We start from the raw sequence: 72089 nt of genomic DNA, 5'->3' as shown, positions 1-72089 counted from the left end.
CTGGAAAAAAAAATCGCAATTCTGGCCATTCAAGATTTAGTGCTTCAGTTAAGATGTGTCGAGGTAAGGGTGCTCGCTATTTTTAACAGTCAATGTTATAATATAGACCCACTTCTATACATGTTAAAGCAAAATAGTTAAATTTAATAGAAATTATTTGATTTGTTTTATTTGGTTCTAGGTTATGTAAGTTCTAGTAATAAGTTGCATTAAGACTGTGGTTATTAGAATGTTTGAATTTATAACAAAGTTGTTAAACCAGAATGTTAGAAATTGTATAAATGATTGAAGAAAGTCAAATATATGATGAAACTAATGCTATTTACAGTTTTTGTGATGATATGTAACAGTCATTGCCTAGTTTATCACTTTAATAAAGATTAAAAAAATACTTGCCAAAGTCTTGTATACCTACAAAAAGTAAGATGAGGAAAATCCAATACCACATCATCTTCAGATGCACCTTCAGTTAAGAGTCACTAAGAGTCAAATCACCACAAATTCAATATATTAGATCAGTCTACCAACAAAAGTATTTTTGTGATCATTGACTCTGTAATGAGGCAGAAGGATTATCTACTCACTCGGCTTAACAAAGTTAGGGTGACGGTGAGTTGTGTTTCTGGTGGCAGGATCTTTGATTTCTTAAGACCCTTTAACCTAATAAATATGAGTATGACATGGCGGTGGCCATATGGGGAGTGAATGACTTGGGGTGCATATCCTTAAGGGATATGCAGACAGACATGTGAGAACTCTTCATGTATATCATTAATGCAGGCAATACACTGGTTCTGAATCTTTTCCTCTCCAGGAATGATGCCTAGCTACAAAGAAAAGTTAATTGGCTTCAACAATTGACTAGTAGTTGGTGTTATTCCAGGGGGATTCAATATATATGTCCAATGTGGGATGAGATGCTTGACAGTCCTGCTTGCCTGCATCTCTTGTTCCAAGGCTTCCACTTACTGGCTAAAGCCCTTGTTGTCCTCATTGTACCTTTCTTAGGCAAAGTCCATTTAACTGACATCCAAGCATGACTAACATATTAAACTCAAAACAGCATCACTTTAACATGGCTCTCTGCTCAATATCAGAAGTCTCCGCAACAAACTAACCAGTTTTGAGGTCCTCCAGAATTTGAAGTAATAAAATACAGTACTATTTGTTCAACTACTGGAACATGGTTTAGAATTATACAATCACTCCCACCATGCCCGGGTCTTGCATCTACCATGCCTTCAGGCACAGTGGCAACCGTGGTGGCATGTTCATATTTTTTAAGGACAATATCACCTCCTGAGTCCAGAGACCCACAAAGTAGGGTGGCATTTCCATATTTTAATTCTTAGATTAAATAAACAAAACGTTCCTGGAGCAGATTGTTAACAAACCATCTACAGGACATAATATTTTAAACTTGATCTTTATAAATATACCTTCTTCATGCACTATGCCCCTGATATTTTCTTTTCTGGTTAAGTCAGATTATAGACTAATGTTCTTTGCCACTAAAATCTCTAAACTCCCTGAAAGCAATATCTTGGAATTCAAAAATTTAAAATGTACCAACCTTATAAAATGCTATGCTGAAGTTTAAAATTCCCATACAGCAGCATCAACTCCAATGCTGCTACAACAAGTAGTGTCACAAAGTAATTCTAAGCCTGTCTAAATAAATGTGAAAAGCTAGCATTCCCAACCAGTTCAAAATATAATGTGACATTCAAAAACAAACCACCCTGGTTATCCACCAACATAAAGAATCTATACAATAAAAGGGGAAAATAAATGCTTGTGCTTGTGTGTAGCTACACAGCTTCCAACAAGGATGGATCTAGCACTTTTGATCGAAAAATCAAAAGCCCGAATCCATTACCACCAAACACACTTTGACGAAAGTGCTTTCATTAAAGCATGTTAAAAAAAAAAAAAACACAAAATCTACTTGAATGCAGGCACACCCCCCCCCACACTTTAATATTCTCACTCCGAGGTCACACTACAGTGGGGAAAAGGGAATTTTCTCTTGCCGCACCATAGTATGACCAGAACAACAAGCATACTTACACAAGTGCTGCTTCGGTGAACAGCATTTTCATGCAAGTATGCTCACCAAATTGGGATTCAGTGAAAGATGCAGTCAAGCATCTGTATGGATCCCATATATATATATATATATATATATATATATATATATATATATATATATATATTATAACATAAAGCCTATAAAAGAACAAGGAGTACATCAATAACTGAATTTTTCTTGCATGAAAAACTAAAAGGATATCGGGTCAAATGGGATAGATTAATTCAAGCACAAAACAGTGAAACTAGATAGGCTTAAAATGGCCCAGAAGGGCAGCTAGCCTAGTACTTACCTATGAACCTATGAAAACTGCTTAAAGGATACAGCAGATCAAAATCCCTCAAATCAAGGATAATATCAGAAATATTGCTAAATACTAGATAACTAGGTCTACTAAAGCAGTCTGTGAACTTAGATTAGCTTCTGAAGCCAAGGACATTAATAAATGTAATGTTATGTATATATAACTTTGAAAATAATGTTATGTTTTGTAAAGTGTTTTATAATAAGTCAGTACTATATGCTAAATGCTGGTATTGCTTATGACTGTAATCTGCTTGAAACTAGCATTACTAAATGTTCAATGTGTATTATTATCTTGGAGCCTTTCTCCCTGGGCCTCCACTGAAAATGGACATATATCCAGTCGGACTATCCCAGTCAACAAATGTAAAATAAATAAAATAAATACATAAATCCTTCATTAGATATGTTAAAAATCTAAGAAATATCACCCAGCATTTTTCTGGACTAAGTCAGAATGTCACCACCTATTCGGACTCAAAAGACATTGCCAACATAATAGCAAACAAATTCAGTGCATCTTTTACCCCAGAGATGGCCATCCAATGTTCACATATGTATGAATCACTCAAACCTCCCATCACCACTAAGGAATATGTAGTGAACATACTTTCCAAGACCAACAACACTTCATCATTGTGCCCTGATCATATACCTGGCTTTTTAGTGAACACTAAACATGCCCTGGCAAAGCTACCCCTCAAACTGTGTAACTGAGTTTAGCAACAATTTTTGTCCTGATGTCTGGCACACAGCAATAGGGATGCTAGGCTGTAGGAATGGCCCTATCAGTGACTGAAGGAATTAAAGGCCTTTCAACCTGAAAAGTCTAATTTGAAAAGCCTTAAAAGATAATATAACTAACCAGATAAACAATATCAAAACTTTCATTAACAAGATCCAGAACAGTTTGGCTTTGTCAAGGTTAGAGCCTGTCTAATGAATCTGGTTAACTTTTTTGAGAGAAGAACACATGCTGACTACACAGTGTACCTTGAAATTGCCAAAACATTTGATACCATCCTTCATGCTAGCATAGTTAGTATGCTTAGTGCATGAAAAATAGATCCATGTATTAGAAGACAAATAGCAAACTGGCAGAAAAAGATAGAAACTGCATAATGCAAGTTGCAGGTGCTTCATTCTAGACTATGAAGGCGGCCAGGGCTGTCCCACAGCTTTCAGTGTTTGGAGCCTCCTGTTCAACATTTACTTTTCTGATCTCCAGACCAGGAGCTGTCAAGTACTACTCAGATTCACTAACTCTTCAGCAAGAACATACATTCATAAATACCCGGTATACTAAAAATGGGCTAAGATAAAAAAAAAAAAACACACACACACACAATATTGTCACATTTGGAAGACATCTCCTCCCCCCAGCATACAGCCTAAATAATACCCCAATTCAAAATGAGAAGGATCATAGGAGAGTTGGAACTTACGTTGATAATTCTCTATTTTTATCATCTTGTAGTGACAGTGGTCAGGAAGTCCTTTTATACTGTGCAACTAATTGCTAAGGTGATACCATCCAGATCAAAACAAGTCATTTTTTCCTTATGTTCAGAATTGAGTAGTTCAATTATTGAGCACAACATCCCCTTCAGGATTCATCTGACTAAAGATATCAAACAACTAGATAGGCCCCAGAGGTTTCTAACTAAAAAGATGACTGACCTAAAAGCCAGTAAAGAATGAAAGCACTGTCCTTATATTCAGTTTCTTATAGACTCCTTAGAAGTCATCTACGCCTTGTCTTCCATTCCATAAAAGGCCCAGTGCTCCTGGATCTCTTGCTTCTCCATAAATAAACAGCCACACAAATACCAGAACCCGATATCTAAACCACACCAGCAGACAAATAAAACATGATGGAGATATACGTTCATCATGAGTACCGCCATCACCTCTGGAACAGATGGCCCCGCAAATTAATAGTGCGATACAATACCCTCCTTCAAACTGGACCTGAATGATTGGATGGGTACTCAAAAATTAATTCTGGACTTCACTTTCTTCAAGAGACAGGCTACAGTTTAAAACTGGTACTGTATTTGGATAGTCATTGTTAAGGTGAAAATTTTCACAAGACTCATTTATCTTGCATTTTCTATGATTCTAAGAGGAAAACCTGACCCCAACAAGACAGTTATCATGTTTCCGTATTTCTAATAGCCTAATCACAATAAAGTTAGAATGGGATTACAGATCTCCAGATAATGAGCAGTGGGTTGGGTGATTAAATGGTAGTGAAATAGGAGTAGCAGTAGTTCAGGCTATGAGCTGTTGATTCAATGGACATGAGTTTTTTAAATTCAAATACAGCAGTTGGGAGGGTGAAATCCTTGCAATGTGCACACATTTAAATGCAAACAGTTACAAATGCTAAGCGAAACACCTAAGCATGGTTATCTGGAAATAGTATTACTGAATGGTATCAGGGTAACAAAACAAAGTGACTGCATGTGGCCCAGTAGTGCAGAAAGAAAACAATTCAGCACTGAAAATATTTTAAATCTTGTGGCTTTGCACCACCAGTTAAAAAATACAAATGAGTGCTTTCATGTAGTGTGTATACTGCTATAAAATGTTTTCACTAAATTCAAGAAGCTGCCAAGAAACAAAACAAAGTTAACAAGAACAAAAAAAAAAAAAAAAAAAATAGACACTGAAGGAAATCAAATGCACAAAATTAGTGAAACCTCAATTTTATTACCACTTTCACCCAGAAAATTGACTTCATCAGAATAAACACCATTGAAAAACTTCACATGCATATATACAACCAAACAACCAATGAAGTTCTAAAGCTAATAAATCAATTAAAATCAAATGAATTAATTTAAAAAGACATTAAATTTTTTAACAGTTTTAACCTCCTTTCTTTTAAATAAACATTTAATGTTGATATTTCCATTTAAACCAGGTAACTTGTCAGCACCCAGTTTCAACTGCCATAAAGTGTCTCTGTTCAACGGTATTTTTGTAATCTCTCCCTCTTAAATCCAAAGGAATAACCTCATCTATGGTAAACAATTTTTTTTTTAATTAACACATACTTGTGGGTGTTTAAAAAGGGCATTATTTTCTTCCTCGGACTTAATAGCTGCAAGATGTTCTTTGACTTTAACACAAAAATTGTTGTGTCATACCTACATAAAAATAAACAGGTAGAACATACACTTACATAAACAACCTCTTTAACTTTACAAGTAAAAGCTCTCAGTATAGGTATCATATAACCAATGTGTTCTAAGTATAAAAAAGGACCTTCCAGAATATATCTACAAATGTTACAATCACCACACTTGTACATCCCATTGGTCCTGTTGCCCTTAAAAACATTAATATTCATTTTACTGTCATCATTTTTAGCAACATTTTTAAATTAAAAGTGTTCTTGTAAGTAAACTTAGGACCTGTGGGTAGACTAGCTGCTAAGTCTAGTCACAGCCCTTAAGGCTAAACAACACACTTGATACACTTGTAATAGGTGACTCTATCGTCAGGCACACTGACGTCCCGCTCAACAGGCTGAGAAGGTCACAGTGAGATGCCTGTCGGGCGCTAGGATCCACCACATAACACAAGCACTCAGGTCACTCCAAGGCAAGTGCAAATATGACACAGTCATTGTCCATGCTGGTGTGAATGACCTGAGATGTACCTCCCTGGACTACATGAAAAGAGACATAGAGGAGCTCTCTGAGCATGTAGCCCAGGCCGGTATGACCCTGACCTTGAGTAGCATCTTACCCTCACCGAGAATGATGCCACAATATGAAGACAAGATGATCAATTTCAACATTTGGCTTAAGTATTGGTGTCATTCAAAGGGAATCCAATGCCTGTCAGTCTGGGATGACATGCTAGACAAGCCACGATGCTTCGCTAGGGACGGCTTGCACCTGTCACCCCTGGGCTTTTGGATATTGGCAAAGGCTCTTGCTACCACCATAGTACCTTTTTTAGGCAAGGCTCAAAAGACAAACCCACCTCCATAGGTATCACAAAGGATAAGAAACTAAGAGTAATGCTACTCAATGCCAAAAGTCTAAACCTCAAGATGCATGCACTCAAAACTCTCCTTAGCATGGAGAACATTGATATCTGTGCAGTAACAGAAACCTGGCTCAAGGCTCCCGAGAGCACCCCAGCACTACCAGGTTATACCTCATACCATGCTTTTCTAACCCCAAAACTTGGACCGAACCACAAAAGGAGGGGGAGTATCAATATTCGTCAAAGATACCCACACTTCCAGGTTGGTGGCACAGCATGAAGCATCAGAGACTATCCATGTGCAACTAACAGTGGGTAAAACTGCCTTCCAGTTTATAGCCTGCTAAAGACCACCCTCCCAAACCCAGGAACCCCACTTGGCCTTCCTGAGAACGGTGGAAAATATGATCTACAGTCATGTCTAAAGTACAAGTCGCACCGCTATGGTCAGAGCTATGACTCTTCTTAGTCAATGGTTTCAAATGTATAGGCTAAAAAATATATGTCTTTTGATCACAACCTCATCAACTTTGTTTTTTAAAAGTTCTAACTTATAACCCCAATTCAAAAACAAATGTGTGATAAACCTCACTTCTGCCAAGAAATTGTGATCGTCTGTGGTCAATCTGGAAGCTCAAATAAACTGCATCTTAGGGATGTTGTTCACCATGAAACATGCGTGATTACTACTAAAATGCAAATAATTATTACTAAAATGTTTTTTCTGTAAACTTTACTATCAGCTCTATTGTTAGAAGTATTCCAAAAAAGTAAAATGTCTAAAAAGTTAACATTTAAACCACTTTGTCCAATAGTGAAATTTAAGAAACTTGAACTCAAATTTAAAGCAGTAACAAAGTTCCTAGCATCTAATTCATTCCCCTCTAGAATAAAAAAGAAATCATCTACAAATCGATTATAGTAAACAATATGAAATCTAAATAAGAGAGAGGCAAAAATATCATGTTCTCACCAGCCTAATATAAGACTGGCATAAGCGGGGGTGGCCACTGAACCCAGATGAACCCAAAGTTGACACTGTGCTTCTATGTATGCAGCTTCTTGAAAAGGCTAGTTATATGCTCAATGTCACATGCAATGTGCAGAGTAAGACCTTTGTCCAAGGTCAGGAAGGCACCAGAGAAAGAGATGTTTATCCACACCTTGGAGGTAAGCTGAACTCTGATGTTGTAATCAGACATAAGGTCATTCTTTTGTGACCAGAAGTAGGAGAAAATATAAATACCAGGTTAACATAATTGATGACAAAAAAACTAAGCAAAGTAGAAAAAAAACGAGTTATTTTCTTATGTTATTGGAGGACAAATTTTCCTCTGTTGTAGATAAGAAACCTCTAAGAAAAAAAAAAGTAAAAGCTTCTGCAAAATAGTAGAATGCATGTGTGCAGATTTAAGATCTAGAAAAAGGAGAATGTATGAGGGAAAAAGCAAAAATAAATAGAACAGTTCATTGCATTATAAATGTTACATAGGGCTGATATTAAGATCTGTGTCTGTAGTCCCTTATCCATTTGAAAAGATGGATGTTTGTGAGACTTTTCATATCAAAAGATGTCATGCACATGCAGGGGAAATGTTACAATGTTAGTTGCACAGATGTGCTGCTTCACAGCAGACTATTTAAATTATTAATCTGTGTTAGCAAATTAAATTCATAATATCAGCATTTTGTTCATAGTTATGATTCATATTTGCTATATTTTACCTTTGTTGTCTCTTGCTGAAGTAATTACAGAGAACTTTCATCAATCTGGAACAAAAAGTAATTTTTGCAGAGCAAATGCCAAATCTTGTGGCTGGGGAAAAAAGAAACAAGCTATCATAAAAACTCCTTGTTCTGATTTTCTGCTCCTATACCTAGACATGCAGGCAGTCTCAGAAATACTTTCAGTTGTGCAAAAAAAAAATCCTTCCCACTTCTATATTAAGTTATTAATGTATCTCTCTAATAAAAGTTGGTAGGGTGAATCTAGAAAAAAGGACATACCTGCCTGATAAACTGTATGCGTGTGCTTGAGTGTGTCTGCATGTGTCTGTGTATATCTGTGTACAAAAGCAGCACAGTAAAGTAAAGAGATTATTTTGCCAACTTTATTACTCAGGTTAACTCATATCACTTATGAAATAAGAACCAAAAAGTTAAATGTATGTAGAATGAAGTTAATTAAACTAGCATGTAACAGTCACAGTAAAATCAATAAATAAATAAATAACTTGCCCAGAAAGCAATCATGTTCTAAGTAATGTTTCGTCGAAAGATGGTCATGGTTTGCAAGATCATAAACAATGAAGTTTTGCCTGTGTCTTTTACGTAACAGTGTAACCATGTAATGTGTTCCATAAACTCATATTCCATTATGTAATAGAGCTTAAAGGTATTATGTTTTCTTGTTATTTGTTGTTATTTGTTATTTGTTATTTGTTGGCCCATGTAAGTCTGCAAGGTCTCTAGCCACCCTCTCGGTTTTTATGACATAAATCATTGCCTTCTGTATATCTATTTTTTATTTATTCCATTTGTTAAATGAGATTGTCCAACTGGGCTGAAGCTCATTTTCAGTGGAAGCCCAGGAGGAAAAACTTCTCAAAAAGATGATGCAATTTCAATAGATAATGCAGTTTTCAATACATAAGATAGATGTAAAAGAATTAATGATAATGGGTATGCACTTTGATTCAATACACATAAAAATTAGTGTGATTATTAATAAAACCATGGAGATGTACATTATAACATTTTTATGGGGGTAGTGATTGGAGGTAAGTGGCCGGTGAGTGGTAATAAGTGGCAAGCTAGGAGGGGTAAAAAGAGGAAGGACAGAGATAAGGGTGACATATAAGTAATAAGTGAGAAGTTGGTAAGAGTCATAGATGATATGAATAATATGTAGTGAGACAAGGGTTGGTAGGAGAAGTTTCATTTGTAATTAGCTACTAACTGAATTAGATATGAAAAGATATTAGGTGTTAAGGGAGATACATGTACTAAGTGCATGTGTAAGCACTGGTGGATATTAAGTATTTTTGGTTTGTGAAGAAAGCTATTTATATTGGTTTGTTTTTGAGAAGAGGGGACATTGAGTTCCATAACTTGGGTATGTAAATAGTATGTAGATCGTATTCATACTGATTGTTTGAATTGGAAAATGTCCCCCAAGCTATAGAAATCTCTCCATCTGCACTGGTTAGTCCGAAAAGGGATAGTGTAAAAAAGCTGCAGAGTCAGACAATCACCCCATAGGAGATATCATTCCTCAGACAGTCATACCAGCCACTCCTTGAAAGCAGATACTCCCATAAGGCGCCCATTCTCCACTAGTAAATGTTTTCAGGATGCTTTCCAATATATTCATATCCAATGACTAAAAGACCCTCCTTAAGGATATGGTTCTGTCTACATTTAACCTGAGCTGCCTTTGCAAATCCTTGCAGTATGGGCACTATTACTTTCTATTAGCATACATGGGGAAGAAATATAGCAAGTGTGTTGATTAACTCATGTTAGACTAAGTATCTACCTGAGGTATGAAAGAAAGATTAAAGAATGGCATGAAAGAAGGACTGGCATGGCTTGACATCCTGTCTTTAACACAGTCCAAGTAAGGAGGAGGCACAGATAAAGCTTGCAACTCACTGAAACTCTTTTAGCTGAAGTAATAGCAAACAAAGGAAAGTATTTCCCAGGGCAAACATTTTACCTCTGCAACAGAAAGTGGTTCAGAAGGAGGGAATGTAAGTTTCTTGAACATAAAATACAGTTCTCACAGTAGAAGAGGATCTTTGACTGGAGGGCTGAGAAAAAGATGCCTTTTAAAAAGGCTTTGCAAACATTTAATGATTCCAAGGACATTGTGTTTGATCCTTGATCAAAAGTGTACTTTTAAAGAAGAGTAGCCGAGAGTTGTGACAAATATTTTTGTTATGTTATCCAGAACCTGGGAAATAGTAGCAGTATTTTGATCCAGTCCCATAATTGAGGTTTGAGTGGAAAAATGTGTCAAATTACTCACATAGCTTTCTTTGATACTGAACTTTTATACAGATTTGAAAATCTGAAATTATTTTAATGAGTAGGCAGGATCTCCAGCTATTACTGAAATTGGATAAATCATATGATTAGAGATTCTGGAGCTTACTCACCTACAGGGGCTCTACCCACTCTGTTCACTCTTCTGGCTCACTCTACTCCTCTACCCTACCCTCAATTCCCACCTGCCCCCACTACCTGTACTTTTATACATCCCCTGACTCCTCCCAACCCAACACCACTCCAATCACAACATACTCACACCAAACCCCACCCACCTGTAATCCACATCACCTCAAACCTCAGCACCTCCTGCAATGCTCTTCACAGCATCTCTCCCTATAACCCCACTTGCCCTACTAATCTCTTTTTCCTGTCTCACCTATCTCCCTCTTTTTCCCAACTCTTGCCATAACCCTCATACACACTCCACTGCTTCCTACCATCTACCTCACTTCCTACCTTACTCATCCATCTCACATGAACTCTTTACCACCAACACAGCCTATTTATTCAAACCTAAACTACTCCCAACCCAACCCTGCCAGTACTCTCTACTTAAATATCACTAGCTGGCAAGATCCATCCCAACCCCAGACCCATCTCTTACACTAATCTCACCAAACGCTCCACTCAACCTACAAATTCAAAGTCCTTTTGCCTCACTACACTTAATGCACAAAGTCTTAAAAACAAAATTCCTAACCTGCATGCCTGGCTCTCCCATAACCACCCTGACATAACTGCCATTTCTGAAACCTGGCTGAAATACTATATAAAAAAATAGCAAAATCCTACCACCAGATTTCCAAGTAATTTGCAATGTCAGCACCCACAAAATAGGTGGTGGTAACTCTATAATCTACTCATCCTACCATACCATAACTCCCTACTCCAAGTCAATACTAACCTTTGCCAGTGCTGAAATTATAATTGGTCTATTAAAAATAAATAACCACAAGTCCATATGTATCACTGCCCTCTATATTCCCCCAGGTGATAACATCAAAATACTAGAAAACATCCTGCCCTGGTTTTCCTCCAATATAAAAAAATGAAACCTATATACTCGGTGATACCAACATCAACTGGACCACTAATGACTCTGAAGCCCCTTCCCACCCAATCAACCTCTATAACTTCTCCCAACTTATACACTCTCCAACCAGACCAAATAAAGATGGCACCTCTGGAACCATCATTAACTGGATCCTAATAACTCACCCTAACCTTATAACCCAAGCCAGAACATTACCTGACCCACTTAGTGATCACCTTCCAGGCTTTGCCGACTGTCTCAAATCTCCACTACAAAAACAACAACAACACTACTACATCCAAACCTGCAACCTCTCCTCTTTCTACCTTCTCACTTTCTCCAAATACCTAAAGCACACTGACTGGTCCTCCTTAAAAACCCTTCCACTAGATGATGCTGTCTCCTATTTTAACAACTCATTCCTAACCCTCCTTAACCAGCAAGCCCCCCTCCCTGGACCAAATGCATCAAAACCAGTCCTTGCCCATGGTTATCAAAAGAAACTAAACTAGCCATACAACAAAGGGACAAAAAATGGAAACAGTATCAAAAACATAAAAACTCCAGCACCCTCCCAGACTTCAAACAGTTGTGTAACTCCACAAAAAAACTAATAACTAAAGTCCGCAAAGCCCACTATTCTAATCTCCAGGCCATGCACTCAACAAATCCAAAGAAATTCTGGGACTCATTTTCATCCTTGTTGCACCCTGGCAACAAGGAAAACCCTAGCCCAAACCTCAACTTCTCAGACCTTGAAATCACCAGTCAGTTCAATTCATTCTTCATAGGTTCATAGGTTCATAGGTTCTTACTAGGCTATCTGCCCTAGGGCATTTATAAGCCTAGCCAGAGTGTGTTTGGCTTTCACCACCCATTTTAAATTAATTTTGCTATGTCCTTTTTCGAGGTTAGTATACTGTGCCTCTGTCTAACAGTGACACAGAAGTGATACCCGGGGTAAACCTACGATCTCCCATCCACTCATCAAGATTCCTCTTGAAGAGAGTCAATGAGGGACTCTGCCTAACCTGGACTGGGATTTTATTCCAGAGTGAAGGGAAACTCTGGGTTATGAATCTGTCCCTCCAGCATGTCCTATTTATTTCAGTGTTGAGGTTCAAGTCTCTTGAGCGCGTAGCTCGATGGGATTTGGATTTTCTGAGGTGCAGCATGTCCATTAATTCCAGGTTGGACATGGCTTTATACATCAGGCACAGATCGCCTCTGAGCAGGCGGTATGCCACTGAGTAGAGCTGGAGTGTCTTTAACCGGGAGGCATATGGCATTTGTTTGAGCCCTTTGATCCTCTTGGTGAGGTACTTTTGGGGTCTTTCCAGTTGCTGCAGGTGTCTGGTAAGGTACATCCCAAAAGGGGCATTGTACTCAATTATGGGCCTGATGAGGGATGAGTAAAAAGGCACGATGACCTCCCCTGATCTAGATGTGAATCCCTTCATGATTAGGTGGGCTATATAAAATGTTTTTCTAACCACTTTGGCAACATGGTTGTCAAATGAGACATTGCTATCAACTTGGGTCCCCAGGTCCCTAATCACTTCTTCTGTACTTAATGGATTACCACCTATGTGGTAATTTGTGGTCACTTTGTTTTTGCCAAAGGGGATGACTATACACTTTTTGGCATTTAGCTTGAGGCCATGGCTCTGGCACCAGTTGTCTGTTTCTATGAGGCCCTTTTGGAGGATGCTTGTGTCGGCTGGAGAGTCGATTATGGTGCCCAGTTTGCAGTCATCTGCGAACTTGGTCAGCCACAGTCCTTCCATGTTGGCCTGTACCTCCGAGAAATATATACTGAACAAGAGAGGTCTCAAGACTGAGCCTTGTGGGATGCCATTTGTAACTGGTTTGGAATCTGACATGGCTCCAGCAATTCTAACCATGTGGGTTCTGTCCTTGAGCCAGTTTGCAATCCATCTAGTGACATAGGGGTTTATATTTAAGCTGGTGAGCTTATCTATAATGCCCGAGTGGGGTATTGTATCGAAGGCTTTTGCAAGGTCCAGGTAGGCTGTGTGGAACAACTTCCCCTCGTCAATGGCCTTGGTGACTGTTTCAAAGAAATTGACTAGGTTTTAGAGGCAGGATAATCCCTTAACAAAGCCGAACTGGGTAGGATCCAGTGTCTGTAGGTCCCCAATATCTTTATTTATGAGGTCCATGATGATCCTTTCCATAGCTTTGCAGACCAAGCTAGTCAGGCTTATGGGACGATAGTTTCCAGGATCCGTTGAGGCACCAATTTTGTGGAGAGGGACCACTGTTGCTGTACGCCACTCTTTGGGTACATATCCTGTAGTAAGGCTGAGATTGAACAGTAGTTTTATGTTTGGGTTTAGCTCTTCTTGGAGTTCATGTAGGACAGCCTGGGACACCGTCTGGTCCCATTGATGCTGTGTTTTTGCTTTGGAGAGGGCAGCTCTTACCTGAGCATCTGAGATGTCAGGGGCAGCACTCTGCTGGGATAGATATTTGCCCTTTTGGTGGGGAGGGAGAAGTTTGCGCTGAACCTGTCAGCTAGGATGTTGGCAATGTCTGTGGGTTCGGTATTTTTGTCATTTTGGGCTAATTCTGAGCATATCTGGGAATTCCCACCCAGGTTCCTAACATAACTAAAGAAAGCCTTGTGATTATCCTTAGTGTCCTGTGCAATTTTTCTCTCAAGCTGGCCTTACACGATTTTATGAGTGCCTTTAGTTTTGCTAATACTGATCAGAGATGCCTTCCCTTTTTGGGATTTTGCTCTATCATGTAGTAGCTTCCTCCTTCTAATGTATAGTTTGTTTATGGCTGGGGTCCACCAGACAGGATGTCTGCCTTTGGAGGATTGGGTCTTGGTTTTATTTGGGATTGCATGATCCATGCATTCCTGAAGGTGTTCATAGAATGCGTTTATAAAGGATACTGCGGTCTGGGCCGTATTTTCCACAGGCCCTGGTGCTTTGAAAGATTCCTCCTCAGTTTTGAGGAGTGTGAAATTTGCTTTAGAGAAGTTTTTCACTGTGGTTTTCAGGGCAGGGGGTGGAGTCGGTATGTGAATATCCAGTGAGATTAGTTTATGGTCTGATCTTACCAGTGAGAGATACACTTCTGGTCTGGAGCATAGAGTCCCCATGTTGGTGATGATCAGGTCCAGTATGTTTTCCCCTCTTGTGGGAGTGATAAAAAGTTGTTCCATAGCATTTGAGTTTATAAATTCTAGGAACCTTTGGGCTAGGGTGTTGGAGCTAGAGTAATGCTCCCAGTCTATGTTTGGGTAGTTGAAGTCATCCAATATAATGGTGTTTGGAGAGACCTTCATATTTTCCAGTGTTCTCAGGAAGGCCGAGTGGGGTTCCTGGGTTTGGGAGGGTGGTTTGTAGCAGGCTATAAACTGGAAGGCAGTTTTACCCACTGTTAATTGCACATGGATAGTCTCTGATGCTTCGTGCTGTGCCACCAACCTGGAGGTGTTGGTATCTTTGACGAATATTGATACTCCCCCTCCTTTTGTGGTTCAGTCCAATTTTTGGGGCCGAAAATCATGGTATGATGTATAACCTGGTAGTGCTGGAGTGCTCTCGGGAGCCTTGAACCAGGTTTCTGTTACTGTCCAGATATCAATGTTCTTCATGCTAAGGAGAGTTTCGAATGCGTGCATCTTGAGGTTTAGACTTCTGGCATTGAGTAGCATTACTCTTAGCTTCCTATCCCTTGTGATACCTATGGAGGTGGGTTTGTCTTTTGAGCCTTGCCTAAAAAAGGCACTATGGTGGTAGCAAGAGCCTTTGCCAATATCCGAAAGCCCAGGGGTGACAGGTGCAAGCCGTCCCTAGTGAAGCATCGTGGCTTGTCAAGCATGACATCCCAGGCTGACAGGCATTGGATCCCCTTTGAATGACACCAATACTTACGCCAATTGTTGAAACTGATCATCTTGTCTTTCGTATTGTGGCATCATTCTTGGTTAGGGTAAGATGCTACTCAAGGTCAGGGTCATACCGACCTGGGCTACATGCTCAGAGATCTCCTCTATGTCTCTTTTCATGTAGTCCAGGGAGGTACATCTCAGGTCATTCACACCAGCATGGACAATGACTGAGTCATATTTGTACTTGCCTTGGAGTGACCTGAGTGCTTGTGTTATGTGGCAGATCCTAGCACCCGACAGGCAGCTCACCGTGACCTTCTCCTTGTTCAGCCTGGTGAGCAGGACGTCAGTATGCCTGACGATAGAGTCACCTATTACAAGTGTATCAGGTGTATTGTTTAGCCTTAAGGGCTGTGACTGTTTGTCACACTGGCTTTGTGAGTTATGTGTTGCACGTGTTTTGTTTTGGGGTAGCGGTTGCTTGGGTGTCTGCTTTGGAGGTCTCTGCTGCTTAGGCAGATTTTTATTTAGAGCCTCCGAGTATGTTGTTATATATTTCCTATCATAATAATAAAATTATGTAGAAAATACCATTATAGGAAATCAAGAAATTCACAGTGGGTTTGTATTTCCGTAAATGGTTTTCTATATGGGCAAATCAGCTTCAGGTCATTAAAACCTAAATAGGAAAATATATCAACAACAACTGTTTCATATTTTAAGTTTAATCTCTTATATGTCAATCCATTTTTTAAAAGTTCTAGAACTCTTCCACCAATTCTCTCTGTTCACAAAGGTTTTATTTTGAAATATCCAGGTAAACTTAAAGTAGAAGAGTCCTGTGAATCAGTAGTAAATAAAATATCATATTCATGATGTATTAAAACATATCTCAAGGGATTTATTCCCAGTAGTCTTTACATTACAATAGTATTGCTTCAATGTTCTGAAGATTTGTTAAAAAATCAACCAATGCTATAAAGAATAAATCTGCATCTCAGATTTCAGTTTACAACCAATAATATCTGGATCTATGTTTATGCACTGGAAAAAGATTACAACGAATGGCTAACAATCGAACGTTAAAGAGTGAAAGTTTAATATACCAAAAAGGCTTAACAGTGAAAAATAATTCAATGAATGGCCATAGTTGGCCAACATCACAAATGTAATCTACCAAGATGGGGCCCTCCTCCCACATCCCAGAATGTGGGGGACTGTGCCACCCACACCCCCAACTACATATACCAACTCCAAGATCTCATTACAGTGAGGAATAGGGCAAATATATAAAAAAAAGCTTTCCTTCACTTACCTGTGAGTTCCCCATGATATCCCAGTTGGTCTTTGAAAGGTGCCTGTAGCTAGTATTCTCAGGCTTACACATACCTTCATATCCACTGGGATGGACTCCCCCCTATTTGTTCTGGCTCTGAGGCGTGTCCGGCACAGTTCCACAAGTTGCTGTTGGATGTCCCTGTCCACCCTGTAATGCTCTACTATCTCCAGATCATGTAGCCTCTGGTAGGTTACCCTGGGTGTTAACACTGTCCTCCTCCTCTGGTGCCTGAGGTGGTCATGTGCATCATCCTCCACACCACTTTCATTCTCCAACACATGCTGGTGGATCAAAGCAATGGCAGCCCAAAACATGTACATACTAAATGTTCCCCATCTGTATACACCACTAGTGCAGAGCGTAAGGAATACACAAATGTGTGTGATGTGCTTTCACACTTTATACTATTGTGCTATTGATGCTGCTTATGTCAGTGGGTGTATGAGCTATTTCAGCTGCAGTGTGTCTTAATTATGGGTTTTGCTATGAGTACTGCAAGTGTGGGGCCTTTACTGTGGAAATCTACTTGCCTGCCTTGATTAATCTGTTGCCCTTTAATTCACTTTTAAACCTGGATCACATCCCATTATCAGGCATGCATCCACCTGCCATCTTTTCTGGCTTGTACTTTTCCTACCCAGTCATGGCAAAATGTGCCTTGTAGCTGATACACTGCAAATCGGCTTTGTTCTGCTTTGACACTTTACTGTTTTCTTTGCAGTACAGCCCCTCCCCTTTTCTGTTCTGCAGGTAGCTGCTTGCAGCATTGTTAGCTGTTGTTAATGGCCCACTGTAAGGTCCTAGGTGTTAGTCATTTGTACTCCAATTTCACTGCTGCAGCATTTCCTTATTTCTTCTCTATATCCTTCCTGTTTCAGCTGCAGTGCGCGCCGCGCAAACCTGTTTACTGGGTTTACACGTGTTTTCATCTCTGTTCACATGCATACTCGGTTACCTTGTGTAGTCTCAGCTAAGCATAGCTATGGCCAGTTTGACACACCCCTATCCTGCAGCCTTGCCTAGCTAGGGGCAAACCGGTTTAGCAATGCTCCAATGTGCTTACAGCAATGGTGACAACCCCTCTCTTGATGTCATATTTATCTCAAGGGCACACCTCAGTGTTAAAATGCTACACTGTGAGGTGCATCCTTACACCAGCGGGGAATCTGCGATTCACAATTAATCCTCTCATTTGCATGGCATTGCCTACTAATTCCTAGCTACTGCGCGTAACACTGTCACTGCCCCTTAGCAACCCTTGCGCCATAGTAAGGTGTAGTATGCCTGCCATTGACTATTATGGGGAAATTGCGATATGTGTTTCATTGCGGTTTTATTCTATGTTTTTATATATTCCTTGCGATCCCCTTTGCGCACTGCTGCCCTGCGCTTCCACGTCGCGATAGTGTGACTATATATATTAAATGTTAATTTTATATTTTGTACAATTTTTTTATGCCAATGGCTATATATTTAGCCATTGGCATATATTAACAGTATAATACATGTGTTTGGTTGGCTGTCATGGCTCCGATTTTATGTTTGCAAAAATGTAAACCTTTTTCTACGGTTTACATTTCTGCATGCTTACACTACGCCTGCACCACTTCCTGAATCGCTACATACCTTCATTTGCATGCTACACTGCTGCACATGGGGTAATTAGCATACATGGCTCGGGAGTTGTGTGGGCGTAGCATACGCAGGTAGTGCATGTGGAAACAGCTCGTACGTGAATCGCTCAGCAGGCATATTTGGTGTTAGAACGTCGACGCTACACCTGCACCTGGCGCAAGCTTCATGAATCCCGGGGATTGTTTTGAAAATACATGTTGTTGTAAAACATGCTATTCTACTACCTTTTAAATATATTAGAGCAATAGTTAATATTTAAAAAATATGCCTTATTTTGAGCTTTTGTCTCCCAGTTGTTTTGGATTTTGTCCAAAATTCATGAGCAATGAAGTTGACAGGTGTGAGTGTCTGCATATGCCCTGTGATAAAATGATGTCTCATCCAGGACTTTTTCTCTGCCTTTGATCTATCACTTGTTGGGACTTTGTATTTCCCATGGCATTAAACAGGATATAACAGATATCTCAAAATAAAGGGAAGAATGAATGATAGACCATTACTCTCATACATAATTATGCTTTTCATGTTAGTTGGATCAACCCAAGATATCATAGAACAAGGTGGCTTAGGATTATCTGATTTCAAAGGATATTTTAGAGCTATGCTATTAAGGATTAAATTCATATACAGGACGCAAGCACAAGGTTGAAAGGCAAAGAGGAAAATAACGACAATGAAATGGTAGGTGGAGTTTGAGAAGTAGGGAATAAATGGAATTTGGCAGGATGGTCAGCAAAGAGAATAACAACAACCATACAGAATATTGCATTGATAAAATAGCAAAAATATTCTATGAAATAAGCCAACAAGGAATGGAGAAAGGAGATTTTACCAATATGGATAACTGCAAGTATGGAAAATAGGCCAGAGGGTATTGGAATTTATTTGAAAAACATAAGCAAGTGAGCCAAGGCTTTGGGAGCAAATAAATAAAAAGGGAAGTGGAATAGAATAGGTTGAGGCTAAACAGAAGTTTTAACTGGAGATTAAAGAATATTTTCCCTACTAGGGACTGATAAAGAGTCTAATCAAAGAGAAAGGGGCAGGAGCTTATTAAAAGAAAGACCAGCACTGGTAGTGTTTTTAGTTCAGTCTAAAACTGTTGAAAAGGGATAATTAGTAGGACATCTAAAATCTTGCATGATTACTGCTAGATTCAATCACAAGAGATTTAAAAAGATTGAGAAGAAAAAAAAATCGAAGGACATCTATCCAGTTTACAAGAATGCAACAAAGCTCAAAAGGTACCCAAATTTTGCTTGGAAACAGACTTCAGATATTTTTTTCTCAGGCATATAGCAAATACTAGAGGTGTGATGGGAAAGAGAGATGTAATTGGGAACATGTTTTTTCAGATGGAACAAGTTGGCAGATTTTAAAATGTCTCTAGAGAATGCTTTTTCAAAACTATTGGGTAGCAGCAAATGGTTTTAAATAAGAGCTGGTATACAGGATCTGAATTGCTGAGACATAACAAGGCCGTAGTAAGGTATCATACTTTTCTCATAGGCTTGTGTTCCAATGTTTAGAACCAAAGTCCATCTAAGAACATTACCTCAGTATACCTAGCATGATAGATGTCACCTATCCAAGAATCAAAGTTTTGTTTAAAACAGTGTAGATTCAAAGCTAAGCTTATCTTTTTTGGTATTTGATTCCATATCCTTGGAATAGTTTAATTCAAAATGTATTTCTTAATACTGTCTTGTTTGACTTTATAAAAATTTTAATTTATCATATATATTACCCTTATGTTGTTAGATGGAAAAATATTAAATGTAACTCGTAACATACCATCGTTAAATATTCTATATGCTAAAATTACTTTGCTCCTAAAGTATCTATACTGTTCAGGTTCAACTTCTTACATCTCTCAGTATACTCCAGATGGTCCACTTATCGCATGCTTTTACTAAAGCATCTCTAGAAAACTTGAAGTAAATTAAAGTGTTTCTTGTTGTATATAGAAAATGTATAATTATATTCTAGAACGTTTTGACTATAACTTTTATTAAATTGTGTTAGACTGTTTTCCTCTGTTGATGAAAATACTCTAAACATCTTTCTAACCAAAAGGATGCATGTTTTCTTATACTATTAACATGACAGGAAATTAAGTCAGATAATGAATTCCCACATCCCTATAAGTATATTCTTTTGTGGCCTTACATCTCCTAGTTGCAATTTTATTAGTGGTGAAAGTTTCGAAAATACATAAGCTGACATTTATTTGGGCTAAAACTCAAGCTGACATCCTTCACGCAAGAAGAATATTGCTGTAGAAGATGTGTTATTTGTGATGTATCCCCCATTGCTTTTAACAATAAATTGAATTTTACAATCATCAGTGTACATTGCATGACAATTAAAAAGATGTAAATGGCTGGTTTATAATGTTAAATTAAGCAAAAAAGGACTCAGCACCGAGCCCTTCAGAACTCGAAACTTTACTGGTAAAAATCCAGACTGGGTACCTCTAATTTCAACACATTGAATTATGTCTGTTAACCACATATTAATCCACTTAAAAACAATGGATTAAACCATAACACTTTAGTGCTACAAATATGGATTTATGAGAAATAGTATTGATGGTAGCCAGATCATATAAATAAAACCTAGTGTTAAGAATAAGTCTAATGCAACAGGTACTTGATCTTAGAATTTCACCTAGATAGTTAATGTTGACGTGCCATAACAAAACGCATGCTAGTATAGATCATAATTGTTAGAGCTATTGTACTCATCTTGTAGTATCAGCAATAAGGCTCTTTTAAAGCATTTACAAAGAATAGAGGGTAGACTAAGGGGGTCTGTAGTTTGACAGATCCAGTGTGAAATGTCTTTTGTGTATTGGTGTTATGAATAATCTTTTCAGTTCAGTGGGAACCAAACAGGTATGCAGAACAGCATTTATGAAGTACGTATAATACTGGAGTAAGAAACTCTTGTAAGCCATGCACTAATTTAGCGGCTATATTATTTATTTGATGTATTTATTTATTTGACATTTGTTTACCTGGAAAGTCCAACTGGGTGCAAGACCTATTTTCAGCAGATGCCTTGGGATAAAAGCTCCACAAGTAATAAAAGACAAATTAGACAGGTATATTATCAGAACCCATATATGTATTCTTGCCAGTTTTATTTATTTTAAACAGTCAGTAATTAGTTTAAGACTAATTTGAGGACATGTAACTTGCAGAGTTGGCTCAGATGTGAATTCTGAGTATGAACTCTTACCAAGTATTAGTTTAAAATAAAACTAGTTAAATTACTCTGCAATTGCTTGAGTATCAGTGATCATATGTTCATTGATTCATCAATTCTTAACAATCCTAGACAATCATGCTCCAAAACGAACCATCAGAGTTAAATCTAAACCAGACCCCTGGCTAACTAAGGAAACAAGACAAAAAATGTTACTCAGAAACAAATCTTGGATAAAATGGAGAACTAGCAAATGTCCCTCAGATCAACAGAACTTCTGACACTTAAGAAATAGTACCAAAAAAGCTATTCTTTCTGACAAAAAAACTACTATAGTAATCTCCAGCAAGTGAATCACAATAATCCCCAAAAATTCTGGTCTACATTAAATAGACTTCTTCACCCTGGACAGACTACCACTCCCTCCCCCTCTGGGTCTGAAAAGAATTCATTCCATGAAACTGCCAATGCCTTTAACTCCTTCTTTACAGATACCATCAACTCACTGGCCCCTCACCTTTCCATTGACCATTCTAGCATCCCTGATCTCGCATCTTCTAATCTACCAACCTTCAAAGTACAACCCATCTCTACCACCTTTATCCAAAAATGTATCCAAAAACTTAAACCATGTACCCCCTCTGCTGACCAGCTTCCATCTGAATTCCTCCAAAAAGCAGCCAATGAAATAGCCTATCCCATATCCATTCTTATAAACAAAACTATCAATGAAGGAACCATACCTGATATCTGGAAAATCTCTCACATCATACCCTTACATAAAGGAGGTAACTCCAATGAATACTCTAATTACAGGCCCAAAGCTCTCCTGTCTCCACTAGCAAAAATCATGGAAAAATGTGTTCACTACCAGTTAATGAACCACTTAACCAAAAATAACATTCTAACCAACTGTCAACATGGCTTTAGGCCATTTCATAGTACTACCACCGCTCTCCTTTCCTTTACGGACTCTATAAACAAGAATCGCAATAATAATATCCTATCTTCAGCACTCTTTATTGACCTGTCCAAAGCCTTTGATATGGTCAACCACCCACTGCTCATAAAAATTCTGTAATCTCTTTCTTTAGCACCCAAGGCTATCCACTGGTTTACTTCCTATCTCACTAACAGGAAACAGGCAGTCCTCTGGGATAACAAACTCTCCTCTCTTCTCCCAATTTCACTTGGTGTCCCCCAAGGCTCTATTCTCGGACCTCTTCTATTCTCCTTATTTATAAATGACCTACAAGTAGCTATTCCCCAAGCCACATGCATACAATACTCCACACTAATTTGTTCTGCTAAAACCATCTCTGAGTTACAAACTATTACTCAAAATGTATTTCACACAGTTGAGGCATGGTTCTTAAAGCGCTGCCTACTTTTAAATGCTAAGAAAACGAAACTCCTCCTCTTTAAACCCACTACTAGGTCCCCCACATTAGACTTCTCTATCTCATCTAGTAATGGCACCCTTATATCCCCTGACTCTACTACCAAGCTGCTAGGTGTCATGATTGACAACAACCTTACCTTTGATTGTCACATCAATAATACCATTAAAACTGTAAACAGAAAATTGGGCTCCTTCTACAGAATTAAAACATTCTTAACCCCTACAGCCAAAGTTACTCTTGCCCACTCTCATCTTATTTCCACGCTTCTCTATGCCTCACCTATTTATACTAACCTGAAGAAAAATAATCTCTCTAAATTGGCTAACACTTACAATAGTATCGCTAGATTTGTAACTGGTAATCAATTCAGAACTCACCACTGTCTGAACCTACAGCAACTTCACTGGCTTGAATTAAAAAACATGTTGCTTCTCTCCCAACTTACCTTTGTCCAAAGAGCTTTCTATCAACCTAATAACACACCTGTTCTTTCCAACCTTCTTACCCCTTACTCTAACCTTAATTCACTTCGGTCCTCAAGCAAACTTCTAGTAACTTTAACTAAATCTAATAACCTTGCTGGTGACTCCCTTTTCTCCAACACCATTGGCAAATACTGGAATCATCTTCCTATTGAACTTACTTCCATTCCATCTCCTGTTTTTTTTAAACAAAAACTCAGAATTTACCTTAAATATCACTGGTTATGCCCCTGCTTTAACCCCGACTAAAACTCTGACTTCCACAGTTTCCTCTCCTTTTCTCTCTCCCTCTCCTTTATACCTTCTATTTACTACAGAGGTATATTACCTCCACTTTAAAAGGGTTACATCTCAACTATCCTCCCTCCAAATGGTAACTCTTCTAATCCCCAAATACTGCAGATAGTACATAAAATTAACTAATTTTGCTTACTCTATTTTTCCTATTAATGTCTTTTCTTTTACACTATTCTTTTTATGTCTTAAAATGTTAAATAATGTTAAATAAGTTGTCCTTTTTTATGATATGTTTTGTTGAATCCTACAATGTAATAATGTATATTGTCTTTTCCCTCCATATATTATTCTGTTCATTTTTTTGCATTTTATGTAATTGTCTTGTCTCTATGTGGAGCTTTTCTCCCCGGGCCTCTGCTGAAAATGGAAATATATCCAGTCAGACTAGCCCGGTTAACAAATGTAAAATAAATAAATAAAATAAATAAATTGATCATAAGTCCAGAAATTAAGTCTTTATCAGATGACAGTGAATTAATATACTTATATATTTTTGATGTATTTGACAAGTGAATTTCATATTAAACTTTCTTGTATATCAACTCTAGCTTGAGATTTTTGTTATTGAGTTTAATTTCTTCTTTGATACAGAGGTAGTATTGTGTCTGTATTTTTGGAAAGTTTCTTTTTCTTTTTATACAGTTTACACAAAGCAGAATCCCACCAGTAGGACAACTTACTAATATTATTTGTTCTCCTTTGTTCATCTTGTCTTATAGACTTGTGCAGTATATTTTTCAAATGTAAGTATTCACCTTCTTGTGCTAAACAGGACAATTATTTCCAGTCCAGTGAACTTATTCTTCATCTTATTCTTGAGTAATCAATGTTATTAAAGTTATATTTTTTATCACTCTGTGCCCCTGGTGATGATTTAGAGAAATGGACAAGGATATCATTAAGTAATCTGAGATACATAATGGAGGTTTTAAACTAACACTACTGAGTTTACTCAGGTTATTAGTAACAAATGTCAAGAGTATGGTCCCTGCTTGTTGGCGAATCAACAAGTTGAAAAAAATTATGATTTAATAAACAATCTCAGCTTCTAAATCACTCTGTGATAAATATTCAATGCAATTAATTTTAGGATGGTTAAGATTTCCTCTCATAATAATAAAATTATGTAGAAAATACCATTCTAGGAAATCAAGAAATTCACAGTGGATTTGTATTTCCGTAAAGGGTTTTCTATATGGGCAAATCAGCCTCAAGTCATTAAAACCCAAATAGGAATATATATCAACAATAATTGTTTCATATTTTAAGTTTAATGCCTTATATGTCAATCCATTTTTTAATAGTACCAGAACTCTTCCACCATTTCTCCCTGTTCACAAATGTTTTATTTTGAAATATCCAGGTAAACTTAAAGTAGAAGAGTCCTGTGCTTCAGTAGTAACTAAAATATCATATTCTTGATGTATTAAAAAATAACTCATGGGATTTATTCCCAATAGTCTTTACATTACAATAGTATTGCTTCAACGTTCTGAAGATTTGTTAAAAAAGTCAATCAATGCTATAAAGAATAAATCTGCATCTCAGATTTCAGTTTACAACCAATAATATCTGGACCTATGTTTATGCATTGAAAAACAATTGCAACAAATGGCTAATAACTGAACATTAAAGAGTGAAAGTTTAATGTACCAAAAAGGCTTAACAGTGAAAAATAATTCATTGAATGGCCATAGCTGGCCAACATCGCAAACATAAACTACCAAGATGGAGCCCTCCTCCCACATCCCTGAATGTGGGGGACTGCGTCACCCACACCCCCGGCTATATATACCAACTCCAAGATCGCACTACAGTGGGAAATATGGCAAATATAAAAAGAAGGTTTCCTTTGCTTACCTTATGGATCATGGTACTTCTGGGTTGCTGACCGGCTATGACCATTTAATGAATATTTTTTCACTGTTAAGCCTGTCAGGTTGTTACATATTGCTGTTTAATGTTTGATTATAAGCCATTTGCTGTAATTGTTTTTTTGATGCATAAACATAGACCCTAAAATCCACCTGAAAAGAATTCAAATAAAGATGATTGTTAGCATACATTCTATGAACAAAGTCTTCCCAGTATTTAATCAATTGAATATTATAAGACAGCCTTGGTATGAACATAATCACTCCATCTGAAACTTGGAATTATTTCACTAAGGATAATCTTTGTGTTATTTTTCCTCAATTAATTCTATTATTTTTAAGTATTGTGTTTTCATTAAATTTAATGGAGTGTTTACCAAATCATTACTTCCACAATGAATAAATATAGTAGCATATTGTACCTTTTCTGAAAGTAATTTCAATAATAACACTGTAATATGTAGAAGTGTTAAGCCTTGCAAGACAGGTTACAATTATTCTACTTGGATTTGTGTTCTTTAAACTGTCTTCTAATTGGTGTAAAAATTGAATCAGTCAAAAAATAGAAATTTTTCATTGTCTGAAAAAGTCATGTCATTTTTTTGGAAACTTTCTAAGTGACAAGATTTTCCACAATTATTGGAAATAAAGTTGTCAAAAATCGAAAAATTGAATCAGTCAAAAATAGAAAATTGTCATTGTCTGAAAAAGCCGTTTTAATTTTCTTGGAAACTTTCTAAGTGACAAGATTTTCTACAATTATCAGTAATAAAGTTGTCAAAAAATCACATTTTCCCAGCATTCTTCTTTTTATTTTTTTTTTGTCTTGTCTACTACCAATATATCATTTTTTTGTCAGTTTTGTTAGTAGTTCATAGGTTCATAGGTAGGTACTAGGCTATCGGCCCAAGGGCCTACATAAGCCTAGCCAACAAGGTTCCCTGGCTTACGCCACCCAAGAAAGTCATTTTCCTGTGCCACTGTCGAGCAGAGACACAGAAGTGATCCTGGGGTGTATTTCCTATTTTCCATCCACTCATCAAGATTTTTCTTGAGAGTACTAATGAAGAACTTTGCTTGACATAGATGGGTAGCTTGTTCCAGAGTATGGGAAGTCTCTGGGACAGGAATCTATCCCTCCAGCATGTCCTGTTTATTGTGGTGACAAGGTTTATGCCCTTAGAGTGTGTACCTCAGAGGGATTGGAATTTCTTTAGGTGTAGCATGTTCAACAGCTCTGGGTTTGACATAGCTTTATATGTTAGGCAGAGATCACCGGAGAGTAGGTGATATGCTATGGAGTAAAGCTGGAGTTTTTTGAGGTGGTCAGTGTAGGGCATTTGTTTGAGGCCAGTAATCCTCTTTGTGAGGTACTTCTGTGGCCTTTCCAGCTGCCACAGATGTGTTGTGAGGTACATTCCAAAAGAGGAGTTGTACTCTATAATGGGTCTAATGAGTGTCGAGTAGAGGGGAACAATGACCTCTTTTTTCCTGGATGAGAACCATTTTATGATGAGGTGTGCCACATAGAAGGACTTCCTGACTACTGTGGTGGTGTGACTATCAAAGGAGAGACTACTGTCCACCTGGGTCCCGATGTCTCTTATCATGCATTCAGTGTTAAGTAGATTGTTGGCTATGTGGTAGTTCATGGGTACAGAGTTTTTACCAAAGGGGGATGACACTGCACTTTTTGGCATTGAGCTTGAGGCCTTGGCTCTGACACCAGGCATCTGTCTCAGTGAGGCCCTTCTGTAGGATGTCCACATCATTTAAGGACTTGACTATGGCTCCTAGTTTGCAGTCATCTGTGAACTTCGTTAGCTAGAGGCCTTCTGTGTTAGCCTGTACTTCAGAGAAGTAGACACCAAACAAGAGAGGTCCCAGGACGGAACCCTGTGGTACTCCACTTGTCACTGCTTTGAGGTCAGATTTGGAGTCTGCAACTTGTACAGTGTGGGTTCTGACAGTGAGTCAGTTGGCAACCCATCTTGTGACATAGGGATTTATACCTAGTTTAGTGAGTTTAGCTATAATTCCGGAATGGGGGATGGTGTTGAAAGCCGTGGTGAGGTCAAGATAGGCTGTGTGAATCACCTTACCCTTATCTATGGCTTTGGTGACTGCCTCAAAGAAGTCGATCAGATTCAGGAGGCATGATCTGCCTTTCACAAACCCGAACTGGGTGGGATCCAGAGTTTGGAGGTTACCAATGCCTTTGTTTATGAGTTCCGTGATGATATGTTCCATGGCCTTGCAGACCAGGCTCATCAGTCCAATAGGTCGATAGTTCCCGGGATCAGTAGTAATAATAATGTGTTGTGAGTTGTGATGCAAAACTATGAGATTATGAAATGACATTCATATTCCCAGTATTTGGTAATAGATGTGAATCATTAGATAGTCTGATATAGCCACATCATTGGAATTAGATTCACAGACTTTTTTGTTGTAAATCCACTTTCTGTAAAGCATTATTCACTGTCTTTACTATGGGGGTAGTTAGTGAAGTAATCAAGTTTGAATCATCCAATATCTGCTTTCCAGCTATTGAAACTTTTTGTTTCTTATTTTTGTTGGCTAGTTTTACCTTGCTAGACATTTTTCTTTTGTCAAGAGCTCTATAATTTTTAGCTCTGCATTCAATTGAAAAGCATCAACCAGTGAATCTATTATTGCCCTGCTTAACCTTCTTCTTGACATTAAGTTTGTTTTGTGTTAATTCTGGTGAAGAAATAATGAGAGAAGAACTGTTAATATCATCAGCTAAACTATTAAAATCTAAACATTTAGACTGGGGAGAAATTTCTATTGATTGTAATGTTTGACTAGATAATTGTTTGCTGTTTTCAGCCTTGTTACCACAGGCCTTGTTAATAATAGGAATGTCAGTTTTATTTAAATCAGCCTTCCAAGCTAGGAACTCAGTTTCTACAGCACTCAGTGATACATATTCAACTCAATTAATTTTAGGATAATTGTATTTAGCAATGTTGTAAACTATGTGACTATGAAAGTTGAGAAATAAATTGTGTTTTACTTTTAATATTGTAAATAATTTGTTGAGTTTAGAACAATTATGGCAAGTATACAAATTATTGTTTGATGTATTAAGGGAAAAAACAGAGCAATTAATACAGTCTTAAATAATTCAAAGCATATTCATTAAAGGTCTCTATTGTAATTAATAATGTAAATAAACCTTGACTTTGTCTTGTAAGTATATACAGGAAAAACTAAATAACCATATTAACCTTATCACAGAAAATATCAAGTAACCTAACCTCTAATTATAAATTGAGCAGCTTTCCAACTCATGACTGAGTGCTGCGAAGTCGAGACACTCTATTCGTGTTTATTCACAGACCATCCCGTAAGGCCACAGTATTAGACTTTTTGTTGTGTCTTTCGGCTTATCCCGGTTAGGGGTCGCCACTAATGTTTGGTAGTGGATTTTTACATGCCGAGTTAAAGGCCCTGATGCACAACCTTCAATGAAGGCACTCCCATTCATGCATGCCTCCACACAGGAGACGCTCTAGCTGAGAATCGAACGCGACAATGTCTTGCTGTGAGGCGACAATGCTACCGCAGCACCACTACCACAGGTTAAGGCCACAGTATTAGACTGTGATTGGATAATAGTCTACTGTAACAACAGAATTAAAATAATAAAATGCTGAGTTCCCTGTGTTTTGAAAAGCATGGGAGAGCTCAGAAATGAAAAACAAATCATGTCTTCTTAATGCCCTTAAAGAGATAAGAAATAAAACAGTGTGTCACCATGCTTCACCAAAGTTGCCTCAGCAGCAAAAATGGCAACAACAATGCCAAATGGCAACATTTTAACTGCTCGTAGAGTGTCCGCTAAGAGCGCAGTACTAACCTATGATTGGGTAATTTTCTCCTGTAGCAGCAGAAAACAAAAGAATAAAATGCTGTGCTTCCTGTGTCTTGAAAAATATGTGGGATAGCTCATAAATAAAAAAAAATGTCTCCTTAATACCTTTAGTGGTATAAGAAATAAAGCAAGGTGACATAATGCTTCACAAAAGCGGTGTCAGCAGCAAAGATGGCAATAACAACTCCAACAATCAAGATTTTAACTGCTCATAGAGCATCCCACAAGACCACAGTACTAAACTGTGACTGGATAAAAGTCTCCTGTAGCAACAAAATACAAAAGAATAAAATGTTGAGTTTCCCGCATCTTGAAAAAAAGATGTTGGAGATCTCAGAAATCAAATGCAACAAATAAAAATCAACCACAAATGCAAAGTGAAGAATTAACAAATAACCTAAAAAAAATAACTCTCAATGGTACAAAGGATAGACGGTTTTAGCGTAGTAAATTTTAATATCCATTCTGAATAAGTTTTGTATGAAAGTGGACATTAAAATTTACTATGCTAAAAACCATCTCATCTATCCTTTGTACCAATGAAAGTCATTTTTGGTTAGATCTCAGAAATCAAAAACAAAAATGTCTCCCTAATGCCCTTAAAGGGGTATAAGAAATAAAACAAAGTGACACCATTCTTCACCAAAGTTATCCCAGCAACAGAAATGGCAATAACTACTCCAATAACTGGGTCAATGTCATTGTCTGAAAGAAAATGCTAGAAAATGGATATCAAAATCTAAACCAGCTGTAACTGAAGTACTAAATATTACAAATATGATAAAGGAACTGCAAGTGGGATCTTTAGAAAGGGGAAGCAGCAAATTACATAAAATAAACTGAATTTGTGATATCAATACATGCAGAATAGTGTTTAGGAGCAGAAGGAGGAGAACATTTTAAGAGAAGGCAGGAATAAAGGAAATGTTAATATGGTTTGTTTTCTTTGTTATTACTGTTGATGTACCTATGTCACTCTTTTAATGCCATGTTTAATAAAGATATTAAAAAAGAATCTTACAAAGATAAACAACATGCAGCTATTTTATGTCTGCAGTTTCCTTTATGACTCTTTTACTCTTTCTTCACTTTCACTTACCAGGACAAAATGCCTACCTGGATAACCTTTGGAGAGTATATTATGAGCCTTGAGAAAGAGCAGCAAATCGAAGAGGTGTTGAAAGTCTCCTGTTTTAAGTAGATGTTATCTTTCTTTTTCATATGCCGTGCATAGTATTATGTGGCAGATGCTGATACTCCCATTCATGATGCATATCAGGCTCCTGAGAGTATGGTGTTACTTATTATTACTAAGGTAGCAGTGGAAAATGAAACCTGCACTGCATGTCTATGGGTATCAGTAAGCTGACTGATAAACAGTCTGAATGCCGTTTGGAATAAAACATTGGACCAGATTCATGAATGCCTATACTTTGCACTAAGCATGTGTGTGCATTGTGCACATGTGAGATAGCTGTTTGGTATTCATTAAACAGCTCTGCACATTACACCTGTCTTCAAAACAACAGTAAGCAATAGAATATACTAATAAAGGTATAAGTAGGTGAAGTACATGCTAATTAAGCAATTCACCAAATAAAAAGACACTGCCATCAAAAAAGATGGCTAAACCAATAAACAGGTGGCCAGGCAGTGGTGCATGGTACACAAATGGAGAATTCAAAGTAAAATATAAATTCATAAAACTTAAATGGTTTCATCCTGCTTGCTTAGGACTTCAAAATGAAGCTATAGTCATACTAATCCATATATAAATCCATATATAAATAGCACCATCAATATAACAAAAGTAATAATTTCATTAAGTTCTAATATACTCTTAAAGAAGCAGTACATCCATAAAGTGGCTGCATCATATACAATATACAATAACAAAACAAATACTAGAAAGAAGTTATTAACTGTGTTTAAGTTTTATTTTTTTTTACTTGACATTCCAATAATTAATCATTTTACAAAATGCTCTATAAAATTTATTGTTAGTATCATGTATTGTGATATCTTGACAAATTAAGTAATTTGTTCACATTTTACACATTTATGTGTGTCTGTTTATGTTTATGTATACAGCAGCTACTTTATAGATGTACTGCTTCTTTAAGAGTAAATTAGAACTTAATGAAATTATTACTTTTGTTACATTGCTGGTGCTATTTATATATGGATTAGTGTGACTATAGCTTCATTCTGATGCAGTCCTGAGAGAGTAGGATGAAAGAGCTTAAGTTGTATGAATAAACTGAAATTTATATTTTACTTGGAATTCTCCATTTGTGTGTAGCATTGCACTACTGCCTGGCCACCTGTTTATTAGTTAATTAAGCAATTCAACAAGGCGTAGATATTCAGGAACATATAAAGTGCTTGTGTACACACTGTGCTCCCATTAAGCCTCAGTTCCAATGCTATTTAGAATACAGCCATGATAGTTAGGAGTTGCTGCTTCTATCATTAACCTGTATGTGCAGCAGGCTTTAATACAAAGTGGTGCTGCCAGACCTTGGCCAGGGTGGAAAAGCGTGTTCCGACCATGTTTGACTTATCATGGACTCCAAGATACAGAAATTGTAGAGTGAGACAGGGTGGACAGGAATACCCTAGAAGAAATATGTAGCCTCTACTACCATCATCTGGGGCCCCAGAAAAATTATGGAGAACCCATCCCAGTGGAAACTAAGGTAAGCATAGCATTACATATATTAGCTACAAGCACTTTTCAGAGGCCTACAGGAAATATTTTAGGGGAGTCTCATCCTCCAGTATATTACATCAATTTCTATATGCAACATTACAGCATCTTGAGGATCACATCTGGTTTCCAGATACCATGGAGGAGAAAGCAACTACCATGTGACAATTTTATGCCACAGCATACTTCATGAGGTTCTAGGCACCATAGACTTCAGACACATAGAAATAAAAGCCCTACCTGGTAAACAGGGAATGGGTCTAATTAACAGGAAACAATATTACTCTCTCAACTGTCTGGTGGTCTGTAATGCCCGAGGGTTCATCTACAATGTGTATGTAGGTAACCCTGACAGTATTCATGACTCACACATAACAGTACACTTGTGACCTTCATGTAAGGTTTGCTAGGGGGTGACTTTTCACAAGGGCATCTACTGGGGGAAGCAGGTTATGCACTGGAACCTCTGCTTATGGCATCTGATGGAACCCACACAATCCCACTGACCAAGGACACAATGATGCATACGCTCAAACTAAGAATATTAGAGAGCATGTATTCAGCTTGCTCAAATCAAGGTTCAGATGTCCAGACATTTTGGGTAGTGTTCTGCAGTTTGAACCTGAAACCTCAGCCAAAATACTCACAGTCTGTGCCATGTTGCACAATATAATTTTCAGGAAACAGCTACAGTAAGGACAATAAAGCCAAGGACTGTAGTTTCTGGCACCATAGGCAGGACCAGTATTCACAGACAAGGAGTCTGAAGAAGAACTAGAAATTGCAGATGGTCCTGGCAGATGTAGATATGCACAGTATGATATGGCTCTAGCTATGAGACAGAAGATAGAGCACACACTCACTACCTAAGTGAACAGCTAGACGCCAAGTGCATAACAACATTAAAAGTGATACCTGAACAATTCCTTTACTTACGCATGTAATTGTGTTCTGTGAGCATCAGACAGAATCAACCCAGAAAGATACATCTTGTTGCAACACTCATTATATCTGACTGATGCCTCCAGGTGCATCTGCAGTTAACTCCTTCTGACGCCTCTAGGCATCAAATATTGCTTGCTCATATTTGCATCAATAATTCCACAACAAGGCTATGCACAAGGTTTTAAAATATTTCATCTTAAAGCTTACACAATGGCAAACTCCACTGCATTAATATTTGACCTCTCTCTAGTGCAGGTAAATAGATATTAACTGTTGTTTTTATGATATTAATTTATATAGATGTAATTTTCACATTTTTCTAAATATTTTAAAAACCAAGTAACACAGACATAACTCATTAGCCTCATAGGAAAGCTCTCATCTAGATGAATAAAATTCTGCTGACAGTATATGCTTAACTTGACTGGTTGCTGAGATATTGTAAGTTGTTTTCAAAATATTACAAATGTAAGTTACTCCCGAGGATTCACTAATCTTCCATGTAAGACTAAATTAGTCTTACACGGAAGAGCCAGTCTAAGAGTAAGATGGCAGCGCACCATGCATATTAATGAGGGCGCGCTGCCTCAACTCTAAAACTAACACGGAGCATGGACGAGTGTTGGGGGTGTGTCGGACTGCTGATCAGTCCAAATATCCACACCACTGCAAGTTTGAAACATGGGAAATGTCTAGTTACATGAGCGAGTCCGCTCACATGTGTACATTCTAACACTTAACTCCCCCATATATTAAACCCTGTACAAATATAAAAAGTAAAAGGAATTTTTTTTTTTCATTTCTGATATAGCTGCCCGTATTTGTGCACGGGTTTGCCCATTGCTTAGCTACAGTTAGCAGTTTAGACACCGAAGAGGATAATAAGAAAAATATATGCAAATTAAGCGAAATAGCAATAGTGTAGTGGTTAGAGCCTTCGCACAAAGAGGAGGCATTACCCACCACTACACTTTTCATTTTCTGTTGGAAATCTGTATACAGAAATATTTCCTGACATGTATTATTTAAAGTTTTGTAACAAGGATTGAAATGTTATATGTAGTAGTGAACGAATTTTATATATATATATATATATATATATATATATATATATATATATATATATATATATGTATATATACATATATATATATTTAGGAAGGTGAAATGGTTATGCATACTGATGCATGAGTAAATTATTTTAAGCAATGTAAAGCACTGCTAAGCACATTTTGCCAGTACTGAGCATATTTATATTTAATTGCTCGTAGCTGAGCACTGTGTTAACTAGCGCAATGTCTTTGTGTGGAGCTGTGCATTGTGCAAACTAGCGGAGACAGAACATGTTTGCACGTAGCTGCACACCGTGCTAACCAGCACAATGTCGGGCAACGTCGAACAACATTGGGCAACATCAGGCAATGTGGAGCAATGCTGAGCAATGTTGGGCAAAGTTGAGCAAAGTTGGCTAAACACGGCCACACCTCCTTCACTGTACCTTAACCATTGAGGTCTGGCCAGTAGGAAAATAAAAAAACAGTGACAGGGCTCGAACTCAGGAAACTGTGCACTATAGGCAGAGTACATAACCACTAAGCCATGACAGCAGTTCATAACCATGCACTTTCAACAGACACATATCTATCAAAGGAATATTAAACATTGCTAACATCAGCTAAGCAGGTGTGCCTACAGCTGAGTTTTTTCCAAATTGGCGAATCACAAATAAGTGCGGGAAATGAGCCATATTTAAGCTCCACAGGCGGGAATACTTGCCATAACTGGTTGTAGCTCCCTTTTGCATTCAGCATGGCTGGGGTTGGAGAAGGAACTCAATTTTGAGCGCAAAGTCGGGGCATTGAGGAGACCAAAGTAATGGTTTGGCTCCTTGTCCACAATCATGAAGAAAGACTCCTGTGGGGCCAGTACCAGGGCACCCAATACAAAATGGAGGCCTGAAACTGTCTAGCTCATGATCTCACCAGTGCCATTGGTGTTCCTCGTTCTGGTGAGCAGGTCAGGCACCATTACTCTGACCTGAAGCGACGCAAGGAGGATCAACTGGACCGGTGGATCCAGGAGGCACGTGGGATGGCAAATGCCCCAGTATTGAGTAAGTAGCCATTGTATTAAGTATTTAAGAATTGCTATTCTTGTCTATACTATGGATAGGTATGTCTCATTATCACTGCATTTACTTCATAGCTGCAAGTGTCTGGGCTATGAATCAGCAAGCCCATGAAGATAGGCTGCAAAGGCTGCGTCACCAGGCAGGTTAGTAATTATTCTGCATGTACTTTTGTATAAAATAAATGAGAGAGCCTTCAAAAAGTGTTTTAACCCAATAAATAAAGGTGTAATAATTCTTTAATAATTATTCTGCATGTACTGTTATATAAAATAAATGAGAGAGCCTTCAAAAAAGTGTTTCAACCCAATAAATAAAGGTGTAATAATTCTTTAATAAAGGTATAATTCCTGGAGTGCGTCTGTGTGATTTTCTTTGATATGTTGTTGTACTGTTGCATTTTAGAAATAGTACTGTTGTATTAAGCAGTGTTAGTTAACCCACACTTGGGTAGGCCCATATAAAGTGGATGAAGGGAGTGCCAGTAGCTTTTATGCATATTTACAGCCCTTAACTGTTGGTTCATGCCCAGCATGTACAGGTTAATCTGGCACATGAGTAGCTTGGTATTGTGTTCCCAAGAAATATCAGTGTGCTGCCAGGAATGTAGGGAACTGTTCACATATAACTGATAATTTCACCTGAACATATCTAGATAATTATATGAAAGTAGAGCTGTCAGTGTACCATCTCAGCAGTAGTGTGTGTGTGAGCAACTCTCAAAATATGTAGCAGTAACATCTGCATCCTGGACAGTTTGTATGTCAGATACAGCTCATGTATATAATGATCTAGCAAAATCCAATTGCACAATAGAAGGACATTGGGTAGTGTAATAATACATGTAAGGGACATATAACTGCAGTTAATAGGAATGTAGTGTAAACTAGAAGGATATATAAGTTGTTAATTGAGCTATCTTTTCACCCTACTGTATGTGCATAAAAAAATGCAATTCCACACCTCAATGGGTATGTCTAATCTGAAAGCATTTGTTGGGACATATGTCCTATTGGTTTATAAATATTTGCATTCATTTCTATGCATGTGCCCTGTTCAAATACCACAATATTGGTGGCCTGTTGCCATCAATTAAACCTGCATGCTGTTGTAATGTCCACTATGGTTCTATATATGCATGTGTTATGCTTGCTTTTCAACTGTTGAAACTCTGGTGTGTTGGGTTAATGGGGATACTTCTTCATGCTGTTATAACTAACTGGGAATGCTGTTGACTGTTACTAACCCATATCTTTATTAAATTTTCTAAAACATAGTTCATATGGGAAGCCTGGTCCCAGCGGACCCACCTGTCCCACCTCAGCTGGCCATGGCACCTGGCACAAGCAGGTCTGGTGCCCAGACTGGGACTTCCTCCTTTGTTGGCTCTGTGCCACCTTCAGGTGAAAGCACTGCAGGGGATGGGGCTTGACCCCCCCCATGCAAGCATGGGCAGAGAAGGGCCACCTATCACCCTTCGAATGGTCCGGGCTATGATGCGTAGAGAGATCAAATGTTCTGTTGCAGAACCTCTATGTCAGCTTGAGGCACGAGTGGCACAACTTCCGGGTCAGCCTGCCCCTCCTACACAGCCCCCAGCACAGCTACCCTCTGGGCTGTGAAGGTGCAGTGGTGACTGCCCATGGGTGGGGACCTCAGTTCCACTGTTGCCATCTGTGGGTTCATTGGCTTGCGATTTCCAAACATCCCTCCCCGTCAATGGTGTTCAACCACCACATGTGTCATATTCCGCCCCTGTATGCATCTTGTTTGTCTTGTCTCTTTACCTCCCCAAATATACCTACTTCTCCTATCCCACATTCCACTCTCACCTAAAAAAAAGGGCAATCTGCTCCCCCCCAAAAAATTACGCCCCATACATAGCTGACCATTTTGCACACATGTCCTCTGGACACATAAATTGTAATTTAATTGGCATTACAGCATAATTTGTTGTCCTCAACCCTCTCTCAGGGGTTGAAGGTTTCATATTTACCTCCAAATTTATTCCATATGCACAGCTGTTGCTGTTAAAGAAATGGGCAGCTATGGACCTTCCCTACACCCATCCTGCACATCCCGAACTATTTTCCCTACTGTCTTTCCCTCTTTGTGCCCCTTTTTCACCATTTTCCTATCTCTCCATTTTCTTTTCTTTCAAAGAAATGAGCACGGGGGTTAGTGGGAGTAAGTACTATTAAGCAGTAGTTAGTGGGTTTGTGCGAGTGTTTGTGCTTAGCTAAGCATTGCTAAGCAATGCACAAACCTGCGCAAACCCACTTACAACTGCTTAAAAGTGCCTTAGTCACTCTGTATGTGAATGCCCTTGTTCTGCTCAGCAGCAAAATAAAACACCTCTGTCAGTCTCGAACCTGGGACCTTGTACACACTATACTGCATGAAGTACCACTAAGCCATGGTAGATATATGACAAGTTGGTGCTGAAATAAATATATCATGTATCAGAATGAGTGAATGTAAAGGAAACATAGGAATGCCATACCACACAACTTGTTCTATGGATCTTTACTAACAGTTGTTGTGGGATTACATTACATGATTGTGATAAGAGAAGCAGCCATTCTAGCAGGAAATAATGTTACACCATCACTTTACAAACCCTGCACAGTATCATAGCAGGACAAACACTGGCATATCTGTTTAGGGCACATACCTCCCAACTGTCCCTAATTTTCAGGGATGTCCCTGATTTTGAAAAAAAATTTAGCTCTGTCCCTCTGAATCCCTCTGAAAACTACTGACTTTGGCCAGAAAGGTGGTGAATTACACGTAATGAGTAATGACAATAATTAAGAGTTAGACAGTTATTGTACTTCAGAAAAGGTGTATTAATCCATATGCTCTTGTTCTCTCAAAGTCTCAACTTAATGGCACTAATATTTTAAAGGTGTCCCAGACTTTTTCTCTACTTTTCCCTAAGTCTGTTCAATTATGTACCTGAGTGTTTGAGAGGTCTGGCAGAGGCAGAAACACGGAGGCATAGCAGCCTTTCTGCTGTTATACACTGTGCAAATAGTTTTGGAAGGAGTTCTGGAAGCATACCCTTATGTAGGAATACAACACTGAAATACAAAAGGATGTAGCCATGTACTGGTAGCAACCAACTGTAACAATGCCATTGCTCTAGTGCTGAAAAGACCTGTGTGGTGCACAGACAAAGAATAACAGGCTAATCTCTGACTACCATGTGGATAGGTCCACATTTGGGAGTTACGCAGACAGACTACTTGCCTTGATAAACTAACATGTACACAGCAACCCTGTAAGTCCAGCAAGATAAAATTCACACAATAATACATATGCTTTCTGTAATTCTGCACCCCTACCCAAATGTAGAATATACCTGTGTGTGCAGGGTCTACCAAGGATGTAGCTAAGCATACTCACAGTACTGAAATGTGTCCAGTTTTCTTGAGCAGCTTGTGCTAATGTCAACACTAAAAAAGCACAAACTGTTTAGAACTGAGTAAATGAATATTCACAATATAACAGTTCTCAAACAATTCTTGTGCCAAAGGAATACATCTCAGCAACTAGTTTTGTATGGCAGTTAATTGTAAAATTTGAAAACAAAGTACATCCCCCCATGTATCTTGTGTTAGCATTTTGAGGGGTGAGTACATTTCTACATTGACAAGTGTGTACTGGAAGCAGCAACATTTAGGCCTGAGTACAAAATGTAAATCACTGGCTACACCCCTGACTTCTGATATAATTTATTTTATTTTATTTTACATTTGTTGACCGGGCTAGTCTAACTGGATATATGTCCATTTTCAGTAGAGGCCCGGGGAGATAAGCTCCAAGACATGAATAAAATACAAATACAAATAACAAATTACAAACTACAAAAAGCAAAAAAAAATTTGTAAAAAAAAAAAAAAATAGCAAAAATAGTAAAAAAATATAATAAAAATAACCAAGCAATGGTAATATGTGCAGTAAGGCATAGAGGTTAGCACTGGGTTTGTAAAGAGGACAAGAGTCATAAACAGTGCAAAAAGAAGGTACACAGACTAATTACAGGTAAAGACAATAGTGGAGAAGGAAGTTAGTTGTGAAGTGATTTTACAAGCATTTATTAGAAATAAAGGTATATAAGGAGAAGTGAAATGATGCCCAAAAGGGAGACATGAGAGATGTATAGTAAGAAGGAAGATGTAACAGTGGATAATAAGCACAAGATAGGCAAGGTCAAGTATGAAGAGATAGATGGCTAGTCTGGTTTGGTACAGGGGCGTAGCCAGTATGATTTGAGGTAAAGTTTAAGTCTATTTTTGAAGAGTGATAAGGAAGTAAGTGAGGAAAGGTCATTAGGGAGAAGATTCCATGATTTACCTACAGTATAAGAGAAGAGAGAATCCCCAGCCCTGTTATTAGATTTGGAGGTGTGTACAAGAAGTTTGTGTGAGGAGCGTAGAGACTTCAGATTTTTATAGGGGGTAATGAGGCTAGATAAACTAGGAGTATTAGAAGGTTTGTAAAGAATGTTGTGGGCAATGGTTAGTTGGTGAAATTTAATCAGGTGTTATAGTTCTAACAATCCTAGCTGATTTAGATTTATACAATGGTGTGTTCTAAATGGGTTTCCTGTTGCAAATCTTGCAATGTAATTATAGCATGATTCCAATTTGCTGAAGACAGTCTTGGATAGATTAGTAAAAATAGGAGAAGCGTAAAGGAGTGTAGAGATCAAATGAGTGTGAGGTATAGTAATTTTGGCAGTAGGAGAAAGGAAGGGTTTAATCCTATAGAGAGTGCTGATTTTTTTGTTGACAGTCTTTATAGTATTGTTGATATGGATGTCGAAGTTCAGATTATTGTTGATGGTGACAACTAGAAGTTTAGTGGTAAAGTCTGGAGATATTATGGTACCATTGGTGGATGTCACAGAGAAATGAAGAGGAGAGGACTTTTGAGTAGGAGTGAAGAGGAGGAGTATGGTTTTCTTTGGGTTCAGAAGAAGACAACGCTGAGTGAACCATTGTTCTACTATGTTGAATACCTTCTGGGTGAGCGAGTGAAGGTCTTGGGAGGATGTGGCTGAGCATAGTAGTGTGCAGTTGTCAGCATATTGTATGCAAGTGGCTTGGGGGATAGCTAGATGAAGGTCATTTATAAATATGGAGAAGAGGTCCTAGTATGGACCCCTGGGGGATGCCTATGGTAATGGGTAGATGGGTGGATAGAGTGTTATGCCATAGTACTGCTTGCTGCCATTTGTCAAGGTAGGATTGGAACCATTTTATGGAAAGTGGGTCTAACGACAGAGATTTTTGTATGTTTATAAGAATCTGGTGGTTTACCATGTGAAATGCTTTAGACAGGTCGATAAATAGAGCAGAAGAAAGATCATTTAGGTTTTGTTGTTTGTTGATGTAATCAGTAAAGGAAAGGAGGGAAGTGGTACTGCTGTGTGAGGGTCTGAAACCATGTTGACAGTTGGAAAGTAAATTGTTTTCAATTAAGTGGTGGAGTAATTGCCTGTGGATACATTTCTCCATAATCTTAGCTAATGGAGAGAGTAGGGCAATAGGGTGATAGTTTGATAGCTCAATGGAGTGTCCTCCTTTATGCAGGGGGATAACATGGGAGACTTTCCATAAGGTGGGGATGCAACCTTTGCTTATAGTTCTATTTATCAATATGGAAATAGGGTAGGCAATAGCATTGGAGGATAACTGGAGAAATTCAGAAGGCAGTTGGTCTGCTGAAGGAGAGCATGGTTTCAGTTTATTCAAAAGGTTTTGAATAAGTTTGGTTGGGACTGCCTGGAACTGAAAAGGAGGGGGTGGGGTTGAGGTGTAAGAAGGTAGTGTGAAGGTATTAGGTGATAGTTGACTAGCTAATGTTTGGATAGCATCTGTAAAGAATGTGTTGAAGGTATTAGCTGTATGGATAGGGTTTTTCTGGTCTGTAGTTTGGAGGTTAGGTGTAGTGGATTGACCTGGGTGGAGTAACTACTTAATGTTAGCCCAGAATTTTTGTGGTTTGTTGTGATTAGGTTGTTGAAATTGTAAGTAATATTTTTTTATCATTAAGTATGGCCTTCTTAGTGTCATTTCTAAACTGTCTAAAGGTTTGTTGATCAATAGGGTTTTTGGTCATTCTCCATTTGGCCCAATATTTACTTCTGAGTTGAAATTTATGTTTGGTTTCATTGGATAGCCATGGGGCAGAGTTGGCCTTAATTCTTATAGATCCGGTTGGAGCATGATGATTGAGAAAGGAAAGGAAGGTAGTATTAAAGAAATTAATGTCTTCATCTAAAGGGAGGTGTTTTAAGGGAACCCAATTGCATGCTCTACTACTAACCTTCAAACCTAGCCTGACCCTCTAATATACTTATTATTAAACCTTTCCACCCTTGTCACACCCAGTGTAAATGTTAACATAAATTGATTAAGGGTAGAACTACAACAGGTCCTGGAAACACTCACCCTATAAGCCAGACCAATGTTATCTGGAAGGCTATGGAGCACAGCATTATGGAACTCATTAACAGAGATTATGAACCTGCAAACACTGCACCATACCCACTTAGGTTCTCTAAAGGCCAGATCATGGCTCCTACACCTAGTAGACTTCAAGACAGTCAACAAAGCTATAGGTGAGGGAGGAGAGGTCAACACAGCCAAGCTATAGCTCACCAGCAAATCATACCCATCCCACATACTGGTATTAGACATAACCTCAAAAGACTGACCATAAAATATTGTTAGATGATGGCTTGACAACTGACACACAGATGTAGGACACACAGTAACATTTGCAGCCTCCATGTACTATTCTATGCAGTAACAAGTGGTATTCACCTGCAATCAGTCCTGGGACTACTCCTGTTTGGTATATAGCTTTCTTAGGTACAAGCAAACACAGTAGGGATATGTCTGCCCACGTTTGATGAAAATGCATACTGTGGGCTATACTTTACTCTCCAGATGACACACACATCCTCCAAAAGGGTATCGTACAGATAGATACCTGGTGTCAAACTCATGCTGTAAAGCTATAAGCCTAAGAAAGCATAGTTATCCACTTTTAAAAAACAAAGTATCCCCAGAGTACCACATAGGTAGTAGCCCCCAAAATGTGGAACAGGCACTAATGTATACATAGAGCCATGTGTTAAGTCATCTCTCCTTTGATAATCACATTACCAAATGGTTTTGGAAATCTCTCTGTGGAGCACATAAACAATAAAGGGTTTGCATGCAGATCCACAGAGGTTGTTGCACACCTATAATGATTAGTCATCTTTGCCAGACTTTACTTGCTTTGGAACAGGTTTCAAATATACCTCAAGCATAAACCCTCACTCACACTCTTCAATAGAAACCGTGATGAGTGGATGTGAAACGGAAGCCATAGCCCAGGGATCACTGCAGTGGCTAAGCTTGTCACAAGCATACAGAAGTGACCTAAGGTCTGGAAAGTGCCAGCACACTCTGGCAAAGATAACACATGTGTTCATGGAGAAAGCAGAGTACCCACCTATGAAATACTTGAGGTCACATCTATGTATATGGATTTGCCCCACAGCTAACTTACATGTGTAATGCACATACAGTTGTCATTGTGATATGTCATACACTATAAAAATCAAAACCCACACCACCTTGGCCAATGGTGTCATACACCTGGAGCACAGACACAGTCAGCAAGTACGAGATCCAAACTCTTTCCTAACTACATTGTGATATTACAACAGTACACATTTACACAACACACTATACACATTACTGGGATTTCACTTTTCTACAGGTATATTTGTAGGATGGTGACATCATTGAACTTGACAAAGATGAGTATACCACTTTTAAGGTGTTTGAGTAGTCTCCAAAAAGGTTGTGCATCCCCAAGAAGACACACATGCACAGTTGGCAAATGCAGGATTCCAACCCCTACATAATTACATTATGATATTATAGTAGCATGCATTTATACAATGCGCTATACACATTACTGGGTTTGCACTCTTCCACAGGTATATTTGTAGGATGGTGACATCATTGGATTTGAGAAAGATGAGTATACCACTTTTAAGGTGTTTGAGTAGTCTCCAAAAAGGTTGTTATTCTCCAGAAAAACACACATACATGCAGGTGGCAAGTGCAGGATTCAAACCCCTCCCTAACTACGTTATGATAGTACAGCAGTACACATTTACACAACACACTATGCACATTACTAGGATTTCTCTTTTCCACAGGTATATTTGTAGGATGGTGACATCATCGGATTTGACAAAGATGAGTATACCACTTTTAAGGTGTTTGAGTAGTCTCCAAAACGGTTGTTCCTCCCCAGGGAAACACACAATTGGGAAGTGCAGGATTCAAACCCCTACCTAACTACATTATGATACTACAGCAGTACACATTCACACGATGCACTATATACATTATTGTGGCTTCATTTTTCCACAGGTATATTTGTAGGATGGTGACATCATCGGACTTGACAAAAATGAGTATACCACTTTTAAGGTGTTTGAGTAGTCTCCAAAAAGGGTGCTTTTTCTCAGGAAGATACACATACACGGTCAGCAAGTGCACGATTCAAACCCCTACCTAACTACATAACACTACAGCAGTACACATTTTCACAGCACGCTATACACATTTCTCAGACTTCGACTTTTCACAGGTATATTTGTAGGATAGTGACATCATCGGACTTGACAAAGATGAGTATACCACTTTTAAGGTGTTTGAGTAGTCTCCAAAGAGGTTGCTTCTCCCCAAGAAGACACACACAGTTGGCAAGTGCAGTGTTCTTAATCCAAACTAAGTACATCTTTACACTTCAGCAAGCAATATGGAGTTACAGGGTGCAATACAGACATTACTTGCTAACAGTTTGCACAAAGGTTTTTTTCACATTTGCTAACCTCAGCAGGCTTATCATACTAGGTGTATTGTGAGCGTATTGTATGCATAGGCCATGACCATATCATATATGGGTTGATGCACCACATGCTGGCACACACAGTGTCAAACCTTGAGTAGCATCTTACCTTCACCTACATGATACTGCAATATAACAGAAAGATGATAAACTTCAACAACTGGCTGAGCTTCCGGTGTCATTCAAAGGGGATCCAGTTTCTGTCTGCCTGTGATGACATGATAGACAAGCCTTGTTGCTTCACTACAGATGGTTTGCACTTGTCACCCCTATGCTTCTGAATACTGGCCAAGACTCGTGATGTCCCCATATTACCTTTTTTAGGCAAGGCTCAAAGGTTCATAGGTTCATAGGTAGGTACTAGTCTATCAGCCCTGCGGCCTATACAAGGCCAGCAAAAAAGTACCATGGCCTTTGTCACCCAAGAAATGTATTTTCCTGTGCCACTGTCATGCAGAGACACAGATGTGATCCCCAGGGTGAATTTCCTATTTCCCATCCAATAATCAAGATTTTCCTTGAAGAGAACTAATGAGGAGCTTTGTTTGATATAGATAGGTAGTTTATTCTGGAGTATGAGAAGTCTGTGGGACAGGAATCTATCCCTCTGGCATGTTCTGTTTATTGTGGTGACAAGGTTTAGGTCCCTAGAGCATGTAGGTTCATAGGTTCATAGGTAGGTACTAGGCTATCTGCCCAAGGGCATTTATAAGCCTAGCCAGAATGTGTTGGCTTTCGCCTCCCTTTTAAATTAGTTTCCTGGGCCTCTGTCTAGCAGGGCCACTGAAGTGATCCCAGGGGTAAATTTACAATTTCCCATCCACTCATCAAGATTCCTCTTGGTGAAGTACTTCTGTGGTCTTACCAGCTGTTGCATGTGCCAATTAAGGTACATACCAAATGGGGCATTGTACTCTATTATGGGCCTAATGAGTGATGAGTAGAGGGACACAGTAACCTCTCTTGATCTAGAGGTGAACCCTTTCGTGATTAGGTGGGCTACATAGAAGGAATAACTAACCACTTTGCCAATGTGATTATCAAAGGAGAGGTTACTATCTACGTGGGTCCACAGGTCCCTAATTACATTTTTCGTACCTAGTGGATTACCACCTATGTGGTAATTTGTGGGCACTTTGTTTTTTCCAAAGGGGATGACTATGCATTTTTTGCCTTTCAGCTTGAGGCCATGGTTTTAACACCAGATATCTGTCTCTGTAAGACCTTCTGGAGGACATCTGTGTCAGCCAGAGAGTCAGTTATGGTCCCCAGTTTACAGTCATCTGGGAACTTGGCCAGCCATAGTCCTCCTGTGCTTGCCTGTACCTCAGAGACGTGTATACTGAACAGGAGAGGTCCCAGGACCAAGACCTGTGGGATGCCACTTGTGACTGGTTTAGAGTCGGACATGGCACCTGCAACTCTGACCATGTATTTTCTATTGGTGAGCCAGTTGGCCACCCATCTCGTGACATAGGGGTTAATGTTCAAGCTGGTAAGCTTGTCTATGATGCCAGAGTGGGGAATTGTGTCAAAGGCCTTAATGAGGTCCAGGTAGGCTGTGTGGACCACCTTCCCTTCATCTATGGCCTTGGTAACTGTTTCAAAGAAGTCAACTAGGTTTAGGAGGCAGGATCTGCCTTTAACAAAGCCAAATTGGGTCGCATCCAGCATCTGGAGGTTCCCAATGTCTCTGTTTATGAGTTCCATGATAATTCGCTCCATAGCTTTGCAGACCAGGCTGGTCAGGCTTATAGGGTGATAGTTTCCAGGTTCTGTTTTGGCACCACCTTTGTGGAGTGGAATGACTATTGCTGTACACCATTCTTTGGGTACATAGCCTGTGGTAAGGTTGAGTCTGAACAGTGAATGTAGGTGAGGATTTAGTTCCTTTTGGAGCTCGTGTAAGACGCAGCCTGGGACACCATCCAGTCCCAATGATGCTGTGTTCTTAGCTTTGGAGAGGGCTGTTTTACCTGCATGTCCATGAAGTCTGGGGCCATGCATTCTTCTGGGATGGACACGGGCCCTTTTGGGGGTGGGGGGTGACGTTTGCACTGAACTTGTCCACCAGGATGTTGGCAATGTCAGTTGGTTCAGTGTATTTTTTGCCATTTTGCAGTAGCTGAAAGCATATCTGAGAGTTGCCACCTAAATGTTTGATATAGCTAAAGAAGGCTTTGTGGTTATCTTTAGATTCCTTGCCAATTTTTCTTTAGAAACTGGACTTGGATTATTTTATGAGCGATCGTAGTTTCTTGCTAATAATGATCAGTGATGCGTTTCCTTTTTGGAATTTTGCTCTATCATATGTTAGTTTCCTCCTTCTGTTGTATAGCTTATTTATGGGCAAGGACCACCAGATTGGTTTCTTCTTTTTGGAGGAGTGAGTCTTGGTTTTAATTGGGATGGATCGATCCATGCATCCCTGTAGATGTTCATAGAATGCACTTGTAAAGGATTCTGCAGATTGGATAGCATTATCCTGTAGCAAGGGGGCTTTGAAACTTTCCACTTCGGTCTTGAGAAGTGTGAAGTTTGCTTTTGAAAAGTTTTTCACAGTGGTTTTGTTGACTGGGGGGGGGGGTCGGGATGTGGATGTCCAGTGTGATTATTTCATGATCTGACATTACCAGCGAGGGGTTTACCTCTGGTGTGGAACTCTGATCCCCCATGTTGGTGATGATCAGGTCCAGTATGTTGTCACCTCTAGTGAGCATGGTGACCAGCTGTTCCAGGCCATTTGAGTTTATAAACTCTAGGAAGCATTGGGCAAAGGACTTTGTACTCGAGTAATTCTCCCAGTCAGTGTTTGTGTAGCTGAAATCTCCTCATATCATGGTGTTTGGTAGGACCTTTATATTTCCCAGTGTTCTCAGGAATACTGAGTGAGGGTCCTGAGACAAGGTATGTGATCTATAGCAGGCTACGATCTGATAAGCAGCTTTGCCCAATGTTAGTTGCACTTGGATGGTCTCCAAGGCCTCGGGCTGTGCCACTAACCTGGAGGTGTGGGTATCCTTTATGAAAATGGAAACACCCAGTCCTTTAGTATTTCAGTCTGGGTTTTGGGGCTGACGGTTGGAGGGATTGGGATTTCTTTAAGTGGAGCATGTCCAACAGCTCTGTGTTTGACATAGCTTTGTATGTTAGGCAGAGATCACCTCTGAGTAGGTGATATACAACAGAGTAAAGCTGTAGTGTTTTGACGGTCTGTGTATGGCATGTATTTCAGGCCACTAATCCTCTTTGTGAGGTATTTCTGCAGGCTTTCCAGTGGTTGTAGATGTCTTGTGAGGTACATAGCAAAAGGGGCATTGTACTCTATAATGGATCTAATGAGTGATGAGTAGAGAGGAACAATGACCTCTTTTATTCTGCATGAGACACCTTTTGTGATGAGGTGTGCCCTGTAGAAGGATGTCCTGACTACTGTGGCGATGTGATTATCAAAGGAGAGTCTACTGTCCACCTGTGTCCCAAGGTATCTTATCACACTTTCGGTGTTAAGTATATTACCACCTAGGTTGTAGTTCATGGGTACAGTGTTTTTACCAAAGTGGATGACAATGCACTTTTTGGCATTGAGCTTGAGGCCATGGCTTTGACACCAGGCATCTGTCTCAGTGAGGCCCTTTAGTAGGATGTCCACATCATTAGTAGTCTCAATTATGGCTCCTAGTTTGCAGTCATCTGGGAACTTCATTAGCCAGAGACCTTCCATGTTAACCTGTACTTCAGGGAAGTAGATACCAAACAGGAGAGGACCCAGGACTGAACCCTGTGGTACTCCACTTGTCACTGGTCCAAAGTCGGACTAGGAGTCTGCTACGTTCACGGTGTGGGTTGTGTCAGTCAGCCAGTTGGCAACCCATCTTGTGACATAGGGATTTATACCTAGTTTAGTGGGTTTATCCATAATTCCAGAGTGGGGGATGGTGTTGAAAGCTGTGGCAAGATCTAGATAGGCTGTTTGAACCACGTTACCCTTGTCTATGGCTTTGGTGACTGCTTCAAAGAAGTCTATCAGGTTTAGGAGACATGATCTGCCTTTTACAAACCCAAAATGGTTGTGGTCCAGAGTTTGGAGATTACCAATGTCTTTGTTTATAAGTTCCATGATGATACGTTCCATGGCCTTGCAGACCAGGCTCATCAGGCTAATGGGGTGCTAGTTCCCGGGGTCTGTGGTGGTTCCCCCCTTGTGTAGTGGGATAACCGTCACTGTGCACCATTCAGCAGGCACAAAGCCTGAGGTGAGGCTATGATTGAACATGGTATGTAGGTGTGGTGCCAGTTCATTCTGTGGTTCATGTAGAATGCAGCCTGGGATGTAATCTGGTCCAATGGATGCTGTGTTCCTGGCTTTGGAGAGTGTTTTTTACCTATGCAGCCATGATGACAGCAACCTTGCATTCTTCCAGTATAGATATGTGCTCTTTCATGAGTGAGGGGGGGGGGGTACAGTTAGCACTGATCCTATCTGCCAGGCTGTTGGCAATATCAGTTGGGTCTGTATATTTAGTGCCATTGTGCTGTAACTCAGAGCAGATCTGAGTGTTGCCATTGAGATTCTTGACATAGCTATAGAATGCTTTGTGGTTGTCTTTAGAATCAGTGTCGACTTTGTTTTCATAACTAGCTTTGGAAGATTTTATCAGGGATCGCAGCTTCTTCCTGAGGCTGACCAGGGAGTTCTTCTACTCATGGGATTTTACCCTCTTTTGCAATAGTTTCTTCCTTCTGTTGTGCAGTTTGTTTATGGCAGGGGACCACCAGATTGGCTTCCATTTCTTGGAGGATAGTGTCTTGGTTCTGTTTGGGATAGCACGGTCAATATACTTATGTAAGTGCTTATAAAGTGCAATTGTGAAGGATTCAGTAGTCTTAACAGTATTGTCCATCTGCATGGGTGTCCTGAAGTTCAGCACTTCTGTCTTAAGAAGCATGAAGTTGGCTATTGAGACATTTTTTATTATGGTTTCCTTAATGGGGTGGGTGGTCCAGAATGTGGATATGTAGGGTAATTAGCTTATGGTCAGATGGGACCAATGAGCCGTTTACTTCAGGTGTGGAACACCGGTCATTCAGGACAAACCAAACCCCATAACCAACGCAAATAACCACAAAGTTAGCTAAATGCTACTCATTGCCAGAAGTCTCAGCCTCCAGATGCACACACTCGAGGCACATCTCAGTATGGAGAATATTGATATCTGTGCAGTAACAGAAACCTAGTTCAAGGCTACAGAGAGCACACCAGCACTACCAGGATACTACTCATTCCATACCTTCCAGAATCAGGACCTGCATCATAGGACATAGGGTGGGGATGTATCCATATTCAATAAGGATACCTACACCTCTCTCTGCATGCTCTGTACAGGATATGTACCCATAGAATGTTGCACAGCAACATTCTTCACACTCCACAGGGGTGGGGCCACAAAATCCCCTTGGCATTCATGCTCTATGAGCCTGACGAGTCTGCTCTTTAAGGCAATGGAGCCAATCATAATGGAAGTCAAGAATAAAGAGATTGTGAACCTTCACACAGTTGAGCACACCCAGTTTGGCTTCATCATATGCAGATCACACCTCCTGAACTGAGTGGATTTTTTTGAAACCATTACCCAGGCGACAGATGATTGAAATGAGCTCAACACAGCCTACCTATATCTCATTACAGCCTTTGACACCATTCCCCAGTCAGGTATCATAGATGAACTCACCAACCTGGGTATGAATCCATACATCATAAGATGGATTGCAAACTGGCTCACTGATAGATTCCACAAACTAAGAGTTGCTGGCTACATGTCAGACTCTACACCGGTAACAATTGGTGGCCCCCAGGGTTCAGTCCTGGGGTCCCTCCTGTTTGGTATAGACTTCTCAAATATACATGCCAGCACAGGAGGGTTGTGGTTGACTAAGTTTGCTGGGAACTGTAAAGTGTTTGCCATAACAGATTCCCCGGATGACACAAATATTCTCCAGAAGGGACTCTATGAGACAAATGTGTGGTGTCAGAATCATAGCCTCAAGCTCAGTGTGGAGGAATGCATAGTGATCCCCTTTGGTGAAAACAAAGTACACACAAACTACCACATAGGTGTTACCCCCTTAAAACTGACAAGGTAATAAGGGATCTGGGGACACAAGTACATAGTCATCTTTCCTTTGACAACCATGTTGCCAAAGTGATTGGGCAATCCTATGTGGCTCACCTAATCAACAAAGGGTTTGCATCAGGATCTGAAGAGGTAGTGGTGGCACTCTACTCTTAAGTCATCAGACCCATCATTGAGTACAATGCATCTTTTTGGATGTACTCGACTACGCATATCCAGCAGCTGTAGAGACCACAGAGGTACCTAACCAAGAGGATTACTGGCCTCAAACAGTTGTGTTATGCAACACAACTGGTAAAACTAAATCTGTTCTTCGTTGTGTACCGCCTACTCAGAGGCACACTCTGCCTAACATACAGAGCCATGTCCAACACATAACTGCTGAGCATGTTCCATCTACAGATAACAAAATTGAGTCGCCCTACACACTCCAGAGAAATGAACCTCATAACAACAATGAATACAACATGCTGGTGGGATAGAGTACCATCCCAGACACTTGCCTTACTGTGGAACAGAGTCCCAATGTACATCACACAGAGCCCCACGCTGACACTCTTCAAAAGGAACCTTGATGAGTGGATGGGAAACAGACAATTCATGCCAGGCATCACATCAGCAGCCCCACTAGAAAGAAGCTTAGGGTACTAACTATTAGAATGAGGGCTTGGTAGACTACCCAATGGGGTGGTGAAAGCTGCACAACTTGCCTAGGCTAACATATGCCTTATTGAAGATAGGTTCATAGGTATGTAGTAGACTATCTGACAGGTGCATGTCTACAGATAGTAGATATGTACTTCATTGTACCGTCATGTTGTACAGCAGGCAGATGGACCACATACACTGTAATGCTTACAGATACTGGTGGCTGTTATGTACACTGGGTGAGATGTGCACCTCACGTCTTTTCTGCCATTGGAATGTGTGCTGGGGGGGACTGTCCTGGATGGCTCCCTGTCATGGTCACCCTCTTACACACATCTCTGCCCATCCATCTTTGGCTTAATATACACTGTTCCCCCTACATAAATATATCTATCTATCTATCTATCTATATATATCTATATATATATATATATATATATATATATATATATATAGGTATATAGGTACATAGGTAGGTAATAGGCTATCTGCCTGAAGGTATATATTAGTATGGCCAAAGTGTGCAGCTATCACCACCCATGGAGTTAGTTCCCTAGGCCTCTGTGTAGTAGAGCTGATGAAGTGATCCATGGTGTGACAGTTCAGTTTCGCATACACTCATCAAGGCTCCTCTGGAAGAGTGTCAATGAGGGACTCAGCTTAATGTAGGTTGGGAGGGAGCTTGTTCCAAAGAAAGGGAAGTCTGTGAGTTATTAATGTATCCCTCCAACATGTTCTATTTATTGTTGTGATGATGATATCCCTAGAGCATGTAGTACAGTGAGCTTGGGGTTACTTCAGATAGCACATGTACATCCATGCTGCATTGGCATGGACCTGTCTGTTGGGCAGAGATCACCTAAGTAGACAGTATGCAGTAAAGTACAGGTTGAGTTAAATTCAGTCTTGTTGCATGGGGCAACTGTTTGAGGCCAGTAATGCTCTTGTTGAGGTACATCAGTGATCTTTCCAGCTGCTGAAGATGCCTAGTCAGATTCATTGTAAGTGTGTTGTGGTACTCTATGATGGGTCTGATGACTGATGAGTAGAGGGAACCTCCTTTGACCTACATGCAAAGACCTTGGCAGTTTGTGGGAACATATAGCATAACTTTCTAACCACTTTGTGAATGTGTTTCTGGAAGTAGTGATGACTATCCACATGTGTTCATAGATCCCTTATTATTACCTCCATATTTAGGGTGTTGGCACCTATGTGGTATTTGTATGACTGTAGCTGGAGCCCATAAGTTTGACACCACATCTGTCTGACTGAGACCCTTTTTAAGGATGTCTCTGTTGTCCCAAACATCGATTATGGCAACCTTTTTGCAGTCATCCACAAACCTTGCTAAACATAGCCCTCATGTTTGACTGAATTTCTGAAAAGTATACACCAGACAGGATAGCTCCCAGGACTCAGCCATGGGGGACAACAGTTGTTACCAGCTTGAACAGGAGACTTCAATTCTTACCTTGTGGTATCTATCTGTGCCCCAGTTGGAAATCCATCAGATGACATACGTGTTTATGCACAGGTTGTTGATTTTGTGGATACAACCTGTGTGTGGGATGTTGGAAAAGGGCTTTCAAGGTCTATGTAGGCTGTGTGTAGCTCATTTCATTAATGCATGTCCTGGGTGACTGCCTTGAAAACTGTCTAGCAGGTTTAGGAACCATGATCTACCCCTGACCAAACCAAAATGGGTAGGGTTGGGTGTTTGTAGGCTCTCAATAGCTCTGTTTATGAGTTCCATAATGATGGACTCCATGGCCTTGCACATCAGGCTTATTAGGCTTATAAGACAATAGTACCCATGGTCTGTTGTGCACCAACACTCATGGAGTGTGCCAAACGTTGCTGTAACCCATTCAACAGTTTCATATCCTGTACAGACGGTGAGCCTCAACAGACTGTTAAGGTGCAGGGTCTGTTTGTTTTGGTGCTCACATATGACACAGCCAAGGAAACCATGTTATCCCATACACGCCATGTTTTTAGGTTTGGAAAGAGCTGTTTAACCATTCTATATGTGATTTCTGGGTTTTCACAATCTCCAGGTATGATAATGGGCCCTTTTGTCAGTGAGAAGGGGGTAAATATGTATGAACCTGTCTGACAAGATGTTGGCAATGTCAGTCATATACATGTATTCATTTACAGTTTGCACTGACTCAGAACATATATGAGTTTACACTGATATTTATGACACAGCGAAAGAAAGCTTCATGGTTCTCTATGGACTCTTTGACCATGGCTTGGATAATGTTAGGAGTGCTCATTGTTTCTTGATGATACTGATCAGAGTATTATTAATCTTCTTGGGTTTTTCACTTTCTTTGAACAACTTAAGTACTTGGAGTACATAGTTTGATTATGACAGGTGTCCAATATATTATATGGGTCTGTTTTCATATCAGTATGCGCACAAGGCAGGATTGGTGAATAGTGACAAGTGTCTGGAGTAAGAACTGCAACTGCCAGATATGTGTGGCCCACTGCTGTACTCAGACATGGCCTAAGTGTGTGAGCATGCCCAGTATGACCTTTCAGTATGTTGCTGACTGAAATTTGCTAAATTAGTTTAAGTGTATGAGCATGCCCAGTATGTTATATACTATATGTGTGTGAAAATCAAGTTGGTTTTTACTTCAGGGCTCACCTTTGTGTTGTACATCAACAGGAAGCACAGTGTGCCTGCAGGGCTTCCATGAGTCATTCTACATACAGTGGGGACAGCTATTATTTGTACATTTCTACCCGGGGGGGGGGTACCTGATAGTTACTGTGGGTGCACATAGGATGAAGGGTTCACCTGACACTTATACACATTTGCTAGGCCAGCACTGCTATGTCAGGTACTCCATTTCAGTCTGTACTGTTGCCTATCATACTGGCTTGAGGCATACCACTGCACTACAGACCTTAGCTTCCAATTACATGCATATTAGTTTGTGACTTCATAGCCTACCCAACCCACATGACACTGCCTGGCCTGCTGTTATCTGTCTGCATAGGCCTGGGGGGAGGTTACTCATATGCCTTTTCAGAGGGCATGATACAGCATTTGTTTGTGTTTGCGTTTGTCTACATTTGTCCTGCTGGCTGTGACTGTTAGGTATGTGACCCCCTCCCAACTGGTATGTGTGAGTGAGTTAAATTTGTGTCTGTGCCAGTGAAATGCTGTCATTGCTTAGTGGTTCAGTACTGTGACTATAGTGCACAGTATCCTGAGTTTGAGCCCTGTTACTGCTTTTTATTTCCCTGCTAGGCAGACCAGACTGCTTAAGAAACAGTAAAGCAGGTGTGAGCGTGTTTACCCGACTTTGCTCAACTTTGCCTGACCCTGCCCGACTTTGCCCGACTTTGCCCAACATTGCCCAACATTGCTCAACGTTGCCCGATGTTGTGCTGGTTAGCGTGGTGAGCAGCTACACGCATTTGTATTTAAATATGCTCAATACTGGTAAAATGTGCATAGCAGTGCTTTATATTGCTTAAAATAGGGCACTCATGCCTCAGGTGGTGTTGCAGGGCTGCCTGTGTCAGATGCACATAGTATGCACATAGTACACTCCCTATACATGTTTGAAAACAGGTAGTGCCAAGTTAGGCATCCCTTTTACTGTATGTGCGAGTCAGAGAGAGGTGTCATTTCCAAGGTTCCTACTGAGTCAGTGTGTATGTGCTATGTGTTGCCTCTTTGCCAAGGCCAGGGCATACTGGGCACGCCTCCTTCTGCCTAATGGGGCAGGCCCAGGTTGTTCCTCCTCCGAGTTACACTGTGCCTGTGCAGGCCTTGGCAATAGTGGGGGGCTGTTTGGCCCTGCCCCATGCTGTTCCTGCTGCAGCTGTTTTTGCAGGATCATATTGTGTAGCATGGCACATACCATGACAATTTGGGTACATGTAGTTGGTGAGTACTGCAAGGCTCCACCAGATGTGTCCAGGCACCGAAACCGTGACTTGAGCATCCCAAACACATGCTCAATAATGTTTCTTGTCAGTGTGTGTGTGCCTCATTATGGATTTCTTGTTCGGGTGTGTGTGCATTTCTGATGGGTGCCATCAGCCACGGCTCCAGTGCGTATCCAGCATCCCCCACTAGGTGACCATAAGGGATGTACCTATTGGCAAATCTCTGGTACAGCTGCATCAGATGCCAGATGTGGGAACCGTGATAGCTTCCAGGGCAGCCAGCACACACATTCATTATGTCCTGGGCATCGCACATGACCTGGCAGTTGATGGAGGGGAAGCCCTTGCGGTTGATGTAGACCCTACCCCGCTCACCGGGTGGTGCTGTGATGTGTATGTGCATGCAGTCTATTGCACCCACTACTTCTGGGTATTCTGCTATTTGGTGAAAAAGATGCATATTTCTGGCCAATGCCTCACGGGAATTGGAGAAATATACGTGCTCACCGACATGTGCTGACATGGCATCCAGGAACTGGTGCAGTACCCTGGATGCTGATGCCTGTGAAATCCCCATCATATCACCAGTTGGTCTCTGGAAGGTACCTGAAGCTAGTATTCTTAGGCCAACACATACCTTGGTATCCACTGGGATGGGTTCCCCTCTGTTGGTTCTGTTTGTGAGGCATGGCTGGCACAGCTCAACAATTTGCTGCAGGAGGTCTCTGTCCACCCTATAGTGCTCCACTATCTCCAGCTCATGTAGCCCCTGGTAGGTTACCCTGGGTCTGTACACTCTTCTCCTTCTCCTCACTGTGGGTTGCTCAGCAGCATTCACAACATCACCACCCTCAGCACCTTGCACATGTTGGTTTATGATAGCAAGAGCAGCCCCTAACATTTTGTCTGACTTTAAAGTTTTTAAGCTTTCCCTCTTTGTATACTGCAGTGTTGCAGAGTTCTTGGGAAAAAAACATGGAAGATTGCTGTTTGCAGAGTTTAAAGTGCTGGGCTGGGCTAGTTTGCTGCCTGTGTAATTGGCTGATTCTGATATATTTAACCTGGCAGCTCTGCTAGTTCTCCTTGGTTAACTTCCCACTGCTTCTTTTCCTTCCTTTTCCCTTTCTGTTTCTGCCCGGGGCAGCACTGTGCAAACAACCGCAAACACACACATGGGCGCATATGCGTGCACATGCTGTGTGCCCGTTTGCAAGAAATTTCAGATATTTTCATGGCATACACCTTTGGTTTCTGGTTTTCAAAAAGGACAACTGTAGATATGGCTCTTGCAATCCTGAGCAACTCAGGGCAAACACAGGACACTGTGCTCCAATAAGCATACAGCCTTTCTGACATACCCCCTCATGATGTCACCTATCTTCTATTCTACTACTCACCTACTCCTACACTTACACTCTTGGGACATGGCTCACATGCTGGGGAAAATTGGGATTCACTATCCTTATCCTCATTTGCATAGGATTGCCTACTAATGCTTGGTTACATCTCTTACACTGAGCTCCCCCCCCCCCCTTAGCAACCACTACTCAGTGGCCATGTTTTCTTCAGCCTGCCATTCGCCTGCATGGCAGGATAAGCTTTTTTTAGTGAAAATACCTATTTTTGACTATTTTGAAATTATTTTATTGTTTTTTTTAAGCGCTGCATGTTTGCGCGGCGCTGCGCTATGCTTAAACATCGGAGATCGGGGGGAAAAATTAGATTTTAATAATTTTCAACATTTAAAAATGCCAATGGCCTTATATTTGGCCATTGACATGCTTTCTCAACTGGATGCATCCTTTATTTGGAGCTGTCATAGCTCCGTTTAGCAATTTGCAGAACGGTACTCCGTTACCAACAGAGTACATTTCTGCAAATAACACTACTCTTCCATGGACAGGTTAGTGTTTCCTGGACTGCAAATTTACCTCATTTGCATAGCTTTCAGCAGCAAATGAGGTAATTTGCATACCATGACACTGTCCATACAAGAGTAGCTTTAGAAGCTCTCATGAATGCCCCTGCCAGCTGTTGCTGGATCGCTCGGCAGACATATTGGCTGTTTGATGTCTTACTCTACTCTACAACTCCGTGCAAGCTTTCATAAATCCAGCCCACTATGTTTGCTGTGACATATAAAATTCAGTTTAAGACCTAGAATCTAAAGAATACTACCACTATAAAAATACAGTGGATATAAAAAGTGTACACACCCCTGTTAAAATGCCAGGTTTTTGTGATATAAAAAAATGAGACCACAATAAATAATTTCAAAACTTTTCCCACCTTTAATGTGATCTACAACCTGTACAACTGAATAACAAACAAATCTGTTAGGGGGAAAATATAAAAAATAAAAAAAGCATACAATAAGCTGGTTGTATAATTGTGCACACCCTTAAACTAATACTTTGTTGATGCACCTTTTGATTTAATTACAACATTCAGTCTACTCGGGCACACACCTGCCATTAATTAAAGAAACTCGGATTAACCCCAAATAAAGTTCAGCTGTCCTAGTAGGATTTTCCTGACATTTACTCAGTTGCCTGCTACAGCAAAAGCCATGGTTTGCAGAGAGCTTACAAAGCATTAAAGGGATCTCATTGTTGAAAGGTATCAGTCAGGAAAAGGGTATGAAAAATTTCCACAGCATTGGATATACCATGGAACACAGTGAAGACAGTCATCAAAAAGTGGAGGAAATATGGGACAACAGTGACATTGCAAAGAACTGGACGTCCCTCCAAAATTGATGAAAAGACAAGATAAAAACTGGTCAGTGAGGCTGGCAAGAAACCTACAGCAACACTGAAGGCGCTGCAGGAATTTCTGGCAAGTACTGGTTGTGTACTACATGTGACAAAAGTCTCCCGTGTTCTGCATCTCTCTGGGATTTGGGGTAGGGTTGCAATATGGAAGCCTTTTTTTACACAGAAAAACATCCAGGCCTGGCTACAATTTGCAAAACAGTACATCAAGTCTCCCCAAGGCATGTGGGAAAATGTGTTATGGTCTGATGAGACCAAGGTTGAACTTTTTGGTCACAATTCCAAAAGGTACGTGTTCAAAATAAACAACTCTTCACATCACCAAAAGAATGCCATCTCCACGGTGAAGCATGGTGGTGGCAGTATCATGCTTTGAGTTGCTTTTCTTCATCTGGAACTGGGGCTTTAGTCTAGGTGGAGGGAATTAGGAACAGTTCCAAATACCAGTCACTTTTGGCCCAAAACCTTCAGGCGTCTGCTAGAAAGCTGAAGATGAAGAGGAATATCATCTTTCAACATGACAATGACCCCAAGCATACATCCAGATCAACAAAAGAATGGCTTCACCAGAAGAAAATTAAAGTTTTGGAAAGGCCCAGCCAGAGTCCACACCTAAATCCAATAGAAAATCTGTGGGGAGATCTGAAGAGAGCTGTGCACAAGAGATGCCCTCCCAGTCTGACACATTTGGAGTGCTTTTGCAAGAAAGAGTGGGAAAATATTGCAAAGCCAAGATGTGCCATGCTGATAGACTCCTACCCAAGAAGACTGAATGCTATAATTAAATCAAAAAGTGCTTCAACAAAGTATTAGTTTAAGGGTGTGCACACTTATGCAACCAGCTTTATGTACATTTTTTATTTTTTATATTTTCCCCTAACAGATTTGTTTGTTTTTCAATTGAATTGTACAGGTTATAGGTCATATTAAAGGTGAGAAAAGTGTTGAAATAATTTATTGTGGTGTCAATTTTTCATATCATAAAAACCTGGCATTTTAACAGGGGTATGTAAACTTTTTATATCCACTGTACGTTGTGCTGTAGACTTTGCGATTTTTACTTCTTTCATAACTACTATGATTCCAGAGATATGTGGATTTGTTTGAAATGTGAGGACATAATCTGATTCTGTCAAAAGGCTTAGGCTCCGCCCATTGGAAGTTACAATACAAACCTGGTGAGCTCCATTGGAGTGTGATGAAACTGCATAGAGCTACATTAATGATTAGCCTCATTTGCAAGTCTTGTCACCAGGATGTAACATGGCTCAGCTGTAGAGAAATGTTAGCATTAACTCATGAATGATATATACCATACAGAGATATGATTCTGCTCAGCTGTGCTTCACATATTACAGGTACCCAGTGTAGATACCCTGACAGTGACCAGCACAATCTTAACATCATTATAACAAGGTGCTGAGCAAACACTAATTACTATGTAGTAGGACTTCATTAGCATACAATGAGGATGGAAAAGTACATTACAAGCCATTTACAATTGAGCTGGAAAAATAGCTATAAAAGAACTGTTTTTGCAATACATCTGATTAAAGGAAATATTTGAGTTAGCAAGCATTAGTTACCCACTAAGTACATCAGACATAGGCAACCTTGAATCACAAAGAAATGTTCAAAGGGCAGGGCACAGTCATCATCACTTTCACATGGTGAGGTGGGGTTTTACAGTATGGCAAGCCTAACACCAAAGAAGTGAATGCATATGAGTGAGAATCCAGTTGATCAGCAAGTAGCTATTGTTAGGGCTAGCAGTAACAGATTTATAGTATTCATTAGTAATGTTTATATATGTGTGTGTGTGTGGGTGTGTATGTGAGGTGGTATGGCTACAATGGGTTTTAATGTGTGTGGGTCTGCATGGACATCTTCAAAGCAATTGTGCTAGCCCTGTCTCAGACAGGTGTGAGCCATGCATGGAAGATTAGTCAGTTCACTGTTGCTGCTCCTGACCATGAGAACTACCTCTGCCAGAAGTTGCACTACTAGTTACATGGCCCTGGCTATATGTAGTGGTGCTACTTGAATGTGAACAATGTCTGCTGAATGGGTTGTCATAATAACTACATCTACAATCACAAATTTGTGGCCTGCCATGTCTGGTTATGGACATCTCAATCACTGACAGAGCAGTGGAGGTAGTGCCACTATGGGATTGGGATCTAGCCTGGCCACATGGTCTAACACCTAACAATGCAGCAGCTCTCTGGCCATGTGGATGCTGACCATTCCCCAGTAGACATTCCATGAACCAGTGTGTCATTCATCCTGTCCAAGGAGTCATTCACATAGTTCAGGCAGTCTTGCATGTCAGAATGCACAACATTCAGTACTTGGACTATCTCTACCGAGGCCCTGGTGGAACATGTCTGTTCCTCCATGATGACCATACGAATATATTGCATGGCACCTACTGATAGAGGGTGAGCAGCATACCTCTTCCAAGGACCTCTACCAACAACCCTATGTAGAGACTCTGCTAGCTCTGCAACTGGAGTAACCACATGACCCTAATTAACCTTGTCAGCCTCAACCTGTCCTATCTGCGGTGGTTCCATGTCATAGGTATGTGTAGACATATTAACTGTGTCCAAACTCTGGACAGGGCCAGTGAGAGCCACAGTCTCTGTGTCAGTCTGATCTTCTGCATCCCCAGACTGTGCATTTTCATCATTGCCATCATTGACAGAGACTACCAATACTCCAACATCAGGTGGTAGATGTTCCACAGGGTTGTGTCAGTGATAACAAGTAATAAACACAAGAAACAGAGAAATAGAAGAAAATCCAATCACACTTATGATAAGTAAACCTGAAATTACTCAATAATAGATGCAAGTGCAATTAAAAAAGGAAATAACGTAGGCATAAACTTTCTAAAGAGTAATAGTACATAAAAGGCTATGGGCATATCATTTTGCAAATTGCTGTGGAATCTCAGCCCCAGATGTGCCTAGGCAGACCAACCGCAAATGAAAATGGGATGCCAAGCATTATAGTGCAAATGACACAATAAGAAGAAACATTAGCTACATCTGAATATTAAGAAAGATCTTATACACTTTTAACAAAATTCACAGAGTCTGGCAACCTGATACTGCTCTGCATTATTGAATGGAAATCTACTCAAAGTTGCAAAAACCCAACTTCGTTTTTTTTTTACTGCCATTGCATTTTGCTACTGTATCACTGTACATTTATTCTGTCTTTGCAGCTTGTGCACATTACTGGTCATAGTATAGGCTAGATTCAGACCTGCTGAATCTAGTTCTGTTTTGTAAAATTGAGCACTAACCAGCCCATTTTCTTTTGGAGGGGGTTCCCCTTGTACCTTATGGCAGGAGCTACATTTGGGACTCATCCGGTTGAAGGTTACTGGAACAGGGCTCAGTTTTGAGCTTTTTTTACTGGACAGTTGGTTTAATTAGTTTGTTCTTGTTTACTACTTAAGCATCACATTTGTGGGGGTTTGCAAAATCTACAACATCACACACTGCTGCATAGAGGTGGGCACTGTTGGCGGTTATAGACGCAAACCTATTTCTCAGCAAATTTTCCCTTGAGCAACTGTCTCACATGATTGTGCCTCATGGTCAAGAGGAACAACTAACTCAACTTAACTTCCAAACTATCTACCAATGTCTCACCCACTTGATCTCCTCTACTTGACTCCTTCTCCAGTCCATCCATTTAACCTGTCTTTCCACCCTCCCAATTCAACCCATTATCCCACATGTATCTACTCCCCACTTCTGATTACTATAACATGCCTGGCATCATGGGTGGACACATTCCCACAGTTTCTTCAGCCAACCTGTTTGACATGGGCATTCTGAAGCAATTTTCAATTGCCTTATGTACACTGACAACCCACTTCTTATAGCTCACACAAATTCATTATGTGAGAGATGCAGCTATATTAAGAACCTAGACTGCACATTCTCTCACTCACCAGCCAGTACATCTGATACTAAGTGAGTTGTCATGACACACAGCTTGCATACTTCACCTGCAGAACCAACATCATATCAACCTCCATATGTGCAGGTCCTTACCAGAAGTCTATCCAACATCAGAGACCTCCCAAAAACAAGCATGCTTCACACGCTACATCACCTACAGAACATAGTACTTATAATATCTCACATACCAGCGTCTCATCAGCCAAGCCCCTAAGGCATAACACAAAACCTAACATCTTAGCCATAGGCACCTCTATTATGAGACACACAGATGTCCCACTCACCAGGTGAAGTAAGAAAATGGTCACAGTCAGTTGTCTGTCAGATGCCAGGATCCATCACATCACACACTCACTTAAGTCACTCAGCAACAGGTACCATTATGATTCTGTCATAGTCCATTTGGTGTGAATAACTTGAGGCATACCTCACTGGACTATATGAAGAGAGACATAACTGAGTTCTCACATTATTTGTCTCAGGTGGGTATGTCTCTAGCCTTAAGCAGCATTTAACCTTCACCTAGGATGATGCCACAAGGCAAATAAAAAATGATTGACTTCAAGAATTGACTAAGTTTCTGGTGTCATTCTAAGAGGATCCAGTACCTGTCAGCCTGGAATAATATGTCGAAAGACCATTTTGCTTTGCCAGAGATGGATTTCATTTGTTAGCCCTGGGATTTTGATTACTAGCTAAGGCTCTTGCCACCTCCATAGTGCCTTTTTTAGGCAATGTCACAAGAACAAAATTACTGATGCAAAAATAACTTCTAAAACAAACAAGGTTATACTGCTAAGCACTAGAAATTTGTACCTCAAACTGCACTCACTAGAAGCAGTGCTCATCTTGAAAGAAGCAGACATTTGTGCATTCACAGAGACCTGGTTTAAAGCTGTAGAGAACTCCCCAGCCATACTGGGTTACATTTCATATCACACATTTAAAGCACAAACGTAAGATGTGAAAACTAAAGGAGTGGTGTTTCATTATTCATTAAAGATAAACACACCTCCAGACTGGTTACACAACATGACTCCCTGGAGTGACTACAGGTAGAAATGACTGTTTGGAAGACCCCTATCCAAGTCATTACCAGCTATAGGACCCCGTCCATGGATCAAGACATCCAATCGGCCTACTTGGATCTACTTGGGTCAATCAAGGTATAACCGAACACCTTGGCTTTGGGTGACTTTAGTTACCTAACCATTGACTGGGTAAATTATACATGCTAAAACTCTCTTGTCCAAAGGTTCCTGGATTTTGTCAACTCCTGTGCCCTGGACCAGCTGGCTAACACCACCACAAAGGGCACAAATAGCCTAGATCTGGTTCTCACCAACATGAGGGACCATTGAACTAGTCCCAGTGTTCAGCCATCCCTGGTGAGATCTGACCACAAATCAATCTCACTAGAAGTCACCATAACACCAGACCCCCCTTAGGAGAAACCAGAGTAAAAAACTTCTCCAATGCCAACTCCAACCTCTTAAGAGATGGCATAAACAGCTTTATAGCCCCCCATTCACAGAAAAAAAATGGGCACCTATGTAGGGGTTTTACACCAATGCATTGTATGTGCATCTGTACAGATGCATTGACTCTGCCATGCCAGAGAGAACCAAAGTAAGATCTTCAAAGAAGAACAAACCTGCCTGGTGGAGATCTGCCATTAACAGGCTATTCAATAAGAGGAGGAAATTCCTGTCTAAGAGTAGGAAGGGACAGTCTTAAAACTGGAAACACTCCATCCTCAATTTAAACAAGCAAATAAGACTTATTGTAAGGTCCTCCAAAGCCAACTATGAATCCAGTTTGGCTTCCCAAACCAAGGATAATCATAAGCCGTTCTTTAGTTACATCCTGAATCTTAAAGGTAAGTCCTAGATTTGCACTGAATGTAAAGTTAATGGCACTTCATGCACAGAGGCTGTGGATATAGCAAACCTGCTGACTGATAGGTTCAGTGAGAACTTCACCACCCCCCCTGTCCCCACCAGTCATACCCCAAAGCATCCCTACCACCTGTCCAACACCTAGTATCTCTAAGGAGTAGGTCTAATGTGCACTCTCTGAGACCAAAAGCACAGCCTCTATGGGACCAGATAACAACCTAGTATGTGCTCTACATGGGTTAAAACAAGAATTAGCAATGCCCTGAGTACTCTTTTCGATCACAGCATTAGCACCAGCTTTGTCCCAACAGAATGGAAAACAGCTATGGTTCTCCCTTTCCATAAGGGGATGCATCTACTGACCCTGGGAACTACAGACCCGTTAGCTTAACTAGTCTTATCTGCAAGGCCTTTGAGTGAATCATTATGGACTTCATCAGCAATGACATAGGAAACCTCCAAACACTTGATCCCACCCAGTTTGGCTTTGTCAAAGGGAGATCATGCCTGTTAATCTTAGTGGACTTATTTGAGACAGTCATTACAGCCCTAGACAGGGTAAATCTGTGCATACAGCCTATTTAGACTTAGCCAAGGCTTTTGACACAATTCCCCACTCAGGTATTATTGATAAACTCATCCAGTTGGGTATCAACCCTTATTGTCAAGTGGGTTGCAAGTGGCTCACTGACAGAACTCATAGAGTCAAAATAGGGGACTCCACCTCTTCCAGAAGACCTGTAACCAGTGGTATTCTACAAGGATCAGTTCTGGGACCTCTAGTGTTTGGACTCTTCTTCTGTGAAGTCCAGGCAAAAACTAAGGGCCTGTGGCTAACAAAGTTTTTCGATGATTGCAAGCTGCGAGCTGTCATTGAGTCCCCAAATAATGTCAACATCCTGCAAGAGGGACTTACACAGACTAATGACTGGTGTCAAAGTCATGGTCTAAAACTTAATGCAAAAAATGCATTAACACTCCTTTCAGCAAGGGTGATGTGCCTGCAAACTACCACATTAACAATAACACCCTAAGCACACAGTCTGTGGTGAGGGACCTGAGCACCCATGTTGACAGCAGCCTTGTCTTTGATTACCATGTCTCCATGGTAGAAAGAATGGCATTTTACATCACCCATCTGATAAGTAAGGGCATTACCTCCAGAAAAAAGGAGGTTATAACTTCTCTGTACTCCTCTCTCTTCAGACCAATAATAAAGTATAATGCCCCTTTTGGTATGTATCGTTCCAGGTACCTGCAGCAACTGGAGAAACCACAGAGCTTCCTTACAAAGAAAAATTCAGGGTCTTTAGCACCTGTCATATATGGACAGACTGAAATCACTGCAACTATACTCTGTGTCATACAGACTTCACAGAAAAGATCTGTGCCTTGTATATAAAGTTTTCTCTGACCTTGCCTTAATGGAACTGCTGCACATTCACAGTCTAATGGCACATGGGTCACTTGTTCTAAGGACCTTAACCTGGTATGCAACATCACCACAACCTGCTGGAGGGACATTGTTGTCTCCCATAGGTTACGCCACTTTTAGAACAAGCTTCCAATTGATGTAAAGTAGAGCTCCTCACTGACCATATTTGAATGTAAATTGGATGGGAAACTGGAAATTCACCCTGGGGTTCCACCTGTGTCCCTCTTGGACAGGGGCAATAGATGCTGATATCAGTGACTGCCTCAGGCAGACACTCATGGGAACATGTGTTGAACTTGGCTAGGCTTGTAAGGGCCCTAGGGCCATAACCCTAGTAACCTCCTATGATCCCATGATCCTATATCTCCATCCATTCTCTCTCTCCACTTTCCTTCTGTTCCTTCTTATCTCACACTATCTCACTCTCTCTTCCTTCCCCCCTCTCTCTCTCTCTCTCTCTCTATATATATATATATATATATATATATATACAAAAGATAATTATTAATATGTCATACTTGGAACTTCATCTGCAGATACCCTTCCGTCATCCTCCACCTCAGCACCTATGTCAACCATTATTCCGGCATCCCCTGATGAGCTGAACCAGATCCCTTACAGTAGAGAAGAAGTTCCCCTTCTTAATCAGTAGTGGTTCAGTAGCATGAACACCACCTGTAGCTTACATTCCGAAACTATAGCAGCAGCTCCTTTTTGGGTTTTGGTGATTGTGTCACTGGACCATTTTCTGATTTGACCATAATCATGGCCATAGCCACCCACATCATTGACATCATTGACCACCTGTTACCAGATACAGTTACTGAAGAACTTGATAGCTTTTTCTCTAATATGTGTTCATAGGTTCATAGGTTCATACTAGGCTATCTGACCTAGGGCATTTATAAGCCTAGCCAGAGTGTGTTTGGCTTTCACCACCCATTTTAAATTAATTTTGATATGCCCTTTTTCGAGGTTAGTATACTGTGCCTCTGTCTAACAGTGACACAGAAGTGATACCCGGGGTAAACCTATGATCTCCCATCCACTCATCAAGATTCCTCTTGAAGACAGTCAATGAGGGACTCTGCCTAACCTGGACTGGGATTTTATCCCAGAGTGAAGGCAGCCTCTGGGTTATGAATCTGTCCCTCCAGCATGTCCTATTTATTTCAGTGCTGAGGTTCAAGTCTCTCAAGAGCGTAGTTCGATGGGATTTGGATTTTCTGAGGTGCAGCATGTCCATTAATTCCGGGTTGGACATGGCTTTATACATCAGGCACAGATCGCCTCTGAGCAGGCGGTATGCCACTGAGTAGAGCTGGAGTTTCTTTAACCGGGCAGCATATGGCATCTGTTTGAGCCCTTTGATCCTCTTGGTGAGGTACTTTTGGGGTCTTTCCAGTTGCTGCAGGTGTCTGGTAAGGTACATCCCAAAAGGGGCATTGTACTCAATTATGGGTCTGATGAGGGATGAGTAAAGAGGCACGATGACCTCCCCGATCTAGATGTGAATCCCTTCATGATTAGGTGGGCTATATAAAATGTTTTTCTAACTACTTTGGCCACGTGGTTTTCAAATGAGAGATTGCTATCAACTTGGGTCCCCAGGTCCCTAATTACTTTTTTCGTACTTAATGGAATCCCACCTATGTGGTAATTTGTGGACACTTTATTTTTGCCAAAGGGGATGACTATATACTTTTTGGCGTTTAGCTTGAGGCCATGGCTCTGGCACCAGTTGTCTGTTTCTATGAGGCCCTTTTGTAGGATGCTTGTGTCGGCTGGAGAGTCGATTATGGCACCTAGTTTTCAGTCATCTGTGAACTTGGTCAGCCACAGTCCTTCCGTGTTAGCCTGTACCTCCGAGAAATATATACCGAACAAGAGAGGTCCCAGGACTGAGCCTTGTGGGATGCCACTTGTAACTGGTTTGGAGTCTGACATGGCTCCAGCAATTCTAACCATGTGGGTTCTGTCCTTGAGCCAGTTTGCAACCCATCTAGTGACATAGGGGTTTATATTTAAGCTGGTGAGCTTATCTATAATGCCAGAGTGAGGTATTGTATCGAAGGCTATTGCGAGGTCCAGGTAGGCTGTGTGGACCACCTTCCCTTCGTCAATGGCCTTGGTGACTGTTTCAAAGAAATTGACCAGGTTTAAGAGGCAGGATCTGCCCTTAACAAAGCCAAACTGGGTGGGATCCAGTGTCTGTAGGTCCCCAATATCTTTATTTATGAGGTCCATGATGATCCTTTCCATAGCTTTGCAGACCAAGCTAGTCAGGCTTATGGGGCAATAGTTTCCAGGATCTGTTGAGGCACCACCTTTGTGGACAGGGACCACTGTTGCTGTACGCCACTCTTTGGGTACATATCCTGTAGTAAGGCTGAGATTGAACAGTAGTTTATGTTTGGGTTTAGCTCTTCTTGGAGTTCATGTAGGACGCAGCCCGGGACACTGTCTGGTCCCATTGATACTGTGTTTTTTGCTTTGAAGAGGGTGGCTCTTACCTGAGCATCTGAGATGTCAGGGGGGCAGCACTCTGCTGGGATAGATATTTGCCCTTTTGGTGGGGAGGGGGGGAGAAGTTTGCGCTGAACCTGTCAGCTAGGTTCTTGGCAATGTCTGTGGGTTCGGTGTTTTTTTTGTCATTTTGGACTAATTCTGAGCATATCTGGGAATTCCCACCCAGGTTCCTAACATAACTAAAGAAAGCCTTGTGATTGCAATTTTTCTCTCGAAGCTGGCCTTAGACGATTTTATGAGTGCCCATAGTTTTTGCTAATACTGATCAGAGATGCCTTCCCTTTTTGGGATTTTGCTCTATCATGTAGTAGCTTCCTCCTTCTATTGTATAGTTTGTTTATGGCTGGGGTCTACCAGACAGGACGCCTGCCTTTGGAGGATTGGGTCTTGGTTTTATTTGGGATTGCATGATCCATGCATTCCTGAAGGTGTTCATAGAATGCGTTTATAAAGGATTCTGCGGTCTGGGCCATATTTTCCACAGGCCCAGGGGCTTTGAAGGATTCCACCTCAGTTTTGAGGAGTGTGAAATTTGCTTTAGAGAAGTTTTTCACTGTGGTTTTCTGGGCAGGGGGTGGGGTCGGGATGTGACTATCCAGTGAGATTAGTTTATGGTCTGATCTTACTAGTGAGGGATACACTTCTGGTCTGGAGCATAGAGCCCCCATGTTGGTGATGATCAGGTCCAGTATATTTTCCCCTCTTGTGGGAGTTGTAATAAGTTGTTCCATAGCATTTGAATTTATAAATTCTAGGAACCTTTGGGCTAGGGTGTTGGAGCTAGAGTAATGCTCCCAGTCTATGTTTGGGTAGTTGAAGTCGCCCAGTATAATGGTGGTTGGAGAGACCTTCATATTTTCCATGTTCTCAGGAAGGCCAAGTGGGGTCCCTGAGTTTGGGAGGGTGGTCTGTAGCAGGCTATTAACTGGAAGGCAGTTTTACCCACTGTTAGTTGCACATGTATAGTCTCCGATGCTTTGTGCTGTGCCACCAACCTGGAGGTGTGGGTATCTTTGACGAATATTGATACTCCCCCTCCTTTTGTGGTTTGGTCCAAGTTTTGGGACCAAAAAGCATGGTATGAGGTATAACCTGGTAGTGCTGGGGTGCTCTCGGGAGCCTTGAACCAGGTTTCTGTTACTGCACAGATATCGATGTTCTCCATGCTAAGGAGAGTTTCGAGTGCATGCATCTTGAGGTTTAGACTTCTGGCATTGAGTAGCATTACTCTTAGTTTCTTATCCCTTGTGATACCTATGGAGGTGGGTTTGTCTTTTGAGCCTTGCCTAAAAGAGGCACTATGTGGGTGGCAAGAGCCTTTGCCAATATCCAAAAGCCCAGGGGTGACAGGTGCAAGCCGTCCCTAGCAAAGCATCGTGGCTTGTCGAGCATGTCATCCCAGGCTGACAGGCATTGGATCCCCTTTGAATGACACCAATACTTACGCCAATTGTTGAAATTGGTCATCTTGTCTTTCGTATTGTGGCATCATTCTTGGTGAGGGTAAGATGCTACTCAAGGTCAGGGTCATACCGGCCTGGGCTACATGCTCAGTGAGCTCCTCTATGTCTCTTTTCATGTAGTCCAGGGAGGTATGTCTCAGGTCATTCACACCAGCATGGACAACGACTGAGTCATATTTGTACTTGCCTTGGAGTGACCTGAGTGCTTGTGTTATGTGGTGGATCCTAGCGCCCAACAGGCAGCTCACCATGACCTTCTCCTTATTCAGCCTGGTGAGCGGGACGTCAGTGTGCCTGATGATAGAGTCACCTATTACAAGTGTATCAGGTGTGTTGTTTAGCCTTAAGGGCTGTGACTGTTTGGCACACTGGCTTTGTGAGCTATGTGTTGCACATGTTTTGTTTTGGGGTAGCGGTTACTTGGGTGTCTGCTTTGGAGGTCTCTGCTGCTTAGGTAGATTTTATTTCGAGCCTCCGAGTATGTTTTTGTGTGTTTATGTGTTTGGTTGGCTGTCGTGGTAAGTCTATGTGAGACTGGAATTGTAGTGAGTGTGGTTTCCTTCTCCTCCTGACTGGTTACGCCAGTACTGAGTTGAGAGAGCTTAGCCTCCAGTTTGGCTATATGCATAGATGGAGTGCACTATTGCCTCATTCTCAGCATCTAAGAATGATGATTTATTCAGATCAAATTTCTTGGGAGCCATATTGCTGTATGTTATGAAAAGGAACACTAACAAATATATATGCCAGAAAATGAAACAAAGTGACTGGTAACAAAAGAAATATGAATGTATGCAGACATCATTAACAAAAATTAGCTTATGTTTCTCTAGGAATAGACACATGCAATACACAAATAACTCCCCAAAAATATAATAAAAGCAATGACAGCAATATAATAAAAGCAATGACAAACCGCTAGTAATGACGACAAGAATGTATAAGTCCATTATAGAAACCAGCATTAACAAAATAAATGAATTAAAACGTAGAAAGTAAAATGTTTACTATTTGAGATAACTTTCTGCTGAAGTCAGGCATATATAACAGCCTTAACACATTTGTTGGACTACGGTGTAACCTTGCCATTGTTCCTACTCAAATGACAATTTGTATAATGTGTTCATGTTTTCAGAGAAATGTTTCTATAAAGGCAAGTAACATCACCTGAGATTACTTAAAACAAACAACTGCTATACATGCTTATGACAACACCAATGGACAAATTGGATCACCTAGTTCTAGGTGAAATTTAAGCTATCACTAATATTTACAAAATTAACTTGTAAATGAACATCACACACCTTTATGGAATTTGTATGAATTACCGAAACAATTACAATCATGACAGTGAAACAGCAGTATGGACACCTTTCAATCCAAGCAGTTTTCCCTACTATGATACAAGTACCTTTATCAACATGATGAGATTATACAGTGTAGAGTAACTCCTCTGAGCAGTGGGAATATGAAAATCAGGTGTCAACTCATTATCATTCATGAATCACTCAATCTGTATGAAGTGCTAGGCAGGTAAATGTGGCATGAGGACCTACATGATGCCAGGTACATATTTTAACAGTACAGGTATGATCATTGATAAGTGTTGTTTGCTAAGGGCTTGCAAGTGTGAATGATTAGTATTCCTGCAGGAATAATTAAGTATTTCATACTCCTGCCACTTTGATGTGGACTTACTGAGGATGCATCAGGGAAAATAGAGTTAACAAAAATTCAGGGGCTACATTGACTGTCTGACTTAGGAGATAACATTTATACAAAATGATTACTAAATGCTTATGACCTAATTGTGCCTCTGTGTAAAATGTTGTAATTCATACAAAGTGCATAGCAATTAAATATACAAAAACATTTTCTGGAAACAAATCCAAGTAACATTGCATTTATGTTAGAAAAGCCTGAAAAAGAGAATGCTGCTCACAAAAGTAAGGGAAGAAAACATTGTAGTATTGAAAGCATTTGCTACTATTGTGATAGGGATTATTAGCTTAACTGTTGCAAATATCCCATTCACTTATATATCTACTAAAAAATTACAAAGGACAACTGTGAGAAAATACTTATCTTGGAGCTTTAAGGTAAAGTGATACAATGCCACATCTTGAGTATATACAATCTATTTTCTTCATAATATGCCTGTGTCTTTGGAAAATAATGAAAATAATCTGAATGTGTCATGTTAATACCATGGTTTGAAGGTTCAAATCTACAGATGCTGTTGTTTGTGTGAAAGTAGTGATGTTTAATGTGCATATTTTTATGTCATAAGACAAAAAATGATGAGAAAAAAAATCACAACAATACGTTTTCAATTGTCTTTCTTTCTTTTTTTTTTTTTTTTTGCTCCAACCTTTGAGTTCTGCTTGGTATCACATACTGTTTAATGTCAGTGGTTAGTAGCAGTGAACCATTATTCATGTTCCAAGGCAAAAACTCAATTTTTAATAGGGAATTACATCCCAATAGCTCAAGTGAGACTAGTGCCAGTGTACTGCCATCAGCATTATGGACAGTAATAAGTGAAGAAAATGCATCTGTCAATTACCTATTTGAATGACATAAAGCATAATTGCTGTGAGTTTGAAAAACAAGCACAGAAAATGCAGGTTTTGAATCCAATTTACATATAATTTTATTGAGGGGGTCAGAGCAAGTATTGTCACATTTTTTACTAATGTAACGTTAAATACAAATGAAAATTACAAACATGAATTTGACAAAACAGTTATAATTAATTATTGCTACATAACTCAAATATGGTGTGTGCAAATTATGGCAAGCATAGCAATGATAGCTAGTGTAAAATGCACTTGCACAGGTATAAAGTGCACAATATGTAATTACAATTACTATGACTCATCACATATGATAATTATGTGTGCAGAATATTATGTCATGTTAACCTTTTATTGTAACCTAACCCAACATGTGCTATTCAGGTCATACAACTCCATGCATATGAAATGTATTTACAGCCACAAAGACTGCCTTTTACACAGTACTCCCTTAACATTAATGGTTTAAGTAACACACATGCAGGCAATATAGGCATTTCTTGAGTGCATCTCCATTCATTT

This window comes from Protopterus annectens, chromosome 4.part0, assembly GCF_019279795.1.
Source record: "Protopterus annectens isolate FY-2018-M chromosome 4.part0, PAN1.0, whole genome shotgun sequence".
Lineage (NCBI taxonomy): Eukaryota > Metazoa > Chordata > Ceratodontiformes > Protopteridae > Protopterus > Protopterus annectens.
This window is presented reverse-complemented; position numbering follows the sequence as displayed.